This window comes from Coloeus monedula (genome assembly GCF_965178545.1).
Source record: "Coloeus monedula genome assembly, chromosome: 3".
NCBI classification, from domain to species: Eukaryota; Metazoa; Chordata; class Aves; order Passeriformes; family Corvidae; genus Coloeus; species Coloeus monedula.
In genome coordinates, this window is record NC_138783.1 from 103,866,758 (window position 1) to 103,938,846 (window position 72,089).

The window sequence follows — 72,089 nt, forward strand, 5'->3', positions numbered from 1 at the left end:
TGTCATTCCATAAAGGCCAAACAGAAAATTTAAACATCTTTGTTTTTCTTATGCCAAGGGCAATGTAAAAAATGAAAACTGTTTTCAGTCAATTACTTCCACTTAAACTGTATGAGATCTTTTTATGCTGAAGAACCCAAATTCAGCATAATAAAGCATAGAAGAAGTAGTATACAATTATATATATGTATAAACAATATACTCAACATGTGGGGCATGATGTTTTCCTTAATATATAATTTTTGGTGTAACCATATGAAAGTTAAGTCAGTATTATTCTAACAAAAAGAGAAAATATTCTGTTTCTTCAATCACTGCTCTGACCTTTTCGTACTATAAAGAGCATGCCTGTATTATTCATCTAAGCATACATGCACCACAAAAAGATATGCAAAACAAATCGATACAGATAAACTTTAGTGTCAAATGCCTAATGATGTAATAACAAAAACAATTTTCAGGGCCTAAATGACTTGCTGAATTGAAATTGCATTGCAGTCACTTAAAATAACACAATACTTGGACTTGTGAGTCTCAAAATTCACTGTTTTCTAGCAGCATCTCTGCTGAAATCTGATGAGTATCAGTCTATGGGTAAAGAAAGGCATTTTCAAAAAAGTAATTTGCAAAAAATACATTTATACTATATGCTTTCATATAAAAAGGCATTAAGAAATATAATAAATCCTACCATTTTAGGACTACACCTTCCCTAACAAACAGTTTTTATCACTTGACTATTACATACAGTACATTCAGTTTCCTAAAAAGAAAGTGTATTTTCTTGTCCCTGATGTATTTTACAACTGGCAGTGACAACAAACTGTTTTATTATCACCACTCATTCTTGCAGCTTATACAAACAGCACCAATTTTACCCAAAAAAAGGTTTATCAGTTACATAGTAGCACTTCCTCACAGGAAATATAAACCCAAAACATTGGAACCAAATGTGTCTTTCCAAAAATATATCAGAATATATGGCTCAGAGTTAAGGGATGAATAACCAGGAGTATTGCATAGTACAGGGTCTCGCCTGTATGAATAAAGACACCTTTTGATTGTTTGTCACCTTCTGACTCCAAGAACAAATTAAACAGGTGCTAATGAAAGTAATACACAACTACATTTACTGGTAAAAAAAACCAACAAGAAATTGTACAGTTCTCTCTGGCACAGTGCAAAGTACACATTAAAAAACTGAATATATATGTACAATGTGTACGTATATTTTTATATTTATATAGTATGTATTTCCCTGACACATACACATGTACATGTAAAAAGCATGAACACACACATCTATGCCAAACTTAGCAAAAAGATGGAATGTTTAATATGTGGATGCATTGTTCCAGTGAAATCAGTCTGTCTCAGAAATGGCTGTTTATACAGCCAATATGACCTTCCATGAAACAGAAATATTTACTGCCTGCCTAAATTGACAATATACGGTACATTTGTCCTCATAACTTCCCAAAGGACTGATAATCACACTTTATAAAAGCTTATATTTGTATTAAGCCCTCTCTTCCATAACCCTTCCTCTCTTCTGAAAGACCAGAGTATTCATTACAGAGATGATTCTATTTTAAGATTTTCTTGCAATATAAAAGTTTACAGCCATCCCTGTAAAAATTATTAACACCTGATGCTGGTTTAATTTATTATGTCCCTTTGGGATTCAGCTGTTTTGGTTCTGGATATGAACACGTTGGCTGAAGCCTGTAACAAAGAACACACTTTTCAGGATTCGGAGAGTGTTGTTACCACACCTGCCCACACCCAGTATGATCAATTGTCCTTCACCGGCAACTTTCTGTGAAACAATTTGCAAAAATACAAGAATGTAACACAAATCCCTACCCTCCCCTTCATCCTGAATGTCTCTTTTACATTTCAAGAGCACTTTCAAAAAATAAAGGTTTATATCAGCAAAAGTTTCAAATCAAGGCGATGGCTGTGAACCTGAGAGCTTGGTGTGATCCGAGCACACGTGTTTGTGGTATCCCCACTGGCTAGAACTTTCCTTGTTTAAGTCGTTCAATGTGGTAGCACAACTTCAGGGCAGGCCCCAGCTTCAGTCCCATATATTTCATTATCATATCACTCCTCAGTAAGAGTAGTGCCTTCCCATCAATTTCCTGCAGAAGGAAGAGTATAAACACAACAGGCAACTACTTTTAACAAGCTGCATGGTAAAACTGGAAAGTACATTATAGTTGTTTATACTGTAGTAAAAACATATCTACTATATATAAAACAGTAACTGTAATTTTGTATTTACAAATGACCACTGAAATTTAATTTGTTTTAGTATTTTTAATTTGTGATTAAGTATTTGAGATGTTAGAGAAAGAAAATGGTAGTAAATAAAAGAAACTGACCAAACCAGCCCTCAGAATTAGAACCAACCAGGAAAAAAACTGAATGGGTCAAGGGAAAAAAAAAAAACAGAAGCTGCAAAGGAAGGTCTGTGCAGTTAGAGATTAAATGATCCAAGCACCGAGGCCTTGCACTGAACCTTGAAAACAGCCGTGGGAGGATTTTGGCATGTGTGTGCAAACGGTCACATGGAGGAAGGGGCTGGATACCATCTAAATATGGTAAATTAGACAGATCTGTTTCCATGTTGAACCAGAGAGATTGTCAGGATCAAGACCAAGGACAACTTTGTCAGATTTCAACTGTCTGACTGAGAAGCTGCTGAAATATGACAGTCCTAAGCTCTTAGTACCACTATGTACCATAGACAGGCAATTAGTTCCATAAAGCACCATAAAGAGAAACAGTCTTCCTTATTTTTTTAAGCAAAAATCTGACAAAACAAGTGACAGCTACTGCTGTTATACAACTAAGAATAAAATAGAAGACAGGAATCTCCATTGAAAGTTATTTTGATTTTTCCTTCTAATCCAGTTTACTCAGAGATTAAACTGTTAGGAGGAGCTGGTGCAGAACATGGGAGAAATACTACTAAAGAGAAAGCCTCTTTTTGGAGGGCCATATATGCAATGAAATAAGAAAGCAGCTCTTTACTGAGCAACCTACCATAGAAAAGCACAGCAAGGAGGAGTAGAGGAGATCAAACCTAGCACAAACTGGTACAGTTTCTGTCTCCAAAGATAACATCTAGTCAGACCTATGAAACCCTACACACTGTTTTCCCAAACAGATTAATTAAATATTTCAGCTGCTTCTCTGACTTTCAGTATCAATGACCAAGTGTCTACCTAACGATGGATAACATCATCTGTGCCTCAGGACATTAAGTCTCCAAAACAGGGGGACTGAATGCCCTGCACTGTACATGAGAATGCCATCCTCTCTAGAGTCACCGGGGATGACAAGGGTACTAAGGATGTTGGCCATGAGAACTTGGGCACTTCCAGGCTGGCATTATTTCATATACACTGGAAAGAGGTGGCTATTTACTTTAGTCTAGCAAGACTGAAAGACAGAAAAAATACACTGCAGGAGGGGGTTTCAGGTGGAAAAGTAATTTTCAGCCTCTCCCTAATATATGAGGAGAGCCTACTCCCAGCTGCAAATAGACTGATAGACATGAAAGTTGTATTTTAAGAGATTAACATGACACAGTCTACTAGAATAGAATGGATATGCATCATACATGTCTCCTAAAGAGTTCTGCATGTGGAGCCAGTGCCCGTGGATCAGCTTCTTTCACGAAACGCACTACTTCCTCTATTGACCAAGTGGAAGGATCCTTATTCAATATTCTTGAAGGTTCCCTTTTTAGTGTATTCAAATCCGGTCCAGTTGTGGAACTTGCAGCTTTTAATATAAAAATATTGTGAAAGGAAGAAGTATCACTAGTTTGTACAGGGATAACACATTTCATTTCACATAAGACACTTAATATTAGTTTATGGCATTTATTATGCATTGTTTGCAATGTATTAAAAGATGCTTTATTTTTCTTCTAATAATACTGAACTGTTCCTTTTGTCTTTAAATGCCTTCTATAACTGCAATACTTACAGCAGCATAAACATTAGCATTGTGACATACCTAGAGGAATTAGTTTGACTTGTACTTGGCTCCTGAGTCCCAAGATGCTATTAACTGGGAATGAGGCAAAGACAAGTGAAGCTGTGCAGACAGAGGGAGAGACAGTAGGAAACCCTATCTCTGTATTTCAGCAACATGGCAATATTTGATAAGATGCTCAGGAAGTGAGATGCATGTATCTATCCCTGTCTGGTCTAGCTTGCTGCAGGGTCCATCACAACAGCAAGAGGAAGCTGCAGCAGGAAAGACGCTCCCTGGCATACACTACACTATTAGTAGTAACAGGCTTAAGTTCTATATTTGCAGTTACATTAGCAAGCCTGACATGCTTGGCAACAGCACATTTCATTCCATATGCAAGCTTTCCAATGGCAAGGAACTTCTTTATTCATAACTTTGTGTGTTAATAGGAGCAGTTACATCTTCTGGAAGGTTTTGTAAAACAGCATACCTTCAATCCGCCTCTGTATCCGATTCCTGCTGACTTCATAGTAACCACTGCTCCCAGCAGAGCTCAGGGACAGCCTGCGCAGGACTGGGGCTGAATTTGAGGTAGCAGTTGCTGGCTGGTGGGAATTTCTGTAATATGCAGCATTTCCTGAAGTACGGTACTCCGTGGAATTACGACAGGTTGGGTTTGACGGATTTACAGAATTAAGTGCAGAATCCATAGAGTCCTCAGAAAATCGGTGTTCTTTGGAAGTGCTGTTTTCCTCTATAGGCAATGTTTCTGCTACACAAAAAGCAAGCATCAATATGTTCAAAGTGATGGACATTAGACCTTTGTTATTTAAGGCCATGCTGCGTTCTCTTGAAGGTACTGACAGATTGTAATCCTGTTAACAAATCTCCTGTGAGGCAACCACTGAGACTGAATGTTTGTCCCTTTTCCTCAACTAATCATTGGGCTCTTATCGTATTTTAAAACATTATTTTTTTAGCAAAAGATTTAATACGTCAAGTTTGAGACATTCTTCCATAAATCATTTCAGTTGTACTTACTGAATGCTATGAGCACGGAAATGACAGAGGAAATTTTTTTAAAAATAATATTGTCTGCTGTAAATATTGATACATCAAATAATTTTAGTCAAGCACTTTCATTGTTTTTTACACATATAATTAAAAAGCTAACCATTAATATTATGTAACATTTATTTTGCAAGACATTTTTAATACAAATAAAAAACTCATATTAACTAACAATTGTTGAATATGTTCTAAACAGCAGAGGGAGTCAGTAACTTCATAAACAAAGCAAGTGGACAATTATCATCTATGGACCCCAACAGGTTCAGACAGAGGTACCATTATTAAAAAAGGAAGAGGTTGCAGGCAAAGCCACAGAAGGCTGTGAGTGCCTGACATGGCACACTAATGTAACACGTTTTGACCACCCTGCTGTATCTACACACAATTCTTTGCCTAGGGCAGGGTTTCAGGGTCTCTAAGTGCAGACTCTGGAAAGTTAAAGATACAGGTAAATTACTGAACCCATGGAGCAAGTAAAAAAAATAAATATATGAAGTCTCAGGGAGGGAGTATAACAATATTCTAGTTCTTACACCTTTTCAGCTAATTTATACTCTACAAAAGACAAACAACATCCACTCAGAAGACTTGTGAACTTTTGAAGTCTGTCAATGCTGATTCTAAGCCACGTGAGTGGAGTCCAGCGTGTCCCTTTCCCTGTGCCATGAGACAGGAGCCAGGTTTGCTCAATTACTGAAAATTCCACTCCTGTTCAACTCAATTCAGGACTGTTTGGGAGAAGCATGCCATGTGAGGGGAAAAAAACCCCCCAAATCAACAGGAACACCACTTCATTCTCTAGCAATCATAGGTATTCCCCGCCATTTGCATCAGGCCAGTATCTAGCATGAGAAAGAAGTTGGAAGCATGATGTACAAATCTGTATGAAACAAATGCTGCTTTGGCAGGAGAGTTAAGAGCTGGAAAAATATAGCTAACAGGTTCACAGAAGTGTAAGCCCCACACTACCATCTTGAAAATTACTCTAGTGAAGTTATAAAACATATGCTAGTGATGCAGCATATTCTTTGGAATAAGAACTGGTATGTTCTGCAAAACAAGTTCCTGAAATAAGCTTTTTACTACCCTTCTTATATGAAAACTTTCAAGAATTTCTTGGGCAAAGGCCCAATTAAAACCAAAGGAAGAGAATTTTCCTAAAAAACCCAGTGAGCTTCTCAAGCATACTTTCAACTTGCTTCATGAGGTCTCAGGTTCTCTTTCTGAATCCTGTTTAAAGTGTAGCACAGTGAACAACTATTACATGTATTTTGACCTTCAAACAGCATAATCCTGAAAGGGAATTAAAGGCACTCAGAGAGAAAGCTCCCTACTTAGTGAATTCAGTAAGGCAAGACCACAGAATCACAGAATGGAACCACAGAATCATTTCAGCTGGAAAAGATGATGAAGATCATTGTTAACCCAGCACCACCATGTTCACCACTAAGCCACATCTACATACCCCCAGGGCTGGTGACTCAACCCTGGGCAGCCTGTTCCAATGCTTGACAAGCCTTTCAGTGAAGAAATTTTTCCTAATACCCAATTTAAACTTCTCCATGTGCAACTTGAGGCCATTTCCTCTTGTCCTATCACTTGGGAGAAGATATGAATCCCCACCTCCCAGTAACCTCCTTTCACACAACTGTAGAGAGCAGTAAGGTGAAAGGAGGTGAGCACTTCCACCAGCTCCCTCAGTACTCCCGGGTAGATCCTATACGGTCCCAGAGATTTGTGCATGTCTTAAGTGCTGACCATTTTCCCTTTGACTGTGGGGGCTTAAATCTGCTTCCCATCCCTACCCTCCAGTTCAGGAGGCTGGGTACATGGAGAACAACTGATCTTAGGACTAAAGACCGAGGAAAAGGAGGAATGAAGTACATCTTCAAACAGCCTTCCTCAAACTTTGTCATTTTGTTTTGCCCCACATCCAATAAAGGCTTGAGATTCTCCTTAGCCCTCCCCTGATTGCTGAGAAAAATGGAACAAAAATTTTCTTGTCTTTCATGGCAGTAGCCAGGTTAAGTTCTATTTGAGCTCAAACCCTTCTAATTTTTGCCTTCAATAACCTAATGGCATCCTTGTAGTCCTTCTGATTTTCCTGCCCCTTCTTCAAAAGGTCCTTTTTCTTCCTGAGTTCCAACCAAACCTCTCTGTTCAGCCAGGACAGTCTTCTTCCCTGCAAGCTTGTCTTTCAGCATGTGACAGCCTGCTCCTGGTACATTTAAGATTTCCTTCTTGAAAAATGTCCAGCCTTCCTGGACTCCTTATCTGCAAGGTGATGTAACATCTTTTACTAAATTTGATAATCATGGAATAAAGAAGCTTTTATGGATACAAGTCCTTCTCTTTCATATAAATAACTTTCAAAATAACCACTGCAAAACTTGGTCGTTTGTCAGACCTGAATCACAAACGTTATATGCCCTACAGTAAATACTAGGTTTGGGAAAGATCAACTCTACTTTCTTCCCCCATGATATCAGCATTTGAATTTACCTTACTGTAAACTAAACTCATATACACAAGGTGGAAAAGCTGGCATATTTCCCATCATGTTTTAGGATAGGCTTTCTGTTCAGCAGCTGTAGTATCCAATCCACCTTCTATTCCATCCATCCAGCTTCTCTACAAACAAAATGCAGCAAAATTGGCATCCAGCAAATGGAGCATTGCAATCCATGGAGTGACATGGTTCGCCTACCTCAGCATTCTGAGCAGCTGTGAATAACAGAGGTATGCAAAGAGATGGGAGGTTCTACTGCAGAATGCCTGACCTCTGGGGAGATTAATGAAAGGCCAGTAAGAGGCCTTAAGTTTCAAATGTAGGGATGACAGCAGACTGTTTAGGCTCTCAAGGCCTTAGCAGGAACTGGATGTTTTGTTTTCTTGAGGCTCTTCTGGGAATTAGAAGCCAGTTGTTCTGTCTCATACAATAACAAAATGATGTAATTGGACACAGTAGTAGGAACACTCTGTTTCCAGGGGAAGGGAGTCTGACTTATTTCCCACTCCCTCCTCCTTTATCTTTCATAACTTTAAGAAGAAACTGTTAGTGAGCAAGAAAGGCAGCAAAATCTGCAAAGCATATCCCTGAGCAGATCAGAAGGAAAACGAACTGTTTGAAAGACCATTTCCCACAATTACTCCATTCTGCCTTCAAATGATATTTCAAAACAAGTATTTTAAGACAACTGTGTCCCAATGGAAGCAGAACTTTTTGGGGGCAGATCTTTCTTGTTAACCAACCCAAAACTGACCGCTACAAAACTGCCTCCAGATTTTCAGCAGAGGACATTGCCCTAATGGGAAACACACAACACTAGAGAACACTTTGCCTCTTAAAATGCACAGAGTACAAATTAAAACCTCTGAAACCATGGAAAAACACTTATTTTTATTATTTATTATTCATGTAACTGCATATTACATGGAAATCTTAAAGTGTATTTTAAAGGCTACACAGACTCCATCTGTAAAAGATCCAGTAGCAAACAAGGAATAAAAACCAGCATGTGCACTCATGTTTACTTGAGTAGGATTTCTTACAAGATAATGCAGATCTACTTAAACATTTGTTTTGCTCCAAATGAAACAACTTCATCTGAGCGTTATTAAGTGCTCCACACTTATTAAGTTAGTACCAGAAATCTGACTTAGGTGTACAATATATCTCTGGAATTAAGCCAGTGCTTCTTTTGTGAAGACACAGAAGTCAATAATCAATGAATAACTGTGTATAATAACAGCCACAGGAAATATAATAAAGATTTGAATATGTTATATATAGACAAAATAATAAGATGCATAATTTTAAATAAGCTATCATTTGGAACATTTTAATTTTACATCCTTTTCTGCTTTAACTGTAGTCTTACGGCTTTTTAATATGCACAAAGGAGATATCCTGCCCCCACTCATGGTAATAGATATAAAATCATTTCAAGATCACAAAAAAGAAGAAAGAAAAAAGAAGCAAAAAATAACTTATCCCCATCATACGTCACAAAAGCCATTGGAAATTATGTAAAACATCTTGCTGCAAGAGAAAGTATGTATCATATGGGATAAGTCAGTATCATCAACTTACCATGTCTTAACCAGTTAAGTAGAAAATACTCAACCATTTTGCTGTGTCTCTCTCACTGACATTTAAACCTAGATGCTTTACTTCACATCTGAGGCAAACAAAGACTAGATGTGCTCAGTTACTGCAGCTGAGCTGCAGCACAGGAAAAAGTGTTATTTATCTGTGAAATACAGCAACCTAAGAGCGAGCTGCCACAGGGAGTTCACACTGCTCCTCTGGCCACAGCCACCTTCCATTCAACTCTTCCCTGTGTTCATCCGAGTCCACAGAGAGTCACTCCAGAGAAGTAAACCAAGACTCTTTACCAGAATGTTTTCTGTGCTTTTGCTCACTGCTTCAGCTCACCAACCAGCCATGGAAAGGGAGCAGGGGGTGGGCTAGGACTCACTGCAGGGACAAGGAGGCAAGGAATGCACAATTTCCACTGGCAGCTAGCCATAAACTCAGCTGAATTGTATCATCAAGCTGCACCCTTACTCACTTGATGAACCCAGCCTAGAGTTAAGAGTTGCTTCCAATTTATCTCCTAACCCATTTCAAGGCAATTGGTTTTCTGCTCAGTAGCCCTACACGAAGCAGGAGGCTTCATCTGTCACCTGTGTGCCTGAGTCCCTTCACAGAAAAGGCTGCAGGATTAGGAGAAGCACTGCTGGAACTTGCAGTAGATCTTCCTTAAGTGCAAAATCTGTGCCAGTGATCAATAATTAACAGACTTCCACCCTGACCTGTCAAAGGCTAGAGACAAACCAGACATATATGTTGTACTCAGTCCTTTTTGACTGGAAATACTAAAACCATAAATAATCCTCATATATAATTCTGACATAACGTAATTACCTTCAGATGGATGAGCATCATTTCTGGGAAGCTTAGGGGAAAGAGGAGCAGTGTATGATGGAGAGTCCTGAGAGTATCGTTTAGCACTCCTGTTTTCAGGTATTTCTTCTTTGGCTGTGAAGAGGAAAAGTCACTGCCTATTATTCTAGCATAAAGCTGCTCATCGGCAAAGTCCAGAGACAGAAGCAAAGACAGACATCAGCCATTCACCAGGTTAGAGTCCCATTTCTTGTGTCACACAGACTCAGTCACTTCAACACAAAATTTCACAGTTGAATTACCTTGACCCTGTCTACTTTCCTGAATAGCTAAAACTAAGAACTTTCATATGATAGATAGAATTATAAACAAAATTTCTCCATTGGAAAGAGGAAAAAAAAATTTTCTACAGCAGCACCCAGAACACAGACTCAGCTATCAAACAGTTGTGAGGAAGCTTCATTCCCAGTATAAAACTCCTGGAATTGTCTTGACAACAAGGCTATCTCAGCTGTCACTCCTGGTGACTCATGACCTGGGACTTGTAACACCAGGTCCTACGAACAGCCTGTCGGAAGATCTTGGGCAAGTAATTTCATCTCCCCTTCGCTCTATGTTCCTGGTGCAGCAAAAGTATTGGACTCATAAAAAATTTCACAACCAGCCAATTTCCCAAGTCTTTCTACTAGATAACTGGACTGTACATAGTAGAATGCAAAACTTTTCAAGCCACCCCTAAATGAGGTAAAAGAGAAAGAAAAGACCTTTTACTTGTGTTGGACGGGTTAGACTGAATTCCCTTTCAGGGCAAGTCCTTTCTCACAGACAGCAAGCATCTTTTGGTAAGTTTAATTTATGAGCTGAGCATAAATTTAACAGATGAAATGTGAAGTTTTGAACTTGTCTTTTTAGTGGTATCACAGTGGTAAAGTACATATATTTTCTGGCTTGCCTACAGGGAGAAGTTTACTGAACAAAATTATTTCTGCACATGTGGTATGACCTATCCATTACTGTCAAAGCACTTCCACACTGGAACCAATTCACTAAGAACAGAAGTGTATTAATTTCAAGCAATTCACATCACAGAAAGACAGACTAAAAAGTTGCATTTCATAAAGCCGCCACATTTCTCAAAAATATCAGCACTTGAAAATAACAAGTGATTAACAGTACCTGGCTTATTCCTATCATATTCCATAGGACTATGTGCACATCCCATGTAAGGGCTGAAAGGCTGGCTACTGAAGAGATTATCACACTGCAGACTGTGGCAGACTTTCTCCAAGAAGCGTAGGACAAACGATGCACTGTTTACAGAAGGAAGATTGATGGCATGCTTTTCCCCATCAAAGGAAGCTGTGAATAAGAAGAGTATGTCAAACACGCCCAAGCATACTATCATGAAGTATAGTAAAATACCATCATTAACTTACAGGAGAAGACATCCAGACTTGATTTAAACCATGTAAGACATGAGATGAGTAAATAATCATTCTGATAGTTTAAAAACTTTATATCCAAAAGACTGACTTTACCTTCCATTGGATCCATGTCAGTTTAAATTTGCTCTATAGGAACTTGTTTTAATAAAATAATTTTGGATTCACACCAGTATAACAAAACTTAAAACTACTCCCTCACCACCAAAACTTTATGTGGAATTTCCATTGCTTATAAAGCAGCAAGCTCTCCACCACCTATTTGCAGGAGATAGAACAAAAAAGACCCTTTACAATACTTGCTAAAAAAAACCAAACAAACAACCCCCCCATCAACAAAAAGCCCAAACAGTTATTAAAAAAAAAAAAAAAAAAAAAAAAAACAAAACCCCAAAACCCTGAAGAAACAAAACAAACAATTTTAGGGGTTTTTTTTCTCAGTTTCTAATTGAATGGAGAGTACTTGTGGTAAGGTGCTGGCATCCATTACCATTGAAATTCTGACTCAGAAACTGTTTTGCCATTTGCTATTTTATCACTAGAGAAATCTATCCTGCTGTCAACACTACAGTAGTCAAACTCCCATTTATTTCAACAGGAGTTAGGTGGCAGAGATACCACAGCAGCCACAAATGGATCTGTTGTCTTTTAAACTGAGTGATTACAAAGAGCCTGGACATGTGCCTATGTCTTTTCCTTGCTGACCTCTTTCCTTGCCCCTCAAACAGTGTGGCAGCTGAGGATATTTTTCTTTTTTGTGAAAATCAGTAAAGTTTGGAAAAGATTCAATACTACAGATACCTGGATAAATAATTACCATTACATCAGCTGAAACTTTTAGTTACTTGTGATTAGAAAGACTTTAGAACAAAGCAGGAACAAACTTGTAACTTAAGCTTAGGGCTGAAAAGAAGTGGCATGAACACCAGGTTTATGCATCAATTTGTCTTTTTGGTTTTCAGCCTGTCATGCAGCTTTCTGTTAACTTATGTTGTTAACATAAATTTTCAAATGATAAGCAGAGCTTTAAAGGATCACATTTTGTTGGTAGCAGATGCTAAAAAAAAAAAAACCAGCCAGAAATGACAAGAAAGCCTTTATTCACAGATCTGAATTAAGGAATATTTCCATATTGTGTTACAAAAGAGACAGATAATATACACAAAACCAAAGAAAATGCCTAAGTTGAGCATATTTTAGGCTTCCTAAGGAAATCTGAAGTGTCAATTACTTACACTGTTGATGTAAGGAAGTTTCTGATTAGAGTTAATGTGAGTTAACCAGCCAGCATCAACAACAGTGTGCTGCCTCTCCCATCTGCTTTCATGACAGACTGACCAGTACAAGTGCTTGAAGTTTAAGAGTCCAAAGTGTTTAAGGACCAAAGTGCTTCCATGGTCTATTAGGTTTTTTCCAGGCTCCAATGTCCAAATGAAATGCTAATGATTAACAGTCCCACATGTGGCTAGGACACAAGGTCCTCTACATCCTGTTTGGGGAAGGGGTCTCCAAAGGCAAATTTTTGCTTGGAACTCAACCAGTTCTGGAGAGCAAATGGGCTGTGAGACCTAGCATAGCCTGACCTCCTGACAAATTTACTGCAAGGTAGTAGTCAGCTACAGCAGAAATTTAAAATGCTTTTTAATAGCCTTATGGATCTTCCTATATGGCCTTTGAGGAAATGACTTATTCTATACCCCTTAATTTCTCATTTAGAAAAAACCATTGAAAAGAACAATGTTATTTAAGAATTGTCAGGAGGATAAAGCAAGAAACAGCTGAGGTGTTGTGACTGCCCCAGCAAAACATTCCATGAGAAAAATCCACAAATACAGATTCAGTGCAAACACAGCTCCCCTGTGTTAACACCTGAGAGCAACCATACAAACTCCAGCCAAGGGTGTGGGATCCAGATCCATAGGCTCAGCTGTCTACTCTGCTTGGGAACAGCATAAGCATCTTCCCAGATAAATGCTAGGGGAAAAAAAAAAAAGTAGTACCTCCAAGGTGCCATAACATCAACCTTTAACGATATATGAACAGGGACTGGAGCTTGCATGTGCAACCCCAGCCCTCAGGATGAAGAGTCATACTCATTTCTTCACTTTCCATTCTTTAAGTATGTTTTACATACCAGGTTCAAACTGGGAGGAAGACTGAGAACTAAACTATGAGAGAAATGTATTTTTCTGATAGTGACAAAACTCACCCAAGAGTCTGATTTTAATTCTCTGCTTGAGAAAATTTATCTGAGCCTCAATCTATTTCATCCCACCAAACACCACAGTCTCTGTGCTACAAGGAGAAAAAAGGGGCTGGGACCACCACCACTAGTGAGCTTGCTAATCAGGCCTTTAATTTTCTTTCAGTTATATTTTACTGAATTGAAACCTTATCCATTAAGCAAAAATAAAATGGTTTGTGCCTTTGTTTGAGAAAGAAAAGATGGAAAAATCCTAAATTTAATTTTATTCAAAACAATTATTTTCTTTGGCAGCTGAACCAAAAGAACCCACTAAATATTCCATGTATTCTAGTGAGATTATTTTATCCATGCCTTCATCAGCACACAGTTTCCTCCTATGGCAGGTATAATACTTTCTGTAAAAGCATCAGTTCACAAAAGACTTGGATTTCTTTGCTTATTCTCTGCCACAACATTTTTTTTTCTTGACAGTCTAAAAAAAATCCAAACAAAACCTGAACAAGCCACCTCCCAAACCCACTTTAAAACAAGAAGGCTACAAGGAAATTTAATTCTGTAATTCCTTATTTTATTCTCTTGTTGCTTCCCTCTTTTTCCTTACTATTCACGTGCACAGCTAGATGTAATGTGCTACATTAATCTAAGTCATATTTTATGCTTCACAAGATTTATCACACACAAATTTTTGATAAAATGACAGGGAGTGTTTGCTCAGCCGCTTCTCAGCTACCTGTTTGACAAGCCAAGGAGAAGCAAGAGCTCAAGAACACTAGAAACCCACTGGGGCCTCGTGGCTCACTATCAGCAGGACCAGGACACTGCTTCTGGAGCAGCCCACATTGCCAGGTTCCTCAAATCCAGAATACAGGCCTTGGGGTGCAGCCAGGTGCAGAACAGTAATTCCTTTTTTGCACAGAATTTTTGAACACAAACAAGCCACAGCTACATAAGGAATCTGAAATTTCTCTCTCCTGTTTGAAGTTATTATTTTCAATTACTCAGTCACAGCCCAGAGATGCCACTGGCCTGTGATTTAGCCCTTCATGATAAACAGTCATAAATAGAATACTGGCAATGAACATCTCAGTGCATTTTGCTCTAGAAAACTGACTTACCTGAAATACAAGCAAGGCATTAATAATATACCAAATGTTTATATATATTGTAAAAATAAAGCAGTACCGGTTTCAAAACCACATATGCCATTACACAGCAGAGAAGCAGCATCCATTTTGTGCACAAACTCAGGGGGATGCCTAAGCAAGGCTTACTGTAGTTCTGCCATACACAGGTTGGGGTGCTGCTTTTTAAATGCAGTTAGCAACATCTTTATGCGTACTTAATTGAACCTCTATTCCACTAATCATCTTTCACATCTGGTGTTAATGTAAAGAGATTAAAGTAATGCCAAGTCTTTTACTGCCACTGATGGAATTACGAATTGATGTGCTCACTGTTACATATAGAATATTTCCTAGCCTAGAAGGAAAAAAATGTCAAGCAGCAGCTATTCAGATTGAGACACAGAGATAATTTATCTACAGACCTGCCATCAATGTCTAGTAGAAATAAATCCATTCCATAGTAGGTGACATAGGTGGAAGAACAGTGAACTAAGATACTGCTGCAGTTCTGGGGAATGGGGTAAGGGAAGCAGCAGCAACATCAACATGTGGAATCACTTGCCTGGAAGCTAAACAGATTAGTTTGAGACTTGTCACCCACTTGGTTAATGCTTTAAGAACAAAAACACCATGCATGGATAAGATTATGCGAATGACTTGAACTAATAAAGCTGATTATTTCACTTGTAGTGAGTTTACTTGACAAATGTTTGGCTACAGCTGCTAAATGAGGTGTACAAGCTCTACTTAGTGTAAGAAACTAACTGCATTGTGCATTTGTTTTAAACACTGCTATTGCTAAATTTTAATTTAAAGAATTGTTCAAATCACTCTGGACTCAGAGTAAGAAAAATCATATATCATCAATGTTCACACCTGCATTTACACAGCTACGAAAGTGATACAAATTCATAGCAGCTACTTCAGTTCTTCTGCTCTACCTCAAGTCCACCAAGTAAAGAAACAAAAGAAACAGAGCATCTTCACATACCAGTTATCATTTCCCCTCCATGATGGCCAGATTTCAGAAATCCAAAGACTGTTTTGGCTTGATAGGCACAATCCACACAAGCCTGTACAGCCTGCTGAAGCACCACATTGACAGGACCTGGTCCAAAATGGTCTGGAAGCTGCTGAACCTTCTTCTTATCCAGGTGAGGCCCAGAATTTCCATGTTTGTTCACATAAACACACACTGAAAAGGTACAAGCCATATTTACTGCCAAGGAACCAAGACATGTTTCCAAGCTAGAACTGCAAAACTGCCATATTAGTTTTAATCCTGCAGAAAAGATACACTGGTCAACTCAAGAAGCTGAGCATGCACACATACTTTCAGAGCACGCAGAAAGTGCTCTTCTGCCAAGGTTCTCCTGCCTGAATCCTAAACTCACTTTTTTTCTGCTTTCTGAAGCCCTCTTCTACCTCACTAATGTAACAAAGCTGACATGATCTGTGCTTGTGTTTTGACTAATCTCTGCTCATACACTAGTTCCAACCAAGTACAAATTACTGTCAGGTACTCTAAACTACTAAGTCACAATTCTACAAAGCTGGCCTTACCAAGTTACTGCCTAAATTTTTTCCTATTTGAGAAGCTGCAACAAAGAGAACCCTGTGTTATATACCTGCCACTGATGCTCATTCTGAAGCACCCATATGGCACTAACATATTCATCACACAGATCATGACACACAGAGCAGCTACTGTAGGCCTGTGGCTTCAGAAGACCTGAACCCCCTCACACAGGATTTCCACACTGCAATGTGGTCTTGTCTGCTAAATAAACACTTCTTTACAAACACCATAAGGTGGTTTAAAGTTTAGCACAAAAGAATCATATAGGACTTTGGTAACTACTTTTTAAAGAGACAATGTGAAAGTGTCTTCCAAAACAAATGCCAAGGCAGAAAACCACGGGAAACGTGTAATTGATGATTTTTTTTCTTGTTCATCCTGGCTGCCACATGACCAAGAATGCACCCAAGACATTATTACAGCTTAATGAAAAAATGTGCCTCTGTGGTGATTAAGCAATCTAAACATTCTATTACACAAAAGACTGACATATTTTCTGACCTGTAGTTTTATTTGGGTTTAGATAAAAACCCTGAACTTTTAAATATGAAGTATTTCTACAAGATTTTTAATGATGTAATGTCTTTGTGCATATCTGTTTACTCTCTGATGTCTGCAAATTGAAGGAAACTTATTTGTACAAATGATCAAAGCTACAAATCAACAATAGTAGTATGGTATTTTCTGTCTGGGCTCAACAACAACTGCCTTGCAAAACATTTAATTTCCAAGGAAAAAGGTACATGTTTTCCCCTTGTCCATGACTGAAACTGGGCATGGGAAGAGCCTGACAACTTCTGTTGTAAAAACAGGTTTTAAATGTAAAAAAGCACCCCGAGCAAAATTACTCTAATTTATGGAGCTTTCAGAAAGTTCTGAGATTTCAGCTGACAATATACGAATTGTTTCACTATAGGGTTACGTGTTCCTCAATGGGTTAGTTCATTTACTAGCTTATTTCTTTTCTGCCAACCATTTTCAAGACACATTTCATTATATTTAGGGGAAAAAAAAAAAAAGCAAACGTGAGGAAAGAGGAATATATCCCCTCTGATTGCCTTTACTGGGTTTTAAGAGTTGTTTTTCATATAAGGCTATATAGAGATAAAATCTCCATTTTGTTATATTACAGTACAGCTTGCATGATATCAGAATATTACATGGGCTTTTAGCTACATCTATTCCCATTTCATACATTAAGGACTGGGACAGACATAAAAGAACTGTACAGTTTCCTTCTTCACACAGGAACAAACTGCCAGGTCTAGCAGATCTATCAAAAGTCCCTGTGCCCCAGAACTTATTGCTATAATGTGGGCATCAAAATACTAGTTCTGAAAAGTAACTCTGGCTCCTACAAATATATTTAAAAAATAAGGCAGTTGAATAATGATTTACAGTAATAAGTTTGCAGCATATTCTCCATAAAATGAAACTGCTTGACATGGAAGCCATTTCACACACTTTTTTTGCTTTGTCTTTTACCTGTGGATATAACTGCTGCAGTTGCACCAGACAAACTGGTTCCATCTTTAAGTATCTGCATAGTGCCATTGTCCCCCTCAGGAGATGACTGAGGAGAAGGAGATGTAGGAGCCAGTTGCTCTGGCAAGACTTTTTTCTGTTAAGAGAAAATAAAAACAGAGTCAAATGTTTAATGTTTTTATAGGAGTCTGCACAACCTTTCCGCTATCAGTTACCACCTTAACGAATGTGTGTGGTTCCTTACTAGAAAAGAACCACACACAGCAGAGAAGGGAAAGTTCAGGAAAGGAAGACCAGAAACAGTCAGTTTGCAGTTACAGCTACTTTAGTAATGCAGTGGAAGACAAATGACTTACAAAAGAACCCACCTTTACCTAAAAAGTGGGAAAAGAAAGAGCTTTATATACTAATTCATGACTCTTCTAAAAATCTTAGGAAGAGGTGTTTTGGATTATTTTCCTGTTCGTGCCCTTCCGTTTAGGTTTATCACAACTCAAATAAGTTAATTGGCCGTGTATGGATAGCCATAAAAAACCTAAGTCACATCTAGGTGTCAGCATTACAGTGCACCTGTATTTTCCCTCAGCCTGTTTCAAAGAAGTTGAAATTCCCAAGTAACCACTCCCGGGAATTTTCAGGTGCTTCATGCAAGGTATCAAACAAGCCTGTAGTTACAATCCAGTCATGCTGGTTGCCAAAACCTTTTGCTTTCCCAAAGCAAACTTATTTGCAGCTTATCATATGACAGATAATCAGAGTTCAGACCACAGTGATTTAGAAATTGGTTCGCGTGCATTACCTTCTCCACCTGAGGAAAAGAGAATTTTGTTGTAATTTGGTTTGGACTGGGGTTTAGAAAAGAGATGTGGACATGGAAGACATTTCACAGAATCACAGAATATGCTGAGCTGGAAGGGATGCACAAGGATCATAGAGTCCAGCTCCTGGCCCTGCACAGGACATCCCTAAGAGCCACACCATGTCCGAACACTTCTCAAGCTCTGTCAGACTTGATGCTGTGATCACTTCCCTGGCGAGCCTGTTCCAGTGCTTCACCTCTGGGTGAAGAATCTCATCCTGATACCCAGCCTAAACCTCCTCTGACACAACTTCAGGCCATTCCCTTGGGTCCTGTCACTGGTCACCAGAGATCACTGATGTGTTTTGACATATTATGAAAATACACCAAAACAAAAGAATTAATAAATTGGAGTTCATCACTTTTCCCTTCACCACTTGTTCTTTGCATGAGAACAGATTACATTCTGACTCTTTTACCTAGCAAAAATTAGGAATATAAGAGATTACCCACGGTCTGGACACTGCTGAATGCAGCAAAGACTTGTGGTCATGTGGTAAGGATTTACTGTTAAAACTGACATATAGTGAAGTAAAAATTCAGCCAACTTGCTAAGGAAGGCTAAGCCCTCTTCCATTTAGCAGTATTTATCCTTTACACTTTTAGAAGCAGCCTATTTTCCAAGTAATGTATTGAAAACCATGTAGAAAGGAATCTGAACATATACCTTCCTAAAAGAAGCAGTGCTTGACTTCTTCACAACACCTAGAAAGAAAAAATTAACTTTCTTCTGAAATCCAGGGCACTTTAAAGAAAAATTCTGTGCCACTTACAGTTTGAAGAATATACATGTGGCTGGAGAAAGTACTTGACAATATGGCACTGTGTGGGATCACCATGAACATAAGGAATAGACTGCCAAGGCTTGGCAGTGCATTGTGAATGAGATGAGGTGGCACAGGTTAGACACAGAACCAAGCAGTGATGTATTACTTGTCAGGAATTGCTCATTTATCTTAACACTGGGTGACAGAAAGGTCTCCATCCTTAATACAGAGAACAAAAATGCACTTGGGAAGATTGAGCTTTTGATCTGAAGTCCAACATTCCTGAAGGCCCCCTGTAGCAGGGATTCTTGCGGGGGGGAGGGCAATTTTCTCTCACAACACTGACAAAAATGGGTGGTTAAGGGAAAATATGAGGAAATGGGGAAAAATGTAGGCATGATAACTAAGAGGAACCATCCACTTTCCACACCAATGCACACACATGGTGAGACTAGCTGGCTGCTTCCTACCTTCTCCCTCAGAAGGGAATATAGCACGTTATGCTGGCTCAGCTGAGGCTCTCATTTGCAACCCCACAGTGACGGGCAGCCAGCTGCAAGCTCAGAGCCATGTTGTTTCACGAGACAGGCCACATTCCCAGCAGGGCTGGGCACAGTGTAAGGAATGTACTTAGATTGTCCAGCAGGTCTGGCTGTGGCTGGCTGGCCCCTGCCATCTGGGTGTCTGCCTGCAGAGAGCAGGGCTCACAGCTTGTACCACCAGGACAACTTCACCAGCTTCACCCTCACGCTTAAAAACTTTTTGTGGGGTTGAATTTAGGGCTGGTACCGACACTCAGACCAAGGGGTTTCCTCAAGAAATGCTGAAAGGAATTCTTTCCACCGTTATGTAAAGTGTACTTTTAAAATATACTGAAAGAGACGTACAGAGGTTTCTTCTTTATTATGAAAGAGTAAAAACATACAGTGCAAGCTGTGAGAAACAAATGAAAAACAAAATCCAACATGCATCGCATACTTACAGAGCTTAGAAAAAATTTTAAATAAAGGAGAAAAATTATGCAACAGCTCAACATTTCTAGCTGTATAATAAAAGTTAATATCTACACAATGATAAACATTGCAGCATAACAAACCTGAAGGGGCAAAGAAATTCAAACAACTCTGTAGAGAAACAGGCATAAACCAATGTCCCTAAATACACCACACAGCCACCACACTTGAAGCACAATTATTTAGTTCAAAATTTGGAGGGGTGGGTTTTTTTTGATCAGTCTTTGGGGTGGGTGGAAGAAAAACAGCAATTTCAAGCCTCTAGGTACCCACCACTTGCATATTTGTATATGTACTGCGAGGTGTACAGGCTGTACAGCTGTACTTCATGTCAGACACACCCTGTCTGTTCAGAACTCCCACAAAGCCCCATTTCCTCTCTTTACCCTTATGCTAGCAGGTGTAATAGTCCAAAGAAAAGTTTGCACATATGTATAACATCTTCACAATTTAACCACTTACCAAAGCAACAACAGCCTTCTGTGAATTCTCAAAAGGAGCTAATTTTTCAAGTTTTTAATGCTAAAGTTAATGAAGTAAAAATTCCAAATTAGATCTATCAAACCTAGATTTTGCAAAACCTAACTCTCTGTTGCCTGGTCTCACAAAGGAAATCAGGAGTGCACAGAGGTACCTCAGATTTGCTGCCTCAGGACAGGGAAGGTCAGCAGTAACACCCATTCCCCAGAAAGTTCCCCCAAGCACCTCACACAAACGAGGTGTCAAATGTAGTGCTCCAAGCAGACACTTCCAGACACCCAGGGCCCAGAAGCCTCTTTTAATGGCAAGGTGCCTCCAACTACTGTTTCAAAACATAGATAAAGCCTCTCAATTTCTTTTTAATGAGAGATAGAGGGCAAAATTCTTACATGCAAGTGCACATCCTGCCACACCTGAGTAAGACCTTAAGATATGACAGTCCTGTGTTCAATGCTGTCCTTTAAAGCCCCCTCCAGAGTTATGAAGAACACCCCACCCACCAGCTAACCCTGGATAGGAGCACCTTTCTCCTCTTTAATCGGTGTTGCTGTGCATTTTTATACACCAAGTAAGAGAGAAACAAAACTGAAGACCAATTCCATCAGTGGCCTACCAGTTTGGATGTCTGACTGGAAGAGGCAGGCAGCAGAGAAGAGTGCTCAGCTTTCAATTTATGGTCCCCAAAATAATTTATCTTGTGATCATCATTTCCACAAAGTGCTGCTTCCAGGTTCATACTAGAGCTTCTGGCTATGCTCTAATAATGTTATTTCACGAGCACTTTACGCTGATCAGCATGATCACTGAAGGGACAATTCCCACCTTGCCATTACTCCACCTCTTCCCATGCATCACTAGCAACAGATCCCACAGCCCACACTGATACAGACTGGAGGAGAAAAGCCCCCAACCTTCTACTTTTTGATTCTTGTGGAGAAGAAAGGGGAATGAACACAAAAAAAAAAACCCACAAAAAACACCAGAAAAAAGCACTGCCGCCCACCTCCTCACTAGTGCTAATGCAAAGGAGGAAGGGCACAAGGACAGACACAAATTGCCTGAGGAAAGACACTGCAGGATTGCTACTCCTCCTGAACAGCCTGCTGCGCATGAGCGAGCCTCAGAAAATAGACTGTACTTCCATGGCAATCCAAACTGCCCTAAGTCTGCCCTGCTGTGATCCTATTCTTCCTTGCAGCAGCTGTAGCATTTGTGCTTTTTTGGGGTGGAGCACACAAAGAAGGAAGTAAGAGGGATGGTTGCCGTGCCAGTTGTCTACCAGTTAAGCTCCCTGAACTGGCTCACTCTGAGACTGTTCATCCACCAATGTTGGTGTCAGTGGCAGCGGGAAGAGGGGACAGCAGTGCCAATGTGTACCTGACCGAACAGTTCCACCAGAGCTGAAGCTGGAGGCAGCTGCCAACACTCCAGGTCTGATTCAGCTTGGCGGAGACAAAGGCAGAAAGGATCATGCCTTTCAGACCAGGGCAGAATTAGGCCCACACCTAGAGAAAAAGAAGCTTCCTGCTCCATGCTAGTAGCACCTCCATATTAGGGGGTATCCATGAGATTCATTTGGCAAATCCAGCTGTATGCTTAACATGCCTAAATTAGCAATAAAGCCCTCACTGTTTTTAATTCTTTGTTTCTAAATCTGAAAAAAAAACCAAAAAACCACAAGCTATGTATATGGTTCAGTAACAAACTAACCCAACCTAAGAAGCTTAAAGGCTTCCCTGGCTCTCTGTTTCAGAATAGCATTTTTCAACACCAATTACTCACCCATAAATAAAACAGTAATCTTGTTTGGGAATAAAATAATCCACAGGATCTTATACTAAAATATTCCAGAAGAGCTATTCTAAATTTTTTCTTGTAATCAGTTGCTGAAAACAGTAAAGCCCTGAAGGCTGAACAGAGAAAATTAAGTAATAATAATAATAAAAAAATCTCACTACAAAATTTTGCAATATAAAGTAAAGTAGTAGATAAGGACTAACCTTTTTTCCAGGTTTTAAACTTTTTTTCCTTGTTTTAAGATTTTCAGTATGAGAGGTGCTTTTTGTCAGGGGAATATTTTTAGGAGACCTGCCCTTCTTGGGAACTGCAGACTGTCCAGGGGGTTTGCCCCGACCTGGTTTCCTGCCCCGCTGCGCCGGTACTGGAGCAGATTTCTGTGGAGACTGCATTGAACGCCGGGTCACTTTGGAAGGGGAAGATTGGATTTTTGCACTGCTCTTTGTAATGGAAACTGAGGAAAAACAAAAACAAAAGGGAAGGGAGGGAAAACCTCAAAATGAACAATGGAAAGCAACTTTTCTAACAAAGGCTTAAAAAAATAAAAGTGTACTGCACAATTTACATTGTAAAATGAATATACTTTTTACTTTGAACTTAAGTGATTGGCATGAAACTATAGAACTTCATTGAAGCCGAAGAGAGAACTCTTTGTACCCATTCTTTTAGAGGGACTTTCCTAAGATAAAAACATTCAAATAAAAATTGGGGAAAAAACCCAAGAATTAATCCACTCACCTTATAAATGCTTCCCATAATTTAATTACAATATTTATAAACTGCCATTCATCAAGAAGGCCTTCAAAAATACTACACAAATTATACAGCCTATAATACATCTCTTTTCCTCTAAGAGCAGTTTCCACAATTACAAGACATGCAAACTTACTTCTAGGGAGCTATAAAACAACTCAGAGCAGCAAAGAAAATCATCCCAGTGACAAGGAGAAACTGATGAAAGGCAAAATGTCATTAATGAGTATTTGTCTGAGATGCTGGTTTAGAAAGTTAAGGTCACATAACCATACCCACATTTTTCTACCTGGTGCCATTTCAAAGAAGGTATTCCAAAAATCAAACATGAAGTATCATTTTTATTCATTCTTAACACTGAAGTGATTTTCTCCTGTGAGATGGGTTAATCTCCCATTCCAATCCAATATAGGATCCCAACAGATATCCACTTGGATATGTTCCAATATGCATATGATGTGACTGTATTATAATCTGGTGTGAGGCTCTAAGATGTAACCAGATTTCATTAAATTAAACTTCCTAGTGCACAGGTCTTTTCCACCCAACTTGCTCTTCTCTGAAATAATGATGGTTTAATTTTAACAATTCCCTTCCCAATGGACAGATTAGAACACCAAAAGGATGCCAAACAGAACATAAGGACATATCCCCAATGAAAAGATGTACTGCACCATGCTACAGCAGCACCTGTGGCCAACAAAAAACAAATACTAATTCCCAAAGGCAAACAAATACTCCATTCGGTTGGCCCAGACCACTGGCAGGCAGACAGATGCATAAGCTGCAGGACAGGTAAAAAAAAGGAAATTTTTTTACATCAAACCACCTTTGTTGAGAGGTATGGGAAAGAAACACAACATATTTGAAATAATTTGAAACCTTTACACTAAAATTAGACAGCTTTCTAGTGTAACACTGCCCCTATCACAGCCTTTTGCATCTTGCTGATTGTGAAACTCATGTGATTCACCCCAACCTTAAATACCATGAACTTAATGTGATAGAAGTATTGCAAGTTAGAGTTCAAGCAGGCTTTGACTGTGTCGGTCACCAGTCCCTGATTCAAAGCACTAATTCATGCTGCATGAAAAGGAGCATGAAATGGGGGGCTGTTAATTCTGGATTTTTGTGAATTTTGAATATTTCTTCCCTGAAATATTAGTATGTTGAAGCTTTCTGGTAAACAAGTAAAACAAAAAATAAAACACAAAGATACTTTTAAAATGAGAAACTGAGAAAATGACATATTCAAAGACTGAGTAACAGTTTCAATGCCTAGCTCTATGAATCATATTCAACTTAACAGTCCAGCACCTTGCTTTACAACTGCTCCTTTAACTCTGTATCTTTATTCAGGAGTTAACTGTTATTAAGTATTTGCAATAGAAAATGTCACTGTAAGATGAAATACACACTGTACACAGACCTCTTATAAAATACAAGTACTACTGACACTCATTTCTAAAGCTGTAGGAGCATTTACATACATTGCTATTTGCCTGATTCAGTTACTAATCTAATATTCCTAAATGGCAGTTCAGAAGAAATATCTTCATTATGACTGGTTGCAATCCTAATACATCAAATGCAGACATGATATCCCTAGGTATCTGAGAAGGACCACCTTCTGGATGTACATAGTGATCACTTTCCTTTTATTTATGTGTGCCAAAACATATTTTCATATGCAATGACAGTTTAAAATAAGATGAGCAGAATTTTAACCAAATGCTGGCACAGCATTACTCTTATGTCCCTGAATTGCTGAACAGTAACTCATGTTAAGCTGTATATCTGGAAAGCAAAACAGTATCAACTGTATGCTGCCCAATACAATACTAGATATTGTGCCCTGTATTATACTTATAACAATATAAAATGCAGCTATATTTATTTATCTGTGCCACCCAACTATGCACTGAACAAAACAATCATGACCTTGTTAAAAAATGTTGTTTAACAAATTCTTTGTGCTTCTGCCTATGCTGAAATCTAGCAAATGCATTTCTATTCTTGCACAGTAAAGACACAGCTATTGCTAAATACACACTACTTTCACATCAACAGGTTCTAGGAGCACAGGTATGAGTTTTGGACACTAGGCAATCCCTATCCCCTTCCAGGACAAAGAGTAACAATGCAAACAGCTCCAGCCACTTCAGGCTGCCCTCTTGAACCACACCATCAAGCACTACCTTATCTCAGCATCTTCCTACCTGTATACGCCAGAGAACCAAATATGAGCAGCATTAACCATTAAGGGGGTGGGGGGAATCAGGTCCCACTCGGTATTTTTCCTTCTGCCTAGGGCTGAAGCTGCTTTTTTCAATAGGAAGGATGGCAACAAAGCCCATGCAGCCTGAGCAGCCTCCGGAGATAGCAGCAAATGAGGAAGCTGCTATTTGCATTTGTTGATTTAAGAGAGGATGGGGGGAGCACAAGGGAGTGGGAGACTGCTAAAGTAATTCCCATATTGTCTGCAGGCTGTATTGACAGTGATCATCAGTCACCTGCTCATACTTCCCTCACCCCGGCCTTCAGAGGGAGACCAAAGGTTACACTGGGTCACAGGATCTGGGGGGAAATGAAAAGACATGCAAAATCAAGCTGCCAACCCACTGCATCTGTAGACAGAGTTATCCCCACTAGGCCACATGTTCCAAAAACTAAGACATTTTAATAGTCTCATGAGAACTTGTTAAAATATAACGATGAAGAGAATAGAGAGGAAAAATGCCAAGCTCTGCTTGCAATTACTGCAGTATTTAGCTGGGATATTTACAACCAAAAAAGCACATTTGCCTTTTCAGGATGCTGCTTTGCATCACAAAGGCCCTCTCATTTGCACAAACAAAATCAAGCATTTGTGTCATGTTGCTCATCTACACAAATATCCACCACTCCAGTTTCAGGAGGGGGATGCATTGCATGGCTTTCCTTCCCAAATACCGTATTTAGAGCCAAAACCTGTACAGGCACCCTCAGTAACTGAAGAACAGAGGTCACACTACACAGACATACTTTACCATAGAAATGTTAGCACCTAAGCAGCGCTTTCAAAGCTCACAGAGCTCTAGTTATACTGCCAGGTTTGTGTGGGCTATAGGTATATAGCTCTTCATGCAACTCATAAACAGCTTTCGTACTTTCAAATACTTCTCTTTCAAAACATTCTTTCTTCCCCCCACAGACGGTTCTGTGAGAATCCCAACACCTGCAAACTTTGCATTTCATGTAAGAGAAACCCCAAATTCTGTATTTTGGAATTCACAACCATGCATAGCCACAACTCAGTCCCTCGCTGAAACAAGCAGACCCACTGCAGGCAACTGAGCTCATTTGCATGGGAAGGACCCGAAAGGTTACGCTTTACATGAGGGCCAAATTCTGCTTGCAGAAGCAGAAATACTACCCAGACACATACAGAACTGCAAAATTTGACCCCAGAATGTTATCTCCAAGATCTCTTGCCAGAATAAGTAAGATCTTTAAGACAACTGTGAAATCTGAAGCTACTGAAACCTCCAGTACTTGGGAAGGGGATGGAACAGCTGACAGCTCAAAAGCCTGAATTCTCATGCAATTCTAATTAGTAAAATTCCCTCAAATAATCAGCAGTGACAGTTTCACTCCATGTTTTTATGGAAAGCAGGGGGGAAAAAAGGTTCAGATTTGTAATATTTAAACATTATAAATCTCCCATTCAGTTAGTGTCACAGAACAGCAATTACAAGACAAGATTTAAAACAGCTGAAGGGAAATTACACAAAGCAAGGTAGGGGCTCACTTTGCCATACATTCTGTGAACAAAGCATTGCTACCTGAGGTGAAGGTGCCAATTAGACCAGTAAAAAAAGTAGCTCACTTTTAAAACCAGATTTTCTTTCAAGACAGAAATTCTATTTGTACTGTATTATTGTTCCTACACCCCCCAATATATAAACCCAATGTTTTTCTGAGAGTATAAAAATTTGGTCCTTCTCTCATGTACAGATTAAAAAAATGAGGCAAAGACATTTAGCAACTTACCCTAAAGCCATGTGAGCATTCCATAGGAGAAGTAATGGAAACCTATCTCCTGAATTCTAGCCTGGAGTTTTAACTATAAAATTAACCTTCTTTAATACAGTAAGCTATTATCATGATAGTTTTGACAACTGGCAAAGGAAGAGGAAAAGATTAGCAATTTTTCAGAACAGCTTACTGCCAAGGATTATAAAAATTTATGTCCTTATGTCTCAATTGAACAACAGAGCCATACAAAAGCATAACTGTCTGTAATACATTTCACCTCTTCCTATCTGCGTTTGGGTCACTTCTGGTTATGAGGTGGCTGTGAGATACTAACTGATATGCTGCTATGATACAAAATCAGTTATAAGTCGTTATTTTGCTATCTAAAAAGCAACACCACACTTGGAAACTTCAGCATCCATACTGGCAAGACATGACACTGCAGCTTGCAGTTTTCTAGATTTCAGTTTCTGTTACCAATATAATAAAAGAAATTAAAAGTCTCTGTCTTCTGTAAAAAATTCTTAGCCTACCTTACACAGGACTGAAAGGCGAAATGGAGGCTTCCAAGCAATGTAAGACAAAAATGGAGGAAAGAAAAACCATTTATCTCCCAGTGACTTCCCCAGGCAGCACTGTAGCACCTTCAATCCCTCAGTCCTTCACCCCCACTCCCAGTCTCCCACATTTTCAAGAGGTAGGCAAGCCAGCCTCTACAGAACCAACCACTGAAAATACCATTTAAGATCCATCAAAACCCATTGCTAACCAAATTAACACACATCACTTCCAAAAAACCCAACTTTTAATAGCTAAGCTGGGGCGGGGGTTAAGCAACACAAAAGAAAGTCTCCTGGAAGATCTTTCAGTTAGTCCCCAGAAACCAAGAACTGTGAAAAGCCAGCTTCTAGTCTCACCCTTCCAAAAGTGTTGCCACTGCAACCACACCAGGAAAAAACCCAAACCAGACAAACTCCAGCAAAAAAAACCCTGTATTTTGTTGATAATCTGGAAGGAAAGAAGACAAGGAGGAAAGCAAGTAAATAACTCAAACTATCAAAACAGCATAAACTTGAATTACCTAAAGTGACCTTAGATGTGCTGATGATGAATCTGTCAATAAGTCTGGCAAAGCCCAACCCTACACACTGGTACAAATATAACAACCTGACTTTTCACCCCATCGTTACTGCTTCTGCCCTGGTTTTGCCATTACTTTTCCTCAACAGCATAAGCAGGATGAAAGGTGGGCCCAAAATGAGATAATAGAATACAACAAGCTTCCAGGGAAGAAAAAAAGACATACACAGCATGGATAGCACAAGGCCACAATTTGTTTTGTCTCAGCATCCGAATGACAGCACTGATACTCTGGACAGAGCTTATCCCTATTAACACAGATTTGGAAAATATCCACTCAATCCCATCCACTAGTAGGGACCACAACCACTTGCTGTGGCTTGGCACAAGTAAGCTAGTAACTCTTTACTGCTTAGTCCCCAGAGGAGCAGGGTCTTCTACTACTCAAGCTGCAGGTAGGAGGTCTGCACAGTAGTACAACTTTCTGTTTAGAGTATACTGAAATAACTGCAGTGTCCATAAGACCTGAATAAGAGCAAATAAAATAAAATTTCCATGTAACCATCAAAAATACATGTGTTGGAGTACTTCCAATTTACAAGAAAATTACAATTACCTTATAAATAAACATGGTAAGATGACGAGGAATCCACACTTAAAATAAGGTCACATCTTTGGGAAAGGCAAAACCTTTGTTTTTTCTTAAGTGATTACTGCCCTGTAGCAGCACTATCCAAGCCTTGCTGCAAGATGTCAAGAAACATTAATGCCAAATAAAAAAAGCTTAACATTTGAGAGAATGTGGCAAATCAGATTTTAGCCTGCAGCACTGAGGAGTTTTTCATGTACAATTCTGAAGACAGCATAAATCTGCTTACTGTATGTGCCTGATTTAACTACTGAGATCTGCTTGTGACGAGAAGCTGGCTGCACTGACAGAAAAATAAAACCTCCAGGAGTATGAAATTGTAGCACTTAACTTTTTTTTTCTTTAATGAAACTTAATTACCATGCTTATCTGATTTTTTTTTGGCTACTCTAAATGACACAGAGTCTTCACAGATCTAACTGTATCGCTGTCTAAAGTTTCAACACTTCTTTTGTTTCATCTGCAAACAGAGCAGTACTTAGGTTTGTACTGATGTTGCACATTTGTGTACAACTCAGCTGAAAACAGAGCTATTTTCACATAATTTCATCAGCAACAGAGAAGAACATCTCCAGTATATAGCTTGGTAAAATCTGCACAAAGTAAATACTGAGAACATGACTGAAAATTAAATAAAACTTAGAAATCATAAAATAGACAAATAAGATACTTTTAAATCTCTGCTTGAGCCTGTACTACTCTTATTGCTGAGACAGTTTTAGAAGGAGACCTTTAACATCAACACGCTGATTAGCGTAATGAAAGAAGATTGCCCTCACTGACAATAAATGCACTAAATCAGGAGAAAAGCAATGAGGGGACATAGGGAAGAGGGGGAGACAGATGAGAGGAAAAAAAGGAATATGACTAAGGATAAAAGCTACAGTGTATTATGGTTTTGGGTTTGGTTTTTTTTAATTACTTAACCATTTTCCCTTGGCCTCCCAAATTTTTAGAGCACAGAGAGCAGTTCCACCTTTTCGAGTTCTTTGCATCACCTTTATCCTTCAAAAATCCAGCTTCATAAAACTGTGGGAATCATGGATATATAGAAACTGATCCCTCTTTCTCCAGATGCTGTTCACATCTAAATGATATCTACTACTTAATACTGAAATCAATCTTTGCAGGTGAAACTACTTGTCATTTCCCACATGGCTTGTCCCCAGTCATTCTTTTGTTTTCTCTCTTTTATGGAAAAGGTTTTACTTCTATTATAAATAAAAAGGTGGGTTGCCTAAGTAACTGCAATTTAGATGTAATAATTAAACAGTAAAATGAATTTATACAGAAACAGCAAATAGAAATTGTTCTATCTCCAGTCACCTGCTGCCTACTTCAATCATAACCCTCAGATAAAACGAGCTATAGAGCAATACAAGAATATCAAGAATATTCTTGGGCATAGTAACAGCCTTCTATTATTCAACGGAATAAAGTAAAAATTACAGTCTGTTGTGGTTAAATAGGAAAGTACAACACATTTGGCCTAGAAAAAGAGTGAATAAAAAACCATGCAGAAGATATAAAACTTTAAAAGCCTTCTTAATGTATATCAAAAGCAGAAGTTACGTGGACCCAAGAGATGATCAAATTTCAGAATGAGCAAATGCAGAAGGTAACACTAAAGCAACAAGACTGATTTTTTTTGCATTCATACTCACTCCAAGGAAGCACCTAAGATTAGCAGAAGTCCAAAAATCCCAAATGCCAATTAATGAAAAATCATGGAATGAACAGAAGACATAATAGCAGGCACCACTACATCACTAACTTTCAATATATTGTGCACTTCTGGATACAGTGGCTCTAAAATGCCCTAAGTGAAAAGGAAACAGTACAGAAGAACAAGGATGACCACAGGAATAAAACTGACCCCTGAACAACAAAACCAAACTCTTCCTGTAAAAGTACTGGAAGTACAAGAAGCTGTTTCAGTACAAGAAACCAAGGACAACAAATGAAACTATCAGCAAGGAAAAGGAATATCTTCTTTTCTACCAAAAATACACTCGAGTAGAGAACACCTTGTGTAGTAGGTGCTAAAAAGGATGTTGCAGGTGCTAAAAGTTCAGATGGCTCCAATATATAATAGAACAGGTTAGATCAAGTTCCTCCCCTTTTATGCTGAGTATCTGAGAAGGTACTCAGCATAAAAGCATTATTCTGGGCTTGGAAGGTGCTGGGTTGGAGATGGACAGATATTAGGAATACTTCTGCAAACCTGTCTCCTGTGTCTTATACTCTTCTTCAGACATCTGCTTTCAGCCAGGGCTGTAAAGAACCTTCAAGAGCAGATGGTCCTTCAGAGTGGTCCAGCACAGACATTACCATGTCAACCTCTTTCATTAGGTACTTTTCACAACACTGTTTATGGATAACAAGTCATCTCTAAAAGCATCTAAATGACCAAGAGACACAGAGAAAACAATCTATGCTTTCTTAAAATATTAGCCTTGAGGCAGCAGGCCAAGCCAACATCAAGCACTGAAGTCAAACCATACATAACCAATTACTACTATAGGAGATATTTCTAATGACACAAACTACAATATTAGCACAGCTTCTGATAGTATAAATATTGAATGGTACATTCCATACCACTGTGCACATGTCCTGACATCCAGCCAAGTCCACTGAAGTCACATCTTCTGATAAGAACCAAAGACAAAACATAAACACAAAGATTAGGGCCTGAAGGCTATCAACAGTTGGTCCAAAACAACTTTTCACCTAACTTCTCTGTATTACCTTCTATCTTAGTTCATGAGCGGTCTAATACCAATGAGAGGTACAGAAGATACAGTTATAAAGAGTAAATATAACACGTAATCTGGTCTGAAAAAACTTCCCCACATCCTAGAAGCCCCTACTTAAACTGTTCTTAAACACCTCCCATAGCAGAGGTCCTACAATCTCTCTGGGCATCCTAAAAGGCTAAGAAAGTAGACAGCTGAAATAAAATCTTCCCTAATTTTCATGCTGTCTCTCTTACTGCATGTCATCTCTCTTTCAAAAGGCTAAATTAGACCCCAAAACACATCTCATGGCAGGAAATTGTTGTCCTAGATGTGAATGAAATTTAAACCATCCTTTACCGCTTTTGTATTTAGACTGCAGGATATTGACTTTGCTTGTTCACTAAAATCTGAGGCTTTTTTTTCCAGTCCTCTAAGTAATGATTTAACACATTTAAATGATGTCAGGAAAGGTAGTTACAAATATCAAGAATACTTTTCATATTCACTCTGGGATTCAAGCCACTCTCAGTCAATTATTTTCACTTTCTGTTGCAGAAATTCAAGGCAGAAAAACTGAAGTAACCAGCAGGAAAAAAGTCCAGACCAGAATAACACTTCAGTACTCCAAGCAGATCCCTGCAATGTAGTAACTGTCATATCTTCTCCCTTAACAGGAGTAGTCAAAGTTAGTGTGATGTAATGAAGAATCCTGACAACATTATCATATTTCTGAATTGAAACAACTTGATTATACTCTTCTTGAAGCTATTATTTACATCTTAATAAAGGATTGTCATTGCAGTTTTTTAATGGCTCAATAGTGATCAAATAACAGGAAAAAACCTAACCTGAGAGCAAAAAATATTTCATCCAGCTATGTAAATTCAGTAAGTATGTATAACACATAAAAACAGTACATAAAAAATAACAACACAAAGCAAACTAGAAATAACAAATTATTTATGCCCAGAATGGGGAAAAATGAACACACAATTTCAATAAAACTGCAGTTAACTTTTGGCCCACTTTTAGAATCAAAAATAAAAAACACTCCAGCCTGCACCTCTCTGCACTCAGTTTCTACTACATGTCCAAAATTCTCAGTTTTGACTACAAGTCTGTAAGAACCTTGCTTCAGGTTTTATTAATGCCTAAAGTGTTTTTGTTTCTCACTACAAAGCAGTAGTATCCTACCTGGATAGGTGTTTCAAGTCTGAATTTTGTTTATTAATTGAAGAACTGGATTGCATAACCAGCTTTACTTACTGTCAAGCAACTTTGAGCTGTATCAAGCACTAATCAGGCAAGAAAAGTTCTGGATGTATTACCTCAAAATATTGCTGGCTTTCCAGCAGTGAAATTGGAGTAGACTAAACAATTTAAAAATATTCCTTCCAGAAGATGAAATTGGACTCAGCAATCTAAACTGTCACAAAAATACATTTAAAAAATTCTATGCCACTTATTTACACAGCCCCTCTTGTGTATCACAGAATGGGTCAGGTTGCAAGGGACCACCAGTGGGTCATCTGGTCCAACCTCCTGCTCAAGCAGGGTCATCCCAGAGCACAAGATTGTGTCCAGATGATTTTGGAATATCTCCAGTAGGGGAGACTCCACAACTTCTCTGGGCAATCTGTTCCAGTGCACAGTCACCCCCACAGTAAAGAAATAATTAACTTAACTGTAAAAACACATCTCATTCATGACCTCTCAAGACAAGGTCAACCTTCTGAAGAAGCTGAGAAAGACACTTTAGAGATTGGGAGCACAGAAACATTAAGACTAAGGTCAGCGTGGCACCTATTAGATGACTTCTTCACATGACTTTGCCCTTCCCTCTCACTGCAGATTTGTACCAGCAGATCATTTTGGACAGTACAGCTACACATGTAGTTACTCCTTTGCTGAAATCTGCCAAAATGGACTGAACTCGATTCCAGGTACTATGACCCCTGGCAGTAACTTCAGACAGGCAGGTGAGAGCAAGGATGAAGAGATACCCTTAACTAATTCCAGTTAGATTTTCCATACAGTTCTTGATCTGCTGCCAAAAGACAGAGAAAAACAATGGGGATGGAAAGGGCAGGAAACATTACTGATTTCTTGCCTTCTTGCTTCTGCTCCTTTCATACTTCCAGTGAGAGTTCTGTGACACCAGTCACCTTGTTCCTTACTCACCTAACACCAGCTGTGAAAATTCTCACTGAGAAAAAATTATTCTGGTTAATAAAGAAATTAATTAAAATATGACTCCTCTTCTTCAAAACCTCTCTTCCTGACAAATTTTTATGGGATGAGAATAGAAAAGCTCAAACAGTTTGACAGAAAAGCCTTACACTACAGAATCCTGACAAGCAGACCCCAGAGTAGCAAAGGGATTACACTGAGGGATACCCCCCTTCATGCTATTTCCCTTCTTTCTAAGGTAGATAGTTGTTCATTATAAAGCACAGCGGTCATTAGTTAAAGAGACACTATCATCTGATCAACAAACATCCCTAAAGGCAAGAGGAAGACAAAGCATTCAGAATACACACATGCAAGACAGAATTTTGTGAGTATGACAGAAGAAACACTAAATACATAGATTAGACCTACAATCATCACAGAAGCAAAGACTACTTTACTTAGCAGTTAAACATGAAGTGCTGCAGCAGCCAATATATTAGTATCACTAAACAGGAGCATGTATCTATCAATAACACAAACAGCAAATCTAGTTCCAAGATTTTTACAAGCACACAAAAATTAGAGATCATCAGAAGTCCTCCTAACAGCATTAAATAAAACACATTCCTGGAGATACTATGAAAAGGCAAAAATTGTTTCCCAGTGATTTCTCTTAGCTTTAAGCTACATAAATAAAATTCAACAATATTTCATCCTCGTCTGCTACTCACAAATCAAATCTTCAGTCTTATCTGCATATAGCCAGCTGGATTTTAAAATTCTGCTGTAATTGAGGAGAAAAATAATTAAGCAATATTATTAGTCATCTTACCATTGTTCCCTGGTGGTTGTAATGCATCTCCTGTCAAGCTACACCATCCGACTGGGAAAATATCTCGAGAATCACACCTGCACCAATAGTCAAATGCTCCACTCCAGCCATCAAATGTAACAAAAACTTCATCTCCCTTAACATCTCCAATGGTTGCTGGGCAAATCAGGTATGGGTTCTTTCTATCTATAGCTTCAAGTTTCATTCCAACTTTAAAGCAGTTTGGCACAGGTTTTGGTGGTTCCTACAAAAATAAGCGTGGTAGAATATTTGTATTTCTATGACCTGTTAAAAAAGAAAAAACCAAACCAAAACAAAGTAACAGCCCTTTATTTTTCCTCAACATTCTTACTACTTATAGTCAATACTCTCAAAAAGTTATAGAACACATTCAAGGAAACTTACTTGTATTCCAAATTTGCGTTTGCTCCTCTGCACCACAAAAATCTTCATTCTATTCCCCCAAACATAGCTGGGATAATTAGCAAAATTCTCCATGACAGAAATACCCTGATAGAAGTATTTACATAAGCAGTAGGTTGCAACCAATACATTATGTCTGGGCAGCAAGACAGCCAAGACACTAAAATGAAATTATTACATGCTAATAAAGAAGAGGTTTGCAGAGCATGGATATTCCTGGGGACTGATAACTGTCTGGTAAAAGCTTTACCTCTCAATTAATCCATGAAAAATTCATTAGCATTGGACATTATTTATAGGCCTCTGTTAACTCAGTTGGCCTTAGACCAATTCCAAGTGGACAAAAGAAAAACAAAAATCAAGTGAATGTGACTGGCATAAGCGTACCTCCACAGCAGGAGCTGTGATCTGACAGAACACAAATTACCACCTCAGCCTTAAGAACCTTATTATCCAAGCCCATCTCAGATGTGCTGCAGGCTAGCACAGATAAGCATGGCTCATCATGCCTCAGAAAATTTATACTATCTTATCTAAAAAAAATTGTAATTATATGAAGTTAACACCAAGTGACATGATTGCAGGCCTGAACCCAACTGTTTGATTTGCTGACATACTTGTCAGTATCATTCTCAGTACCCAAAAAGAAGACACTCAATATGATAGCAGGGTTTTATCACCTCAACAAAAAATTGAACCAACAAGTCATTTTAATACTACTGTTATTTTTATATAATTTTCCATATTTCACAGTAACTTACTCAAGAGTCATGTTTAAAAAACAGAATGGTTTCTTCTGCTATTTTCAACTACTTTCTCACTATATTTTAAATGACAAGTGTGTGCCCAATGAAAATGTTTAACAAAACCCTTCCAAGAACTGCTGTATTCCAATGGCTCTCACTCCCCATTAATTTTTTTTACTCCTGTGCACATTCACATGAGTACAGTGCTGTTAAGAAATGTGATATGCATTTTATCTAAAATCCATGAGACAAAAAATGAGCAAACACAATTTTCCTAAATAACACACCATACTTTGAAGACTCAGCTCAGGAAAAGAAACAGCCATCTCTACAGACTAGAAGCAGATTCCTTTTTGTCTTGTTTCATAGCTTGTCAATCCAGCTGAAAGTCATTTTAAATAATAGTCTTGCCTTCCCTGTCTGTGCTCCAGACAACAGGGTAATATCTTGGTGTTCACATTAAAAAATGTCACCATGGACCAACTGATAGGAAGTTGCTTACTAGAAATGCTTTTCTTCTTACCTTCTTAAAGAATGCTGCAGGTGCCATTTCAGCTCCATTTAGAGTTCTTAAGAGAAACATTGGCCAAGAGGATGCATTCATCTGGAACCCTGAGGACAAACAAAAAAACCAAACAAATGGCCCTACTTTCAGTTTGTAAAATACAATAGGAGGAAAAGGATACAGTCTGTTTCACTAATGTCTCATTCCCTTTATTTCAGACCTGGTAGAATAGAAGTAGCTAAGAAACTAACATGGTCACTGTAGGTGCAGAAAGCTGTGCTTCATTTCCATTCTGAGTGACTTGTCTGCAAAATCACTCATCATAACATCAAGTATTACAGATAAATTTCTAGGATTTAATGACATGCAAGTTCTAGTATAGAAGACTATTAGGTTGTCCCACACACTCCCTGGTCCAGTGGAACTTCCCTGGCACAAGCACCTAGCTTTCTTTTCAGGTTCTAGCTCATTTATTGAGAAGATACTTTTTTATTTTTGAGAATCTTGTTATTTTTTCACCAAACCACTGACAAAAACCAGCAATTGTTTTTTCTCCCTCCCTCATTAAATAAATACATAAATAGCCATAATAACAAAGAATACCTAAGAGTGAACAAAAAGAAAAATTTAATAAATCATGTATCATATTGAAAAACATAAACCACAAGGTCTTTCTATTTTTCATTAACAAGTGAATAAAAATCAAAAACAACAATCAAATTTGTTTAGATGAGCCACCTTATTCCAACGGAACAGAAGGTTTGGCTGAAAACATTATTTCAGATAATCTTCCCTCACAATCTAACCACTTTCCAGTTAAAAGATAAAACAAAATGAACAGAAAATTCTTTTGCTTTCTTTGCTTTCCAAATGAATGTTTTAAAGTACTGAGTAAGATAACAGACATAGTGGACATTTTTTCCTGCTTCTTTAGCAGTTAGATGTCTGGAAGAGTTCTGCAGAGAAACAGACATAATACAGCAAATCCGAATTTTTTCCACAAAGCAGATAGTACCATAATCTGCCAAGAGCTCATGAGTTCCCTCATAACTGACCTTTAACAATTCTCTTAAAAAAATCTGTAACTAGAAAGGTGAAACATAGCTGCAATTCTTGATCAGTTAAATAATTTACTCATCTAAAATTTGATTATATGCTCTAGTGGTTCTTTAGCTCATAGCTTTAAGCTATCTTCAGTTGAATAAACAGTTTTCAAGCCAGAACTACCTATGCAACAGCTAAATGAATGCAAAGCTCCTATTTGATAAATGGTGTCATAATTTGGGGACCACTGAGCTGATTGTCAGGCCCGGTTTCATACCAGAGTCTTTATAAAACCTGAACACGTTATTGAAACATGATATTCCCAACTAGATAGCCCAGAAAAGATATACAAGCAAGACAGAGGAATGACAACTAAATAACAGTTTCAATTAACTTCATTTGGCCTTTAGTTGTCCTGGTAAAACCAGAGAAAATGCTACCTGCAACGTAATTTGCTCAGAACATTAAGCTCTCAACAACAAAAAGCTCACCTATGGAAAACAGAGGCTGGAACAGGAACACTTTGCTGCAATAATCACTTTCTCAAAACCCTTATGTAATATGCATAATTAAGCCCATGCAAAAATCAGGTAGAAGGGACTATTTTAAGCTAGTTATTATGATAGAAGTGGAACATTAGTATCCAGAAGGTTCCTTACTACTAAGGAAAAAAAAAGCTGTTGGTTAAATGTCTAACAGGAGGTAATTATACACCCAATTAGCTCCCAGCTTTGCCCAGGAACAGGATGCTGTAAAACTGCCAAAAAGGCTTTTTCAAAAATTTATCTAGGTATGCCAGAATGTTTGATTGCTGGAATTTAGCCTATCTCTAGAAAAATCTAGGGCAGGAGGGCCAAAAGAGTGGCACTCACATTCTCTTCTGAATAACCAGCAATTGTTAAGAGGGCAGGTAAATTTATATGCCCGGGTGCACAGAAATAGCTGCTCCTTAGGTGCTGCACTGCAGGCAGCCTGACCAAATAAGAATAAGAAACAGTATCTGAGGAGAAGGCATCAACCTTTCTGCTGATGGTCATGGAAAGTTTCTCCTCTTAACGAATCCAATGCCCCCATCACACATACCCGGAGCTGTTTTATTCATCACTCTAGTTTGGAGACACATTTTAAAAACTGTTGTGCTCCTGAAGCCGTATTTTTAACACCGTACATGTGTGCAGCTGAAGGAGCTGGTATACTCTTCCATTTTTTATACTGGTATGACTTCATTCATTATACAAGGTTATATCAAGAACTTCAGAGAGGTTAAACTGAGAAACTTCTTGGAAAGAAAGAAAAAAAAAGAGAAACTTTTTCCATGATGTCAGGAATTCCCAGTGTTTTCATTCAAAACCTCTATATATCCAAAGGAGAGACGGGAAAAAAAGCCCTTCTGGGCTCAAACTGTATCTAAAGTAAGCAACATTTTTCTAGACTGGCACCCCAGTTGCATTGCTTTTCTTGTGTTTCTGAAGGAGCACAACAGCACAAAAATCTACTCTTATAATCTATGTGAAGTGTTTTAATGGTTATGTCAACTGTTCCTGTGTCTGTCTCTCTACAAGCAAATCAAGACTCATACTGTAGTGAAATGATACTTTTCACCTTTCAAACAAAAAAACTGGAAGTTGATTCCAAAGCAGGATGACAAGTTTTTTGAGAGGCTACTAAGAGGAAAGCATATCTATCCTCACTAAACCTCCAATGAGAATTCTCCGAGAATTACCAATAAAACCAAACCAGAATAGGTTCACAACCATAAGATGGAAAAGCTGCAGCAACCAATTTCTGTACACAGGTAATTTTTTCTATTGAGAACATTATTTCTCGCATCTTATAAAAATTACAGAAGATCACAAGATACAGGGGAAAGAGTGTTCACATAAATTTTGGTCATTATTTTTCCTCTTTTTTAAAAGCAAAACTATGTGCAAACCATTGTGAAATCTTTAAATATTTTCATGTGTAGAAGTTTAAGCTATTGACAAATAGCTTACAAGAATGTAAGATCTACAAGAACGTAGATCTAAATATACAGGTTAATCACAGCAAAGAAAGGCGATGTCACATTTTACTACCTCTAGCAGTTTAGTCAGAGTCATCTCTGACCATTCACGAGGTAACAAGGAATTGCTTTGTAGAATTCCCTATTTATTAAACTTCCTCAATAAGACTAAACCCAAGCACTTATTTCTCAGTTTGGGGAGGCACAATGTTGTCACTCATATTGCTCATGGAAGGCAAAAGAAGTTCTGCATGCTATTTTTAAGCATAAGAAAGCTATACCTTGTTCACGAGCATTCGTTGTGCTCACAAACCAACCATGACAAACTGATCTGACATTCCTGAACGTATGCTGATTTGAGGCAATGAGAATGTCACGCAGTCTAAGCCTGCAGTTTGCTAGAGCTCTGGAGTGCTGCTTTTTACTACGTCAGAGTAAAAATTCAGAGCAGAATGCTGCAACTCTGCACTAACCCACCTTATGCTGCCTGTCCCAGAACACAACCAATTTGCTCAGTGCCCAAGGAAACATACTGACTGCCCTGCAGGGGCACGCCTCCAGCAGCCCTGCGGAGGCTTCCCAGGCCTGTAGCAGCCAGTGCCCTCTTGTAAGCTGCTCGGATGCACTGATGAGGAGTAAAGGGGCAAGCTGGCTTTCCCCAGCTCTTTCCAAGGGCTCCCAGTGGGAGCATGCATGGCATCATGCAACAAAACACTGTATACACACTCATAAGGCAGGCTGTATGTGAGGGAACATTTACAGAATGGGCACATTTAATATTAAGGGCCTATTAAAAAAAAACAAGAAAACCTGCTCACTCTTTCGTCAGAAGAATGAAAAAATAAGAAAAAGCCACAATTCGCTTAGCCACAACTAGTTTACTTACCTCTTTTTCAATTAAACAATGGTTTGGCGAAATGTTAATACCACTGAAGTTGCCAAGACAAAAAGGTAAATTTGACTTACTGAAAGCGATACCCGCCACACACTTGTTCAGAAGCTTTGTTACTTACCAAGTGGAGGCTGGAGCATGCCCCCTTTCTTTTCACAGGTCCCGATGGGCTGTATGTCCGAGGAATCCACAAGCCTCCAGAAATCATTTTTATTGTCACTTCCATCCAGCCGCAACCTTAGCCTTGCACCAGTGATTCCAATTACTGTAGCTATACAAACTGAGGTAACATTGCGAGGATCGTGGGCTTCCAGTTTCATACCAACTTTGAAATCATTCGTAGGTGGAACTCTAGACTACAATAAAAGGTAAAGGACTTTTTCTTATTGTTGTTAATATTGCTAAATTTACCAGACAGTTCAATATACAGCTTTATTCCACCCAAACATATCATAAAAATGATAAATACAAAGAAGCTTTTAAACTTGGAGTGTTTAGCAGCAAGTCAGAAAAGGCAGATGGACAACCCACCAACTGCGTAAGCTTGACTGATTTCTAAAAATATGAGGATGCTAAGAAGGTAACAAGGTAATTTTTATGAAGATGCGAACATAAAGATGGGGAGCAGTGAAGTGAATGGAATGCAAGGATATTAGGAAACATGACATTCAACTCAAAAAAACCAAAACCAAAACACAAACCAACGCACACATCCAAAAAAAAAAGAGAAAAACTCCAGCCACAAGGTTTACTACCTTTTAATTCAAAAGAAATAGCTATCCTCATTGTAATAATGTTTTGGAAATTTAAACAAAATTTGGACCCTACTGCCCTAGGCTCTACAAAAGCTCAAGTAAGAGTTTCTGCATCAAAAAAAGAGCTTACATTACAAAGAAAGAAGAGAGAAAAGGAGTTAGTGTTAACATTTTAAAGAAAGAAAACACTACTGAAGTAATATAAAACTTCTATGCTAAGACAAAACTGTAGCTTGTGCTTATTCATAGAGAACTGAATATAATCACAAACACACAATGAAATGTCAATTTAATTAGCACAAGGAAACGAAATGTGACAAATGCAATTTGGTCTTTGAGCAGAACTTTTTGTCACATGCTAAAGATGAACAAAAGAGTATCTTTTACTCATGTATCAACACACTACAGACAGAGATTGACTGGATTGCAGTCTGGTTATTTGCCTTCTCTGGTATTGCAGGCAATGACTTCACTAATGACGTTCAAAACTTTGTATTAACACTAACTGAAATGGAATGTCTCTCACTATTCTCTTTAGTTGTCTCCTCGTTTCCAGCCTAAATTTTATTAATGGAATTTTTGGCCAACAGTATCATTTAATTTATTTTTGCACTTTGGCAAATAAAACCAAAACCTACAGCTGACCCTTTCTCAGTACTCTTTCAACAACGTACATAAGTTAAGCAGTGAAATTTTTCTTAGGAGATGATGACTATTCTCCTATCACCCTGGAAACTCTCTTCTGCAACTCTTCAGTACAAAGTTGTTTTTGAATACAGACACCCAGAACTGTAAGCAGCCTTCCCCATGACATTTAAACCCAGTAGCTACCCCATCCAGACTAAAACAGTCTGACTTCTAATACAGGAGGCAGGTTAGAATACCCAAAACCATGCACATTCACACTCACAGGACTCCTATGTCCCGTTGTGCCTGCCTGACCAGGTCAAGTGGGGATCCCACAGCAGGCAGACGAGGTGCACCTACCTGTCTGCGGACACAGGAAAAGACTGAAGAAATCTGCTCCTGCAACAAGTGTTAGTGGTATTTTTTCTCCACCACATTTATATGTCTAAAATACATCTTGCTCTACTTGCTATATTTTGCAGGTGCACTATTTACAACAAACCCTAGATCAACAGCAGGAGCCCTGGAGGAGCCTGAGCCCAAAAGCCAAGGAGATGAGCAAAACTCAGTGAGCATCTGCCAATGCTGCACTCAGATAGAAGGCTGGCTGAAAGGGGAGCCTGAGCATATTAAATTTAAAGGGCAATTCAGTTTCAGGATATTGCTTCTCAGGCTGTTATTTTCTACAACCAGGGAAAGCAACTGAAATTGAGAAATTGGGGAGTTTGTTTCTTTGTTTGTGGAAAAGGTGAGCTTGTTTAAATACCAACAACTCAAGGCATTCTACTGAAAAGGTAACTCCTCCTTAAATAAAATAATAAAACCTTGCTCAGTAATAGCCTTGCTTTAACTTCTGCTCAAACTACAAGGGACGGAGCTTTTACATTTTAAATTTTCAACTGCTTGGAAGAAAGTTTTAGGGCATTGAAATTTTAAGTAGTTATTGAAAACAACTTAAAGTAACAGATAAAATACCTTCTAAATTAAGACAAATCCTTTAATAAATTTCCATTAGCTGTCTGTGTCTGTGTCTTAATTTATGGTAGAGGCTTTAATTTATTGTTCCCCAAGCAATTTTTAATTACTACAAAATTTAAACTTTTAAAATTCCCACAGGTCACCAGTTCTGGGTATAATTGTCAAATTAAGTTTCTCTCTACTCTTTATTTTCTGGCTGGCCAGCGCAGCGTATTTCTTTGCATTATACAGAGTAATAGTGACACATACAATTCATGTGTAACCCAATAAAAGTCAAATGAGTCCTACACAAAGCAGAAGCACTTGAGGTTCTAAAATTTGCAAACATTATGTAGTGAGAGGATCTAGCTCTACACTAATAACCATTGCATATCACTTTCTACTTAAAGGTCGACTCTTCGAAAAACTGAAAATCTGTATATGTAAATTGTTTTGAATTTACTATGCACATAAATTAAAGTTCTTTCCAACTCACACACTCCTTAAGCAATTCAGGTCACTTGGATTTATCTCAGTCAATGCATGTCACCTAAGCATCTCCCTTCAAGGCATTATCTGGTTGCTCAGTTCAGACTTGAGCATTTCTAGGGAAGAGAAAGATACAAGAAAGGCACATGGAAAGGCTTTTGAGCAGCTTTCTGCAGTAGTTACATTCCTTGGGAGCATATACTCTGCTCATGGTGGCTTATGGTCTGTGAGTATGGCATTTACCCAGAAAGAGCCAGGAATATGCTGCTGCCTGGCATTTAACCTCAGAATGATCCAGGGACATCCTACCACTCTCTGTCTCTACCCAGGAGGAGTTTGAGGTGTCTGCCTTGTGAAAAACACATACTGTGAACTTAATTTCTGGAGCTCCACTCAGAGCTATGGACACCAGTGGTTTTAGCCACCTCTCATTGAAAGCAGTATGTGAGGGGCTCTTTGCCCTTTATCCTCATCTGCAAAGAGCAAGCTGAGGTTCAAGATCTAGCATGAGGAAATGCTACCATCTGTGTTGCTCTCTCTTTATTCTCCATTCCTGCAACTGCTTTAGACTCACTGAGTGATGGTTCCTCTCCTTCTCAGACTATTCAATTCATGCTGCTTCTTATTTGGCCCCCACTGGAGGCCAGTATCATTTACAGTATAATCAGACCACCAACAGGCCCTAGAAAACAATTTCTGAACATGCCCAAGCCACTAGACTAGACATGCACTGCTTGTCACACCTATTACACTTCTATGAACCTGAACAATCCAATTCCTTAGCAACTATCTTCCTAACACAGTGAGGGCATACAGACCAAAATGAATCCTATTTAACTTTACGGAGACAAGATATACCTCAGCTTGGGAAAACAGAGAGGAAGATGCCTAAAGAGATCGACTCAGTCTCCAGAGGGCTGAATAACTGGAGGTCATTAGCTCACACAAGATGGTAGATTTAAACTTTATCTGCAAATACATATCAGACCATCAGGTGAGGGGGATCAAACTTGTAAGGTACAGTGTAATATAAAATAATACATTAAACACCCTCCATTATAAATCCAGTATTTCCTCTGTTTTCCCATATACTCCCCTTGGTTTTTTTTAACTTTAGTATCTTTTACTCCTAATTAGAAAGCACTCTGTTCAGAAAGAGATAAAATTAAACATATTAGAGATCCAGGAAAAAAGCGGTGACTAAACTCTACTACAGAAACATCTTACAGCTAGACAGAACTGAAAGAAATCTTTCAAAAATGGGGCAGAGGAATGACTCCTCTGACAATCAGCCAAATTTTTAATTCTCACTAAAACCATGGTACCACTAAGATTATTGAAAAAAGTAGAAAACATTTTTGAACCTGACAAGGCTATCTGTTTTCATTAACTAGTCTTTTTTTTTTTTTTAGAGGCAAACGGAGTTCAAAGATACAACTTTAATGAAACCCTCAAAATTTGGCTTGAGGCAGAAACCAAGAATGAAAAAACTTCCGTAGCTAGCAACTGCCAAAACTGTAAGCTACTGATAACTACAGATCAAAAGAAGTCAAATGGGAAGTCTGCAAGCAGTCTAAACGTGGAAGCTTTTCTAGGATCACCCTGTAACAGGCATACATACACACACACTTGCAAAATAGTAACTGTCATACCTGTCTGAAACAATGCAGAGGGGCAGCTACTGATTCAGTCTCTTTCAGATAATCATCCCAATTAAACTGTTCTGGAAGACACAAGGAAAAAAAAGACCATATACACCATTTTTTAAAAGGGAACTTAAATTAAATGGGGAGTTGAGGAAAGAAAGGAAAACTATCTTGTAGAATACATTTTTTTCAAGAACAGAGCTATTCTCAAATGGAAACTCTGCCTTTGAAACACATACAGATCTCAAAGGAGCTTCAAGAGTACTGTTAATTTACAGGGGTGAACACATAATAGGCAAAAATAATATAAACCTTCCTTCAATTTTTTTTTTTGGTCCCTATGCAAAATGATCCAAGTCAGAATATCTAGATTCAATTCTCTGCATAAGATCTCCCAAGCATCCTTATGTAAATCACATTAGCCTTGCTAAATCTTAGCTCCCCTAACAGCAGGGTTGATATGATAACCTTATGAGTACTGAGATGATATACATTGAAAAACACAGACACATGGATTCTGTTGAAATATATGTTATGAATACTATCCTCAGTCCACTAGAAAGCAAAATGATTAGCATAGCCTTCCAACTACATCTTTGTCTCTTTTTATCTGAAGTCACATATAGGTTTCTTTTTGTAGAATATCATGTTAATATGGCATATACAGGTAAATATTATGGCAATGCTAAGTAACAAAATCATAGTATTTTTTCCAGTGTTAATAGTGGCACTGTTTATGTGTATGGGCAAGTGGATTCTGCATTTGATTTAATTAGTGTTACCAGTTTTGCATGAATGGAAAAATATGAAGTACCAACATCAAAGATATAAGCAAGCGTTTCAATTATTTTAATAAAAAGTGTAAAAGAAAAACTACAATGGAACAGCTGATATTTTTGTTACTAAATTATCTAAGTGAGCTCTTTTGCTTATTTTTTTGTTTGGGCAGCTGGCATCTTTCTGATGTTCCTGAAGAATAAAGCACTGATGAACCCAAAATGATGCAGTGATGCCACCCAGTGGCTCAGCAACAGCCACTCACACAGCCTACAGCAAAATCCTTGGGGATGATGGAGAGCTCGCTCCGGGTGTGCCAGTAATTCTTCCAAAAACACCACTGGGTACAGACACTTAAACACATCTCTGCAGTTTTCAGGAGAGAGGAGAAGCAAAGAAACAATCAGAAAATGGCAGCATTTTCCAGCACTCACACACAGCTTCTCTGAAGGATGTGTGGTGTCTCAAACCCAGAGACCGCCTGCAGTAGCACAGCATTCAGCTGACAATATCAAGTGCCTCAAGCAAAAGGGAACCATCCCCTTGGGCTGCTGAGATCCTGGGTTTTGTTGAAACAGACTCAAAAGTGTACAAGTCATTTGTCCTTGGCACTGCAGAAGCCATGTGCTTGTTAGCTATGTGAGAAATTAGTAACAAGTCAGTAAAATCTTAAAAGCTGTTAATTTGGTGGTGTGGAGTATGTGCAGGCTGGTAACAAAGACACTTCTACACAACATTTTGGAATTCTGCCTATTTTGAAATGAAAATTTTATTCACACATTTATATAGTAACACTGATTTTGTATTACTTACAAAAGGCAGGACACAGTAACTTAAGCATATATTAGATATTTGTATTTCAGGAAGGCAGAAATGGCTCTTCAGAGCTTTCTCCAGAAAGCAGCCTCCAGATTTGTAGCTCTTTTCATTAACAGGCCGAGGAGGGTTCAAAAATTAAGTATTATGAACTAATAGCAAGATTTTGTCTCATAAAAATTCTTCTTAGAGTCTAATAATAAAGTTGCCACTTCAGTTGCCTTCTGATTTACAAAAAAAAAAAAAAAAAAAAAATTTTTAAATCAGAGTTTACCTTAGTAAAGTACCTAATTCAACAAAACTAAAACTAGTCAGACAAAAACATTAGTTGTGTCCCAGCTGTCTCAGATCTAACATGATGTAAAAGCTGTAGTCATGCATCACAGCCTCATTGTGTTAAGGACTGTACAAATATAGATACTTCAGTGACATTGCATTTACCAGGAGAAACCCTCATTCATCTCCTCCAAAAAAATTATATAGTAACACAGTAATTTCCCAAATTATTTCAATTATAATAACAGGACAGTAAATTTGGTGGGATGACCAAAAATACACAGGGAAAGAAACAGTTGGTTGGTTTTTTTTTCAAGAGAACATTTACTAGAAAGACACATAAGGTAACACAAGCAGCCAGCTGCAGATAAAAGCCAAGATGAAAACAACATTGCCTAGCTTTGTTTTAAATCCTAGCTATCAAAAGCTCTTGCATCAAGCTGAAATGTCCTGGAGTTTAAATTAGAAACTCTCCACCTGTGAAGATACACTGTATTAAATCAGAGCCAAGCTCTCAGAAATGGTGCTAATTATCATTTAATTACTGCAGTCACAGAAAGAGGAGACACATGTATGTGTGCAACATGTAAGATGCATCTCTAGAAAGATAATCACTTTGAAAAAGTATCTACACGAAAGCTTCTCTGTATTCTCAGTGTGCACAGGTAAAGAAGCAACTGTATTATACATATTTCTAATTCTAAAGACGCTGAAAATATGCAGCTTCTGACAACAAGAAATCCTGAAGAAAATTAGCTCACACTAAATAATTTAATGTGCATTTCTCTTCACACTCTGCAGGCTGAATTAAACAGCTTAAGAAAAGACCATTATGCAACAAGCACAACTTTATAACCCACCAGGAAAGTGAAAACTCGACAGAAAAAGAAAATTTTATGCTGAAGAACAAATCAGCATATACTGGAAATGGGAGGGAACAACGCAAAACCCACACCAGAAGGTAACTAGAGTCTTTTGTAAATGAAAAAAATATTAGTTTATAACCAGCATAGGAATGAAGCTCTTAAACAGTGATTCGAAATAAGCAGCAATTGCAAAAAAAGCCTGACTAATTTAAAAATGGAAGGACAGAGTTTATGTCACAGTTGCTTGCATTACTGGCCCTGACCCATGGGTCAATGATCCTTGATGCTCTCTGCAATGCTGTATCAATACCCTATCACTTCTTGTCAAACCTGCCAATCCCAAAGTAACTCAAGCAAAAAGGGACCCCAGGAGGTATCTAGTTCAGCCTCCTGCTCCTCCAGGGTTCCATCAGACTCAAAGTGAAGATTTTCCCATCAAGGAGGAATTTCTTATGCTCCAGCCAGTATTTGTCACTTCTCCTTTCACTGCAGCTCTGAGAGGAGCTCCGTCCCCTTTTCATCTGCCTGTCAGGTAACTGAAGACATCATGACCATCTCCCATAAGCTTTCTCTTCTTCTGGCTGAAAAGGAAACATTTCTTCTGGTTTCGGTACCAGTTTTTCTGCTTACATCTTGCATTTTGGCTCCTTCATTTCCTTGCTGGACTTCCAGCCAGCCTGCTCCAGTACAGCAGTGCCTTCCTTGTACCGTGCAGCTCAAAGCTAAACACAGTTCTCCGCATGCAGCCTCCCAAATTCCCCAAAGCAGTGAACCCCTCCCTCCGGCCTGCTGCCCGCAGTCCTGCCCACAGGATCCCCATGCAGTTGACGTCTTCCGCCACAAGAGCACGCTGCTGGTCCACACTCAGCTGCTGCCTGCCGGGCTCCAGGGCCTTTCCTGCTGAGTTCCTTTCCAGGCAGCCAGCGCCCCGCTTGGGCTGCTGCAGGGCTCCGGTCTGCCCGGGGGCCGGGAGGGGCTCTCCATTCGCCAGTGAGTCTCACCAGTGTCCTGCCATTCCATTCCCGCAGCACTGGTAAGTCCATCTGAAGGGCAGTCCTGACTTCCAACCTACTGGCTACTCCTCCCCAGTAGATGCTGCCCACAAACTGGTTTGGCAGCGTGTTCTGTCCAATTGTCCTCATCTGACAATAAGGCATAAAACAGCATCAGGCCTAGTACTGACCTCTAAGAAATGCCACTAGCTACCATCTGCCAGGTGGACCTTGCACTGCCTGACAAGCCAGTTGATTTTTCATCCACCTATCCAAACCACACCTCACCAGTGTGGCTGAAAGGACACTACAGAAACTGTACAGAAAGCCTTGCTAAAGCAGACATGAACAAAATCCACTGCTCTCCTCTGTTTACAGAAGAACTTACAACAAAAGGCAATCAGTCATGCACGGTTCACACTTGGCAAATCCACCTCCACTGTTCCTAACCTCATCTTTGTCCTTTATTTGCTTGGAAATGATTTCTAGAAAGATTTTCTCCATAGTCTTCCTGAAGACTTAGATCAGCCTGTAATTCCCCGGGTGCTCCTGTCTTGTCCTTCTTGACAGTGCACACTATTTGACCTTTTCCAGGTCAATTGTGAAACCTCCTCAATCACTATAAGTTCTCCAAAAGGAGCAAGAAGCCTCATAGTGACATCAGTCCCCTACCTCAGCACCCCTGGAGGCATCACATCTTCTGCCATTAATAAGTGAATGCCCAGTTTGTTGAAGTGCTCCCCATCTTCTTTCACCACACATAATTCTCCAGTTAAGTGCAAGTCAGAAGTTTTACAAAGTTTTAACTGAAGATTTAAAATATGAATTGTCACTTGCAGATTGGTAGAATTTAAGGTCCTGGTTTATCTGACTTAATATAATACAGTATCACTGTAGCCTAAACACTGTTTGAGCAGATGGAGCACATCTTGTCTTCTCAGATCACCCCTAGGTTCCCTTGGCACCCATCTGAGACTTTGGACATGGAGATGGATCATTTCTAGTCTTCATCCCACAATCTCTCTCCTTCAAATATGAGACTTCCTTTTAATTTTTGTTCACACACTCTTGCAGATACAGTCATTTAAGTGTAAGGTATTTCATACTCCGCTTTATACCTTGTACCTCTTTCTATATGTTGAGATCCTTCAATTACAAATTTTCTTCTCCTCACGTCTTTCTCTACTCACTTTAGTCTATTTTTTTAACCCATTCTTCTCACACCTCTGTATCTCCCCTCCCACTTTTCCTATCACACATTCCCCTGGAAACGCTGCAGACTTCCTAGTTGCTAGCCCAAAACACTGTATGGCATCTTTCTTCATCTAGCATCAAGAGGCTCTTTCTGCTCCTCTGCCACCAACAAGCAACAACACAGGATAAAAATTATCTCATCTGTAGAAAACCAGAGATCTTGCAAGCAACTCCTCTCCGTTTGAGATTTCATGAGGAAGTTCAGTGCCCAGACACTAGGTTAACAGCACAGACCAAGTGGAAGAACACAGATGACAGAATAAGGCTTGCATGCTTAGCACTGCTTCTCCACAAAGCTTTTTCAACACCTTGCTCTCAACTGCAGGAGGAGGCAGGGACATTTTCCGGCGACTCATGAAATATGGTTATCTTATCCACACATGAAAAGCATTTTGCTGGTGGGGGGGATGTCTTATAGCACTCCGTCTGTCATGTCAGACAACATTATTTAAAACAGACACGCTGAGTCCAGTTTGACTGGAGCTCCTTTTACACCACAGAAGATGGAAAAAGAGACAAATACACTTCCTTTTCTGGCTCAAAGTAACAGGGACAAATATCAAAGATGACAGGTTGCCCACAGAGGTTGTGGAGTCTCCTTCTGTGGAGATATTCATAAGTTTTCTGGACACAATCCTGAGTTACATGCTCTAGGGGATCCTGCTTGAACAGGAGCTTGGACTAAAATGACCTCCAGTGGTTCCTTCCAACCTTACCCATTCTGTGATTGCCAGAATCCAAATAAATGAAAAAATTAGCTCTGGTAAATAGAATAGCAGAAGGCTGTAATATGGCTGGTATTGTATCTTTTATGCAAAGTCATTACCTCAACTACCCAGCTACTCTGTCAGTACCCCAGCATGTTTGATCAGTGACTATGCTACTTGTCTCCTCTGGAACCTAAGAAGAACCAGACCATTTATCAGGAGTCAGAAGGCACAGAAAAGTGAGCAGAGTGAGAATTTAAATAATTCAGTGTCATTTTCTCAAGAACTCCTGATGAGATTTTGTACTTTAATCAATACTGCCCATGACATTTCTTACTATCCCAAATTCAAGCAAATAATATGAACATGCAAAGGGTATCTAAGGATGTTGCTGTTGTCTCACTGCAGCCCACAGAAGCTATCCTGACAGCAATCTCATGTATACACTGCCTTATGGCACCTGCAGAGGATAGTAGAGGCTAAGTTAGCTAAGAATGTGGATAATTTCTGGTACGTGTGCACTTTCCTCAGTTTACTGAAAAACACAAATTCAGTTCTCATATCAATTATTTAAAGTAAAATTAGAATCACGGGCAATTTAATCCAGCTAGCAATCCTAAAAACTCAAGACTATTAAGTTGAAAATCCTTCTCTTCACGAGGAAACACATTAAGGAAATAGAAGATAATTGCAGCAGAAAAGGCATGAAACTGAGAAATACATGATGAGAAGAACAGACATCAGTAATGGTCTAAAAATAATAATCTTTACACAGCATCTTTGGTTATACATACAAAGAGTACTTATCTTGGCTAGTAAAACTAGCAGGTTCAACTCAAGCAGTTACTACTATCACTTTCTATACCAAAACATACTTTCCTAAGTTAGACAAAAGCAAAGGTGTGTTTTTAACTACCCACCAGTAATAACCCAAGAGATTCCAACAAGACAAAAAACACTCAGAAAACAGTACAATCCATACACACACTTTTTCTTTTAGAGTACCTTAACTAATAACCTGGCAGCTGCAATACCTACCACTTTTTAAAGACGGGTTGTTTGCCTGCTGATTCTTTCCATCTTTCTCTTTTCTAATATTCTTTGAATCTAAAAGACAAGATTCCATTACATAATAAATGTAATATTCACATTCTATCGATGTCCAGCATAACACAGAATGCTTTCAAACAATACAGAATATCTTGCTGACTTTCTTTTATTCATTTCAGTGCATAATCAAAAAGGTATCTATACTCCAAATTTAATCACTGGACTATTTTGCCTCCAAAATATATTGAAAAATACAGCATGAAAAAGCAGAGATTTTGACTCCTTTATATCAATTATCAGAATAAATCCAGTTTCAAAATACATAGTATCAGCTCTACAGACAGCAATCCTGCCCTATTTTTTAACAGTTTTACTCAACCTACACACCATTTGAGATCCTAAAGATCACTGGATATCTTTATACATCTGGTCTAGATCACTGTGAACTGAGAAACAAGGAAAAAACCAAACCCACCCTAAAACTGTATTTCTGAGTTAAAGATTTCATTCTATATTTAGATTCTTGAATACTCAATATTTTCAATACAAAATTCTCAAATACTCAAAGCAGCTATCTCAGTGCACACGTCAGTTATTTAAAAGAATGATTCAGGAGAATCTACCTTCCCTATCATTAATCGTGGCACACACTCAGAAAGGGGTCTGCCATATTTCATTTTTGATGGATTTCAGCATGTATGAGAGACACAGGAGAACTGGGCAGCTATAATGGAGAAGACAGAGAGACAGTTCCACTCATTCCTTTTAAAATTGTTGTTTGGTGACCTACTTTTGACACTCATGGACTCATGTGCAATTCAAATATGACACTGACCTGACTACAAAAATGCAAGTACATTTTTAATTTTAAAAAGCTTTTTTGTTTTTACCAAGATCTGCATAGGAGATTAACTGTCTTGGTCTGAAAATGTCTTAGTACTGGGAATGGAGTTGCTCCTCTAGTTAGGCTTGTGCCTAGCCTTGGGTTATCCCAGTTAGCCTGAACTTGTACAGGTGAAGGGAAGGCTCACTTTTACTGCAAGATTGTGTTAGTAGCTGATTATTAGTAGCCGATCATAGTAGCTGTATTCACTCATTTTTAAGTCTTTGGCTACTGATTGGCTTGCTCTTGAAATAAAACCACTCCTGACCGAGAATGTGAAGCATTTGGTGACAGAAACACTTGAAATAAAATGAGTTGTTCTGCAGCAACGACTAAGCCCTAACAGTGTTTCTCTTCTATTCTCTGTAAGTAAAGCATTTCTTGAAACAGAGTACTGACAAGCTACATGTGGTGTTCAACACTTCCATCTCACATCTTTCATTATCAAGGAATTGCCATGTAAGGCAAGAGCTGAGTCATGACAATCTTCTGCCATCAGTCCCAAAATCCTCCCCTACCACTCAGTGAGAACAGGATAAGCCATCCACATGGCTCTGCACTTGATAGGATGTGATGCTCCTTTGGCCAGAGCACAGCAATGGCATGGTGCCCTCAGGGATGACCAGCCATGGCCTCACCAACCAGAGCCACCCCTTCACTCTGTCCAGGAGCTACCATGAGGATGGCACTGGGGGCAGCCCCAGCACTGGGCACCATCTCAGGAGACAGGCTGGGGATGGGATGGGACACGGGGCCCAGGCTGTGGTGATCTGGAGACCAACCCTGCTGCGGCATCACTGGGGCAGGGGCCTGACATGGGGTCCTGGGCAGGGCAGGTGGAGGCCCCAGGTGAGTGAGGGTCATTAAAGCCCATTAGTGTACTCAGGACCAGGACACCTTCCAGGAATAACCCAGACTCCACAGTCCTAGAAATCACCACACAGCTACGTAACTGCTCAAAATACACTGCAAAAATACCACCTTTCTCTCCTAAAGCAGACATGGGCAGAACGCCAAGCCCTTTGAAAAGGAAACAAGATGCGATCTTTACTCCTTGACTTTATCTTCTTTCTTGACTTACCTGTTCTTTTTTTTGGAAAAAGTTTGCTTTGGAACATTTTCTATTATATAGGTTCCTGAAAAAAAATGCTTATGAAGGTCAACTACAGATGGAACTGCTGACATTATTTGGGACAGTGCCCACAGAGCTCTAACCCCAGCACCTCCTCAGCAGCAGGGCTTTAACCTACACAAGTGGACACCCTACAACTACCTGTGGGAATCTCAGAAGAGGTAGTGTTAAAACTAGTTCAGTAACACTGACAAGATGCAAGGCTAAAATTCACCTTCTTCATCCTACAGGTCAAAATATATTTCATCCAGCCTCTTCAGGATTTAGCTGAATCCAGCTAATTTTCTACTGGGGGGTAGCAATCAACAGCAGAACTTTTTGCCGTGTTCTATAAGCTCAGTCAGGTTTTTCCAAAAACAGTCATGATACTATCTATCACAGATATCAGGCTGTCAGCTTTCAGAACAAGTAACTTCCCAATATGACTATTTCCAAAAAGGAAATCAGTAAGTCTCTTATGTGGAACTCTGTTGAAAGAAGAGAAGTAATAACTGCTTCCTACAAACACTCAAAGCTTGAAAGGACAGAGTCATGAAAGAATATCTACCCAACAGCGCTAGATTAAAAACAAGATGACAGCCTTTCATGATGAGAGACATCAAGAACAGGTGAAAGAATGTGAAAAACTGCAGCCTGGACACCACATGTGTACTTGCTGACAATCACTACATGAATTATTTATTCCCTGTACCAGCCAGCTTTAGTGCCTATTTCAAAAATATCACAGCAAATATGGAACTTAAAACATAACACTCTTGGCAACATATTTTTCTTATCAGAAATTAGAAAACTACGGAAAAGATGATTATATTAATGAGAAGTGGATTTCTTAATAGCATTTTAAACAACTATTTCATTTGAGGTGGAGGCATTTTCATTCACAGTGAACACAAAGCACTGTCACTATCACCTGTTTTTGATGGCCAGAAGTCTGCTCTTTAAAATGCACCAATAAATCTCACCCAGCACATGCAGAAGCATCCAAAAATAAGTCTGAATAAAACCAAGATTGCTTTCAAAGGATCCCCTTACTTTTATGTATTCCAACCTTCTTCAGTGGGAAGTTGGGGATACCATTACAAAGCTGAAGGGTTTGTCTCAGCAGATGCAAAGCTACCAAAAAGAAGAAGTACCAACCTGTTTTTACACGAGACACCCTGTATCTACTACTACCCCAGCAAACCTTCCCCCAGTCTGTATTTCACAGTCACTACTTCACAGTCTGTACTTCCTGGCCTTGTTCAGGTGTGCTTTTTGCAATGTTGGCAGTTAGGGTGGATAAAAAAATTTAAGAAAATAAGATTTTATTAAAATCCAATTTTATAAATATTAACCTATTTAATAAACACATGAGGCTTTTAATGCATGCCAATCTGCATTTGAAATTTTGACAGTCTAAATTTTAATAAATTTAGTTTTCAAAAATCACTGAAAAAAATTAAGACAGAAGGCTATTATTCAAATCACTGGGCTGAACAAGATGACTCTCTGCTCATACCTTGGTCAAGTTTTGAGGTCAAACCTCAAAAAATGAGGTAATGAAAGACATAAGATGTACCTGTAAATAATTGTACAGGTACAAAGAGTGTTTTCTTTTCGTCCCCTTCCACATTCAGCTCCTAACCACATTCAATGGCTAATTCCTTGAAACCTGAAAATTTGACTTGAAAATAAGAACTCTATTTATATGTTGGAGACAGAAGAGAGTTATTAGTTCTAGAGTCTTGAAGCTTATCATAACAAAAAAAAAAAGGTCATCTTAATTCATCATCTATCTTCCTCCGTCCAATTTTAAAGGGACAAATTTCAGTTTATTTTTCAATGTAAAACACAGTATGTTTTAGATCATTTGCCAAAACAAGAGTTAGAATGAAATGCTGTTTAATCAAATGGACTTAATCAAATGCTACTCAGCTCTCTAAAAGAACAAAGACACCAATTTCAAAAAAAGTTTTGAAAATAAAGTAATACATATAAGTACGTAGCAGTTATATATTTGCTATGTATCTATACATATTTAGCCTATATCATGTACAGGCTAAATAACCCATGAAAGATTTCTTTCTTCTCAGTAGCAAGATTAGAGTACAGCATACACTAAAATTTTAAAAGCAACATATTCTATTGTTCACCAACTACTTCTTTTCTAGAGTGCACTTCATAAGCTAAAGCTTTAGATACAAGCCAAGATCAGAGTAAGATTATTTAACATAGTTCTTCCACTTACTGATTCAGAACTCCGTGTGTTTACATTACTCCCACCCTATCTGTAACCACAGAATTCTGCTGATAAGATTACTCAACAGAAGACAGGCAAGAGCAACCACATCTATCACTTAAGAAATTAGAGACAAAGAAAAAAAAAAAAGACAAAGCTATCCTGACTGACTCATGAATACCAAATAAAAAAAAATAGTTAGAGAAGGTAGTGGTAAAGCTCTGGGCAAAGACAATCCTGTGACCAATTTGTATTTCCTCTTACAAGCTTCCATACTGAACTCCAGTTTCTTGCCTGAGATGCTTTAAAACTCTGCAACTTCTTTCTAGAAGAGTCAACCTTCCAGCAAACTAGATGATTGTTTTGTTTAAGTGATGGCAAGCACCACCTTTTTTAACAGTAATAGTTTTTATCCCAGAATGGTGTGCTACAAGGGAAGGCAAATATGTGCTGTCTTCTAAGACTTGTTATTTGCTTATTGTCCAATGTGCGGAAAATGAAGTTCACAGTCATGCTTTCGAGACTTCTGCAGCTATGCCTTAACCACCCTGAAGTCTTCAACTCTTCTGGGTGTTCAAAACATAGCAGGACACCACTTTTCTCAAACCAACCCCTTGTCTTCTCCTGATGCATGTGAAATACCATTGAGTGACAAAAAATTTTGCTCTTCCCAAGCCACACAGTTACTCACCCTCAAACGAAGTTTACTAAGACAAGCCCCAGACTTACCATTGCTCAGGAAGGGGCCTACTTCTCACTCCCTACTACACAGGGGTGTAAGCACCTTTTAGCTACCATTCACCAAGCCTCAGTGCATGCAGCTGAGGCTATCCAGACAGAACAAATATGAAATTTCTCCTTTCCCTTCTTTTTGTGCTTCCCTAGTGGGATTCTTATCTTATCTGCTTGGAACAGGGAGACTCTTTGACTATATTTAGACAACAGCCATGCAGAAAACCTACAAGAGAAGGGGACAGACTTCCTCCATAAACTCTTGGTGCAACAATTAAACGGATGACTCCTGCCATTACAGAAAATCTATTCTAGCAAAAGACAATTATTTACCAAGGGAACACAGAAGCACATAAAGCAGCTTGGGCTGAAGATGGAAAGCTCAAGGAAAGTACAAAAGTGCTATCAGCCTTTTATGGGGGAGGACTACCAATCTGGAAGCTTTCAAAGCAGCAGCAACATGGTTTCAGACAGTGGATCTTTTGCTCTTCATATTTTTTTGTTTCACCAGCCCAAACGCTCTTGTTTCTTCTGAAGTCTCACTCTCTGTTTTAGCTCTCAACTCACAATTAACATCTGCAGACATGACAGAGCAGGAATCGTACTTTTGTGGTACACAGTGTACTTGTGGATGAATTTCTTTTAAAATATTCATTTTATCTTCAAGAGACAGTTGCTAATACCATTCACTGTGATAAAATTTGATTCTTTGTCCTACTTAGTTATTATCCTGCTAAATTATAGGCAGTTCCAGAATAAAGCCCTACATTTCATTTAACAGCACATCTAGACAAATTCCTCAATTTCAGAGTACAGTAATGGTTTCAAGGCTGTCACAGGACAGAATTCTTTTCACTGAACTTGTACAACTCAAGGCAGCCAAATTCAGCATATGTATTCTAAAACAATGTGAAGTTTGAACTAACCTGTATTCAGTAAATATCACAAACTGTCTTCCTTAATCTGACAGTATAGCAATTGTCAAGTTGTATCCCATCAGCTTCAAAAAGAGAATTTAGCAGGTTCCCCACTTTCTTTCCTCTTGGATTAAAGCTACTAGGCCTTACCTTTAGCTGCTGTTCTCCCCATGGTAACACTTCTGTGATCTCCCCTCTCACAATAAAAAGGCTGAAGTTGAAAGACCAGTTAATTCTTCCTTTCAGCACAACAGTTTCCTGTGGAGCAGTAATACAACAAGTTAGGGGGGAGGTTGTTGTTGGCGTTTGGGTTTTCTTTTTTTGGAAAGGATGATTTTTTTTTGTATTGGTGTATAATTATCTTGCTGGTTTAAAATTACAAATGTTTAACAAACTATGTGTAGGAGAGTAGTGTGCAAACAACAGTTATATAAAAGTAGCAAGGGTACCAAACACAAACTTTCATTTTGTTGTTTTAAACAGTTAATGGTCTAATGATTTGCTTTTTCCACAGATTTCTAATATAAAGAAAGATAAAAAATGTGCTTTATTCCTTTTCCCCCCAAGAAACATTACTGAAAAATGGAAACCTTTATACACAACATACTCACCCTGCCTCACTTGCACAGAGTTAAACAATCATCACCTTGAATATCTTTGAGTAAAACACATTATCTTGCACAACTACAATTGAAGAGGGAACAAAACACTAATGTAAAAAATCTGCACAAGCCGAAGCGCTCAGTGATATCCCTGCCCTCTGATTTGTAACAGACTTGTAACTGCACACAGAGAACTGTTAGGGAAATGCTAAGTGCAGATAAAAGCAATGAGCCACATTCTCATAGGGTTTAGAAACTGGAAGGGACAGACTGGTTAAACTAGTGTAAAACAGCAAAAACAAACTTTCTTTTTCGTGTGTGTTACTGTGATTTTCTATTCCAGCATCTATTATTTTGAACTTTGACTGCGTTCAAACCAAACTCATTTCAAGCATTTAGCCTTGAAGCAACAAAGCCAGCAAGTTTATTATCCTTCTCTATTAACTTTTCAAGTATAATGAGTAAATACATTCAAATTTCTGAATTATGTTCTTGGATAATTTCCTTTCAAGGAACTTCCAAGAGGTTTAAAGCTGACATCATCAAAAGCTTGACAAATTTTTTAAATTTAAGTATGCGCATACTTTTTCCACGATTAATTTTGTCAAAGGCAACATTTTCAGAAGCTACATCTTCCACTGTGACATAAAAGCAGTAATGGTTGAAAAGCAGGTTATCTACTTGGAATTTCTTGACTCTTCTACTCACATGCTAAAAAAAAAAAAAAAAAAATACACATATATATTACATATAAAAAGAAAATTACCATACAGATGAGTATCTTCCTGAAACCGTGATACTTCACTGAAACTTCAAGAAACCTGCACACTATGATGATGGACTGGATGAGGAAAATTTTATACTGTGCAAGACCATGGCTAAAGCTAATCAAATGTTTTTGTTTTTTTTTAAATGCCAGTGACCGATGAATTCATTTCACGCGCGTGTTGTCTGTGAACACGCTGGACAGCTACTACAAAAACTCCAGACTGAGAAAGGAGTCATAAATGAAACTGAACACTACCATAAAATAAGCAGGTTTTGCTACACAACAGCATTCATAGCATAAGTGATCATCAAGATTAAGAATAGAAATCCTTTTAAGCCATCAAATAAATTTGAAATACTTTATACTTTCATAGACTCCCCCAAAAATTCAAAGCTTTTCCAGTGCAAGTAATAAATCATGGAAGGTGATGCAGAGTCAAAGTAACTGTTTTTACAGATTACTTTAGAACAGCGAATGGTTTTTATCTTTTTGTTCCAAGTACCAGATTGCACTTGGTGCAGTAATAAAGATTCCAACCCTGCAGTGATAGTCATCAAGTTTAGCACAACCGGAGCATCTGTGAGAACATAAAAAGGATTCCAGCTTTTCATTAGCTTGTGTTGTACCAGATAGGCTGTTTTACAGCATGCCCACCAGCCTGTTAAAAATATAAGACAACTGAAAGTTCTGAAAGAGCTGTTTGAAATGAGGCAAACCCAACCGCAGGAACACACTATTACTGTTTCGAAGAGGTGCTACTTAAAACTCAGTTACACCTAAGCATTCAATTTAAAGCCGCTATTAAATTAGCTCATAGATTGTACTGTTTGTCACAGAAAACATCCAAGAACTTCTGAGCCTCTAAAACAACCACTACATGTTGCTGAACCGCAGTAAAATTAAAACCGGTTACCTCCAAATCAGGGCAGGGTCAACCTGAAACAAAGTTTTAACTTCTTCTGCAGGAGCAGACCTAGGAACTACCTTCCCTCACCTCACATACTTAGGGACAAGCTTTAAGTAATGCAGTTATGTCCTTTGCTAACCAAAACAGCCCCTTACATTGCACTCACCATCACCAGCCTGGCTCAACCCACAGAACATCCGTCACAGAAGAGAAGAAAACCACCAGCAAATACAGGGAAAACACCTCCAGGGGACATTCTGGCAAAATTATGTAGCAAGGACAGAACTCAACACATTCTTGTACATGTGCCTTGGCAAACAAGCTGAGTGAGAAAGATGGGGTTAAGAAATTAATTGAGCAGCTTCTAAAAATGAAGGGAAAAATGAAACAAAACAAGGTCAGGAATATATGAGCAAACAAAGAAATGCAATGGCAAGGCTGAAGTGCAATGGCGTTAGAGTGCACAAAACAGCAGAATGAAAACCAAAGCTACAAAGACTGAGGTAAGCACACAGGTTGCCAGTCACAGACAGAAGATGACCCAAATATTTAAGAGACTGTCAGTACAGAATCCAGTGAGAAACCATTGAGAAACCATTCTGTACTGTCAGTACAGAATCCAGTGAGAAACTGAATTAAGGAAAAAGGGGGGAAAAAAAATCCTCAAACCTAGGATAATATTGGATTAATCATCAAAATGTCTTCAATCCAAAGAGCATCCAAAGGATATCCACACTCATGAAGTGTATTATTTATATCACTTACATCTCAGTTCATTCTGTAAACTGAGTTTTTGTCTTTCTCTGATTAATGTCCCTTTTTTAAAAACATAATGAGTTTTTTTCTTAAAAATCAGATGGAAAGCATTTATGTGCCTTTAATTCCTTACTGAAGTTTTTATTGTTAATCCCCAAATCACTTCTACTAGCCACCTTCCACTGTGCAAGTCCTTTGTCAGAAACCATTATATTAGTAGACAAGCCTAAGTCTTCACCCTCACTGCATTGCTAGTACATAATACTGGTGTCAGAAAACAGGATGGAAAAAATTTTTCCTGCCTAACTTTGCTCTTTTTATTTTGAAAGAATTACTCAAGGGGCATGCATTACTTTATTTCAAAGAAGGTAGTATTCTACAGAAAATGTCAAAATTGCTCTCTGTTTTGCCTGCCATGCATCTCCATTATCCTTTTCACTGTTAGCCAGGCACTCAAGTAAGGCAAATGTCCTGAAAAAAAAATTTATGCATACCTAGGGCTTCCCAGTGCAAGTTTATCTTGACAGCATGCCTGCTCATAAAAACACACAACAGAATTACGGAGACAAATGTAACATTTAAAAGAAGCCTAAGCAAAAAGGAAATGGTGGGTTCAGTCTGCACAAAAAAGATTAAGGTTTTTCTGTCAATGATTCTGCATCTAAGGCAGGACAAGAGACAGCAATTTTAAAGCCCATTAGCTTTTTTGACCCTACCAGGGGTAGAAATGCAGTAACTCACACCTCACCATTGGCAACCTCATGGGTGGGACAGTCATCAACGGGCAATCTCTGCTGGATAAGGACCGAGGCTATTCCTTTACACAGATACACTGCACAGAGGAGGAATCTAACAAAACATCCACTTTGAAGCATCAATTAAGTTCTCCATTTTAGTTTGAAATAAAGGCAGACATTTTTCAGGTTTAATATGAACAAGAAGTTTTATTTGTCCCGTTTTTCTTCTACAAATCCTTCAAGATTAAAATTCCATATGCAATGGGGAAAAAGAATTACGCATAGTTTGAACAGCAAAACCAGTTATAGACAAAAAGGAGGTACAGTGTAAGCTAAGAAATATTTTCCCCTGCCAATTCTTTCATTTGTACAAGTCTTATGTTTGCTTTCACCACCAGAATTCATGTGCTATTACATTTAGAAACACATGAGACATCAGGCACAACTGCTGGCCATGCTCCCATCGCCCCTCTCCTCTTCCTTGCTGTTTGTCACTGCCAGTGCTGCAGAACAGTTCAAGGAAAGGACCTGTGCAGCCTCCTCCATCGACACACAGTCCAGCAGCCATAGTTCCCATTCCAAATTCCACACACGGGGAACATGTACCTACAGGCACTAGTCGCTTCCCAAACAAGTGTGACTTAACTGCATCAATTCAAAGCTATCCTTCATGAATCTGGAATACCTTTTCCTTAAACCTAATCATCTATTCATCTGTTGTCTCTTAAATAAAAACCCTACTTCATACCATTTTTAAAAGTCTTTAAGGGGCTGAAAAGAGGCAAACAAAGAGAGTAAGAACATAAGAGGAGTTTTTTAATAAAATACAGTATTTTATTAAATGAAATTTGCAATACTTAAAAATACTTTCTAGCAAACTACCCAGCATATAGACTCATCTATACTTGAAGACACAACAGCATACTTCCTTATTTCTGTAATAGAGATAATCAGTTTATCTCTTAGTGCATACTGTGGCATCATTATGGAAAAGTAAGATCTCAAAGGCTAAAGGAAGAAAAATTACATGAATGTATCAGAACTTTAGAAAATGTAACAAAAGCTTTGTATTTATAAACTCAGTATTATTTAGAATTACACATATGACTTTAAACCAAAACATTAAAAATCAGGTCTTCTTTCATTTATGCACACAAATACATATCAGTTGGCATTCTGACAAGAAATTTGATCCGAGTTGGAATCCCTTTTAGTTCATATTCTTTGTATTAAAAAAACCCAAAAAAGTTAAATTCTTTCAAGAAAAGGAAATCAAACTTCCACATTTTCATACAACTGAACTTCTAATAGACTGATATAGCTGAACACCTCCTCTAGTCTCTACAAGCAGAGCTAGGACAGACAGACTTCTGTCAAATTTACAGTCTTTCAAACCAGCAAATATTAACTACCCATATACATTATTACAACAACTAAGCTCAAGTATTTCTTAAGTTGTTAAAGAAAGCAAGTGGGTACTTAGTGCTTTACAAATATATTTTTGTAATGTCATTTGCTTTAACATCAAGCAGAAATTTTCTGCACTATCAAAAATGCTCGGAAAGTCACCCGCGGTGTACTGCTCACTATTTATGAAGTGATTAGCATAAACAAAGTTTTAAGCTGTCAGCAGTAAAATACTGCCTGTAAATGTTCTGCTCTCCCTCCAGGTAAGTTTACGACCTGCTTTAGAATATGAGCAACTGTAATTACAGTTAGTCATACATTTCAAGACTGCAAAACTCTCTCTAAACTCTCAAACCCTATTAAGTGTGTTATTCAGTACAGAGTAAGGCATTGTATATTTTAAAAAGAAACACTACCAAGGTTTAGACCAAAGATTTGCCCCAAAAAATCCTGAAACAAGAAATAATACTTATAAATGAGAACATTAGAGAAGTAAGGTCTCCAAATTAAACAGCATAGCTTGTATTAACGCACAGCAGAATTTGTCGTGTAGATTTAACATTTACTAAATTGACAGTAATTTTTGAAACTGCAGTTTAGAGCTGCTCTATGGCTACCAACAAAAAATGAAAAAGCTTTTCTCCTCCTTCCCTCCCTCCCCATCCCGCTTTAAAAGTCAAAAGATGTGGGGTTGTAAAAACCTGAAAAAGGAAATGGTATGTGTGAAGTCAGCAGTTCAGCAAAGCAGCTGACTGGCCATTAACAGCTTTAAATATTCTTAAAATGCCGATCTTCCCACATGAAAGGGTATTTTAATGTTACATTAAAATAAATAAAAAAATGTGTCTTATGTTTCTACCTTAAGCAAAACTGCCAGTTTTAGTAGTTTACTAGTACATATTTACAGTAGCATAAGATTTTGACAATTTGTTTAAACATTTTGGTGAATTCAGCACACTGAAACCTCTGTGCTGTTTTCCACTTCCCCCTTCAAGCAAGGAATACTCTTCCTGAAAACATTCATCATCGTTATTCAACCTGGCTTTGTCCAAATACCTAACCCAATTTTTTTTCCTACAGTAAACTAATTAAGTGATGCAAAAAAAAAAAAATCTATTTTTTTGCATGATTAGCACTAAGAGCTATATACCTGCAGGAAATTCTCTCTACACTCAGATACATCTCCTCTGTCTAGCTCAGGCTCCCTTGACACAGAAGAGAGGTCTCCAACTATTTGTTCTGCAAGGCACTGAGCATACTTTCAGCACAGCGTAAACACAGAAGGTAAGGAAGAAAAGAAATTGCTGCTGCAAATATAGCAAGAGATGCTCAGATGCTAAAGAACCCTATACAGCTTTTCTGCACTTGTCTTCTGAAGACAAGAAGCAACACCACCAGCAGCAGCCAGAGTGTGTATGCCTAAGGTAACAACGGGGGAAAAGACAAACAGAGGCCCAATGGCAGAAAGGGGATTTTAAACCCTTTATGCAACTCTGCCTTCCTCCCTTCTTACACTGCCTTCAAACTGGAAAAGGACTGTGAAAGCTTGGTTCAGATATGATCCAACAGAGCTCTATCCACACAGTGCATAGTCAGCAAATTCATCCCCAAGGTCCAGATTTTTTATTCACAACAGAGTATCCACAGAAACATACGCACTTTTACTCTGATGAAGAAATCTGCAGAAGTCAAATAGCATGCACAATTTATTTTTTCATTGCAGGCATGGAGAACAGCCTTGGGACGCTTCTGCACAGGATCCGACTGCAGTCAGCAACCCAGATGAAGTTACCTTGTTTCAGAACAACATGCTTGTCTCCCCTTCCTTGTACTCAATGCCAACAGCAACATACTTCTGCTACCATCCTCTTCCAGCATGAAATATATCTGTTTCTCTGTCCCACTTGAGAATCCAAACAACATATTGGTGAATGGGACTCCCTGCTACTGTATATTAACAAAGACACAATTTGCCTCAACACATTTTTCTGCTGCTGCAACACTCCATGGTGTAGCCTGTCTTACATAAAGCAGTAAGTACACTGATCCCACGTACTGGTGTCCAGTCAGAGAACAAAACCAAACCAACCAGAACTAAACAACCCTTAAGCAATTTCCTGATAGCTCGCCTGTTGGGACAATGTTTCTGCGGGAAGAAAACCCCAGAGAGCTCCTTGCAGTTTCTAGGCACATGCACTAGACTCACCTGTTGCTGGTGCTGATACCTGTGCTGTTTCCACCAAAAGTCCCCTTACACAAGGGATCTTCGTGCAGATGCCACCAAAAATTTTTTTTGATCTATTTGGACAAACATTATCATTGAATCACAGAATACTGTGAGTTGGAAGGGACCCACAAGGATCATCAAGGACAGGACAAGGCTCCCTGGACAGGACAACCCCAAGAATCACACCAAGTGCCATTCCAAAGGACCATTCAGTGCTGCTAGACATTTCTGCAGCTAACAAAGCACTAACAGGTCATAAAAGACATAACAACTCCTAAATGCTCAAAGGACTAGACAGCTGCAAATACTCCGCTGTACTATTTGCTTCACTCTTCAAAAATGGAAGAAGACAAAAGACTTAAGGCATCATGAACATTTGCAGCAAATCTGTATTTCTCTTCCCACTTCCTTCTATGAAAACTTTCCAATTATATTAAAAAAAAAACAACCCACAGGGGAAGAAAGCAGTAACAGGGCAATCTCCTCCACCTCTTCTTCAGCACGACTGCACACCTTTCACTAGCTGGACATGGCTTCAGCCCAGGACAGAGGCGGAGTATCTCCCTTTCTGCTGTTTCTGGAGATCGCCTTTCTGAAGGCAATCCCCCCTCTCTCATCCACCCAGTGCTTACACCATTGAGCATTAGGGAATATTCAGACTAGGTAGTGTTTTCCTACAACAAGCTGAAAAATAATTACGTACATATTCAAAGTTTTCAACCTAACTACAACACTGCTTATTTTGAGATTGAAAACAGTTCGTATCATCTGACCTTTCCAGAAAACCACTGTCTGCCTCTTTACAGCCCTCCAGTGCAGGGTACACATACAAGAGATTTGGTAGGGGAAGTGCTATCAAACATGCGGCAGCCCTTTTAATCTTTGAGCCCCTGACACACACTAATGACAATAAAGAGTTCCACCAAATTTAGCAGCTCTGATACCCTTTCACATTCCTCCATGCACAAGACTCAGTTTTACAAACTGTCCTTTTTAAGTGGGCTTTTAAAAGTGCCCCAAGAACTGCACTCCTTCCACTGAACCTGCCTGCATTAATCTCTGATAGATTCCACACAGTACATAAATAATGGTACACGCTTCATTTTAGGTATGCACCTCATTAAAATGGTGCTACTCTCTTACAGGTTTTATAAACTTCAGCTGCTCCCTGAACTAATGTATGGTAGACAGGATGAAAGGCTCAACCTCGTCTTTGCCCCACAGTAAAATGAGTCTCGTATTACCTTGAGAAGACAACTGACTTAGATTTCCATCAAAGAAATTCATCCCTTTTACGAAAATTGATGGAAATGAAAATTACAAAATCCCCTTGGTATCTTAAATAGAATTTCACCTGATTTGTGAAGTTTAAGGCCTAGAATCAAATTATCTGAACAGCGCATCTACCTTTCAATAGAATGTCTTACTTGGGTTTAGATGACAACATACAAATAGGAAGAATATAAACCACTTAAGGGTTAAAAAAAAAAAAAAAAAGTAATCAGTCCAAAACACTGCTCAAGCATAAACTGGATATATCATTACCTTTACAAAGCCAAAAAAGAAAATGTATTTTAGGATTAGCTTGGACGTAAGATACCTACACAGTATCTTACCTGTGAAGCAGAAAGGCTATCACCCTGTTAAAACACATGAGAGGGCACTAAAATTCTGTTAAAGGTGTAGTATTTCAGAGAGACTTTGATATTAGGCTCTGCTAGTAATTCAGAAAAGCAGGAAGAGAGTGCTTGTAAGAATCACAGTAAGCACCCCATTGGTATTGCACCAACTTGGATCCAAACTGATCAACTGCTACCCATAAAGCAGGAGCCTTAGTTAGAGTCCAGAACTATGAAACAGTCTTGAAACAACATTGCTGAAATAGAAGAGACATGGAACTTAACATCACAAAGAAGAAATCTATACTTCATTTAGATCCAAGATAAGAAAATAATGAATTTTTGGTCCTATCTAAAAGACATAGAAAGTAAAGCTGTTAGTTTTTCTGACAGGGATCTTGGGAGGAGAGTTGGTAAGGGCACGCACACAGCATATCCCTGCATACACACAGTGCTAAGGGTATTAACACATTACATCCCCTCTACTACAAATGGTTTAGTTGTGTATACCTGTGCCCAATGTCCATTGTATACAAAAGAAACTATCAGAGCAAGCCCAAATAAATAAAAGTGGTAAGTTGGCTGATAGAGACAGCTGCTGCTTTCTGAATGGTTATGAGGCAGCTCCTGACTTTCCTCCAGATCTACACCCTTGTTGACCAAGTGGAAAGACTAACAAGGATGAAATAAAAAAACCTGTAACAGTCATCATCACCACTTATGCACCAGTTACTCTTTGTGTATAGATCTGCCACAGATAAAAGGGGAGCCTGCTCACTGTTGGCTCAGGTACCTGAAGCCACCCTTCCCATCCAAAAAGATGGTAATCTACTTGAAGAGATCACAGATACAGAATATGAGTTTTAGGCAATGTGATGAGTTTACAGAAACACAGCTGGACTGAGCAGGTGACTCACCAAATCATCCCCTGCTGCCCCCAGGAGCAAGGCAGCATTGCTGCTGCTCCGTGGCCAGCACTGCAGCAGGAGCTGGGTGCACACCCTCAGCCCTCACACGTCAAGTCAGCCAGCAGGTGCATGAAGGTACAAAAATAGTATTTACGTGGAAACATACTCTTAAAAAACCCTACAGTTCACTTAAGGACTTAACTGCCCCACTTTTTAGTGACTACCTCAAACAAATTAACTGCCTCTCCACTTAGTCATCATAAGGAAAGTTGCTCACACACACTATTACCAGTCATCGTTTCAATGCAAAAATAAACTTATCTGCAAATAACTAATCCAAAAGCTTCCCAAAACTGAATTATAGAACATTTGGACCTTAAAAGAAGTCTCCAAAGAAGCTGTACAAATTTTCTAGGAAAAGCACCCTCATATACCATAAACATAAATCACAGTAGTAAGGAATTATTCATCAAATTGTATTACAATATTAACAAATATTCTGGAACTTTAAATTTAACATTTTCATTGCTTCTTATTTACCCACTGCTCTATTATGCCTTGACAATTTTATATGGGCTTTTCTGGCTCTTCCCACATGCTAGAAAAATCTCATTCTGGGCAACTTACAGTTGCATGTCTTACACTTTAAAGAATACAAATGGTATAGTCCTTTACATTTAAGATTTTAATCTCTGAAAGAAGCAATCGGCACAAAGGCTGCATGCCTAAGGCTATTTCTTTCAAATGGGAATGAACAGAACTTTAAATGCCCTGCAGATGTGGAGGTCACAAAGTTGCTTAACAACCTCCCTTGTCTAGACTCCTTGAAACAGTGTCCTGGTCCCTACCTGCAATTTGTTCTATTTTTACACTTAGAAAATATCACAGTAGACTACCTAGTATAGACTAGTATTTCTAAAGAATTCCTTAAAACACGAAAAGAATAACTATGTATTTCACTCAACCTTGTTTGAGGTAGATGTATCCAGATAATAAAGAAAGCCAGCTGCAGTGTCCTGAACGGTTAATGACAAATGTAGTTTCCTGTTAGTGACACTATTTAGTAGCAGTGGATAATTGGTGAGGACTTCATTTGTCCCTGTACATTCACTCAGTAAAGGGAATAAACAGGACTCACTCCCAGCTCACTGTGAATATCAAGAAAACTACAAAAGACACTTATGTACAACATGCAGAAGCAGCTACCTATGTTTGCTTCAAGTTTTTTCACATTCTCTCAAGTAAATCTGCATTTTATACACCCAAGTTTTAGACAGGTAATGGAATTAATACTTTCTCAGTACTACAGATTTCACACTAGCAAAATGCCTCTTTTGAATTCGAGCAGTTACTCCAGAAAACAATGCCTCTGCCTTACGAGAGCACACTATCTGGACACAGCAACAGCAGTCACAGCAAAGGAGGAAAAAAAAACATCTGTACATTCAATGTAGAAACACACAAAGTCAAAAGAAAAATATCTTAAAGTACTGCCATTGCTTGTTTCCTAAAATTCCTGCATCAAGATCAATACTTACATATGTGTGAATGTTAAGAACAATCTAGTTACGTTATGTTCTCATATCTACGTGGCTTCTAATTGCTGTGGAAGTAGTTTATACTTGCAGCTATAGCACAGCATGAAAAGCCAACATTTGTTTTTGCTGAATCTGAACATTACTACAAAAATATAAAATACCAAGCAACCTGAAAGATATCACACTAATATTGTTACCTATTTACACCAAATAGAAAACTAAAGCATCAACTCCATCAACCGTGTTTCAAGCAAAATTAGTAAACTCTACTTTCATATTCAAGACTAGACCATGTTAAAGTTAAAAGCCATACAAACACTTCCCGGTCTCAACCTCAGTTTCACCATACACTGTTTCCTGCAGCCTCCCGCCTGCATTACTGTGCAACTTCCCATAAATAAAGTACTAACAGAGGTGTCTCCAATGCGCTTTTTCTTTACATCAATTCAAGTAATATCATCCTTAAATAGTACTTACATTTTATGGTACCCTAAGGGAGAAAATCAGCTCCCCCTGCTCCCAAACACACAGCGTGGCTGTACAAGGAATTTCTCTGGACATGCTGTAAGTGCGACCACTCGCGTGGGCTGTGGGTTGCTGTGGCCTGAGCAGCACTTGATGGTGGCCCAGGGAGAGCTGGTACAGTGCAACGCTTTCCCTCCCCTATTTATTCCGTAAGATTAACGTGACAGCCCAGAACCCAAGTGTAACACAGCAAACGCCTTCCTGCAATACTGCTCCATCTGAACCAGTGCTGCAGTTGTTACCAACCCTGAGCGACTGCCCCACCAACTGCTTTGCTCTGCCTCTTCCAAATAGTAAGATGCAGTATGAATGATTTAAAAATCCACAGGTTTAAGACTGTTACTCTGAATTATAAAAAATTCATAACCAGTCAAATTTGAAGAGCTGTTTACAAGTCAGACACAGCATGCTCTGAAAACTGACTTTCATATCGACAGTCAGTCTATGCTTTTTAAGTTTTAGTCACCTTGTCTACATTAGTTAGGATATGTGTGAGTCACAAGCAAAGTTTACATGACCAGATCTCACTAAAATATCAGTATTTCCCATTTCCATTAAACTTTTTAGGTCTTAGAATTATTTTTTGCTATCTCTTATAGTCTAACTCATCAGTGAGAAACAGAAAATAACTGTAGGGAAATACATCAACTTTAAATTGTATTAACACTTAAAGCCTGCCTTCACTCCTAAGGAATAACTGAGCATAAAATTTAACTTGAATATTGATACATACTACAGCACTGCAATGTGTTTTGTAGGTCAGCCTAGCAGCTAAAGACAACAACGATGCAGAATGCTGTAACAGAACTTTCCATACTTGAACTACTTTCTTTGGACCAGCCAAAATTATGACTCCCCGTGCAAGATATCCCCGTTAAGTCGGCAATCAGTATATGCCACATACGCAGTTTAACTGTGAAGAAAACGGGATCGGTGTCGTAGTGCATCGCAACTCGACATGTGCCGCACAACAGGCCACGTCCGACACCGCGCTGTCTTCAAGCGGCACCCCCAGCCTCCTTACCCAACACAAGCGAGCGCTCCGAATTAAATGATTGTTAACGCGCATCCGGCTTTTCTGGTCGACGCCCGTTCCCCAGCCCCTCGCCAGCCTCGGCGGTCGCTGGGCAGGACGATTAGGCGCAGCCCCGGCCGGGAGGGCGCGGAACCACCGCCGCCGCGGGGGAGGCAGCGGGGCCGCCCCAGCGAGGGGAGGCGTGTCCTGCCCGCGCTCCTGTCAAACGCTGCCGGCCCCGCCGCTCGTCCCGGAGGAACCGGCGGCTCAGGGACCTCCCGTGCCGCCCTTGCTCACCGGAGCTCCTGCTATCCGGGAGTCGCGGCCACCCCCGGACAGAGAGAGGCACTTTGTTAGCGCCGGGAGACAGAGCCGCCTGCTCCTCTCACCCTCGCAGCTGCGCTCGTACTCGGCCACCCGCGGGTACCCGCGGGCGGGGTCGGCAGGACCCGCCGCGCTGGGAGTTCAGCCTGCAGGGGAGGGGAGCGGCCAGTGCCAAGAGACCGGGACGCACCGCTGGAGCATGGGGCAGCCCCGGCCAGCCCCGGTGCCGCCCCCAGCGCAGTGGTGTTGCCGAGGAGGGGAACCCGGGACCGGGGCGCCCAGCGCGGCCACGGCGGGCGAAGGTTGCGGTGCGAGCCCCGGGAGGGGGCGCGACCCCCGCCTCCCCGCCCTTTCTCTCTCCGCTCCTCCCTCCCCCTGCCCGCCACCGCGGGGAGCGGGAAGCGCCGCCGCCGCCACTCACCGGGCGGGCGGGACGCGGGTCCGCGGCGCCTGTCAAGCCGCTCCTGCCATCGCTCGCCTCACGCCGCCGCCATGTTCCGGGGGCACCGCGCATGCCCGGCAGCGGCACCGGGGGCGCGGGGCCTCCCCCCCCCGTCGTCCCCCTTCCGCCCGCCGCGGCTGGGGCGGTACCGCTCGGGGCTGCGCGACCCGCCGGCATCCCCGCGCCACCGGCATCCCCTCACGGCCGGCATCCCCGCAACCCCCGCCATCTCCACGCCTTGACTCCATCCCATCACGGCCGCCATCCCCGCAGCCCTCCGCCATCCCCGCACGCCCGACATCCCCGCGCCCCGCCGGCATCCCTGCGCTGTCAGTATCCTCGAGCTGCACCCGGACCTGCGGCGGGAGGGAGCGGGACTTGCGGGACGCCGACGGCCGGGAGAGTCGGGGTTGGCGGGAACTGCTGCACCCGGGGAGCGGGACCGCCTTGTGAGGGGGGGAAAGTGAGCCCTTGGCAGGTGTTTGTGTAGGAGACTTCGGTGTGAGCAGTGAACGCCTGGAAAAGGCGTGGGGGATGGATGGCAGGGGATTCTGAGGGGAAACCTGAGGCAGCCGGTGCCGTGCGCTGCAGCCGCAGCGCGGTGGTGCCGGCACCGCCAGTGTACACGTGGTGAATAG

The 72,089-nt window shown here is 39.4% G+C and overlaps 1 protein-coding gene across 1 annotated transcript; it reads right to left on the reverse strand.

The window, feature by feature from the left end:
• Window positions 1-2,018: 2,018 nt before the first annotated feature.
• SCML2 (Scm polycomb group protein like 2) lies at window positions 2,019-57,847 on the reverse strand (the record flags this gene model as incomplete). Its single annotated transcript, XM_082277707.1, has 14 exons — window positions 2,019-2,144; window positions 3,632-3,795; window positions 4,484-4,765; window positions 9,995-10,108; window positions 11,150-11,332; window positions 15,737-15,940; window positions 17,810-17,945; window positions 22,929-23,179; window positions 34,970-35,213; window positions 36,662-36,750; window positions 40,703-40,937; window positions 45,062-45,132; window positions 51,782-51,850; window positions 57,826-57,847. 14 exons carry the CDS (start codon window positions 57,845-57,847, stop codon window positions 2,019-2,021), a joined length of 2,190 nt encoding a protein of 729 aa, XP_082133833.1.
• Window positions 57,848-72,089: the final 14,242 nt, after the last annotated feature.